General features: G+C 42.9%; 1 protein-coding gene and 1 long non-coding RNA gene across 9 annotated transcripts; one reads left to right on the forward strand and one right to left on the reverse strand.

Annotated features, from left to right (window-relative positions):
• The first annotated feature begins 1358 nt into the window (after positions 1-1358).
• On the forward strand, positions 1359-42462 carry RHOH (ras homolog family member H). 5 transcript variants are annotated; one of them, XR_004283418.1, is made up of 4 exons: positions 1359-1747; positions 39591-39703; positions 40244-41321; positions 41820-42462. XR_004283418.1 is itself a non-coding variant. In XM_032334137.1 (4 exons), the coding sequence occupies exon 4, from the start codon at positions 40467-40469 to the stop codon at positions 41040-41042; it is 576 nt and encodes a 191-aa protein (XP_032190028.1). In that variant the 5' UTR covers positions 1359-1747; positions 5133-5218; positions 39591-39703; positions 40244-40466; the 3' UTR covers positions 41043-42462. The 5 variants fall into 5 exon arrangements, 4 of the variants coding, with proteins under 4 accessions (XP_032190028.1, XP_032190027.1, XP_032190030.1 ...); XM_032334137.1 differs by adding an exon at positions 5133-5218 and having other exon boundaries at positions 40244-42462; XM_032334136.1 differs by having other exon boundaries at positions 40244-42462.
• LOC116585011 lies at positions 16443-30539 on the reverse strand. Of its 4 annotated transcripts, none has more exons than XR_004283422.1 (7): positions 30386-30538; positions 29703-29866; positions 28187-28351; positions 27522-27612; positions 25304-25370; positions 23325-23706; positions 16443-16754 (listed from the first exon to the last, which is right to left on the reverse strand). It is a non-coding gene; the product is annotated as an uncharacterized LOC116585011 (long non-coding RNA). The 4 variants fall into 4 exon arrangements; XR_004283421.1 differs by lacking the exon at positions 16443-16754 and adding an exon at positions 23131-23145 and having other exon boundaries at positions 30386-30537; XR_004283420.1 differs by lacking the exon at positions 16443-16754 and having other exon boundaries at positions 23668-23706; positions 25304-25492; positions 30386-30539.
• Positions 42463-71747: the final 29285 nt, after the last annotated feature.

Genomic DNA, 71747 nt, shown 5'->3' on the forward strand with positions numbered 1-71747 from the left:
CCACCCAACTAAGACATAGGTGATGTGACAACAGGAAATCTATCTGTCTCGGTCTTTGTGCTTCTCTTCAGTACACAGTGTGAGGTGCGTAACAGGATTCTGAGTCTACAATGATGAGGATGGTCCTCAAATGATGCTACTGCTCTGTGGGGCCTCCGGGAAGCCAGTGAGTCTCCCTGAAATAATCCAAGAGAATCCATGTCAAGGCTCAGTGGCTATTTTAACTGGTAAAATGGTAAAATTTTACCTGACTCCTGGGTCTCAGGATTTTTCCAGTGAGATCTGTAATGAATCCTGATTCAGAGTATCTCTTTCATGTGCATGTCCTTCTCCTTCACTTGATTTTAGCCATTCTGAGTGAGGGAGTCCATCTTGTTTATCTTCGTGTTCCTACCCTACTCCGGCACCCCGCACAGAATCTTACACATAGCAGGGCCTCTAGAGATGATTGTTGACTTGAATGGAGTTTCTTTTGTCTCTCTGGCACATAGATATTTTGACAAAGTTTTCACCCTGGACATAGCATTTGTCATTATTCAGGGCTTGGAGGCACAGGGAACTGTGAACACGTCTTAAAAGTTCAATTTGTTCGTCTAGGCAACCTCACCGTAACCTAGATACAGATGGTCTCTACACCTGGATTGCACAGAAGGAAAAAAAAAGAGTAAGTTGTGTTTGGAGGCAAATAATGAAACTGTGAGGAGTCTGAAAACAACTCAGTCACCTACCTCACAACACAGGTGCTGGTCCAAAAAGGGTGAATTCATGGTGGGGCTGCTTGAGCTCTCGCTCTGGCTGAGTCAGTTCTTTCTAAATTATTATGTGAGAGTTATTAATAAATCAAAGAAAAACAAACCACCGACCTACTGTTTTCCTTCCATAGTTAGTATGTTCACCAAGTTGACATGTATGTTCTAAGGTGTTTTTTTCTCCCCTAAACTTAAATTAACTAAGACCAGTTAGAGGAGTGGACATTTTTTCTTTCTTTCTTTTCTTTCTTTCTTTCTTTCTTTTTTTTTTTTTAATATTTTATTTATTTATTTGACAGAGATCACAAGCAGGCAGAGAGAAAGAGGGAAGCAGGCTCCCCGCTGAGCAGAGAGCCTGATGCGGGTCTTGATCCCAGGACCCTGGGATCATGACCCGAGCCGAAGGCAGAGACTCTAACCCACTGAGCCACCTAGGCTCCCCTCTTTTTTTTTTTTTTTTTTTCTGTTTTATTTCACTTCCTTAAGGAATCATCTGTGTTTTTCACTCTTCCTTTCCTCAGTTTCACATAGGCGATTTGTTGGTGGGAAATGGAGAGGCCTCTTCTCTGGGGAAGTTTTCATATTGTCACGGAGAGAAATGCACGTGTGTGTACACACACACACACACACACACACACGGGTAAACCCACACAAATGAGATCCCCTCTTCAGAGAAGCCAGCTACAGGAAATTGACTTATACACAGGAACTTGCTAATCTCTATCGTCACATTCCGATTGTTCCTGCCACCTCAGTCACCGCGCACATGAAACCCGACCGTCTGGGGTTGGATTCTCTACCAGCTCAACTTTTACATCTTTGTTCTTCCAATGCGAATCAGTTATATTCTTGGGGAGGAAGGAAACGATGATCCCAGAAGGAAATCGGAACGGTGAAAGGGCTCGGGCAGATTTTGTTTCTGCTTACCTGCCCTGAACAGATTAACTTCCGGAGTCAGTCATTTTGGTGTCAAGAAATTTCTTCGGCATCTACAACAGGTAAGACTCTGAATTCTTTAAAAATATTTCCTCGGTGTCACAAGAAATCTCTCCAATTTAAGTAGCTTTTACTTTAGGCTAGACACAATAATGATCTTGCCCTACCTGTTGTAAAGTGTGAAACCGTTTTATGGGGGAAAGGGCAGTTGTTCTGGTATCCAACTCCACCTCCCACCCCCCACCATCCTGACAAGATGCGTGTAGTTTTTGAAATGTTACAAGTTATAATAGGTGGCTTTTGTTTTTTTCAGATATTTTCCTAGAGAATTCAAGTCCTTGTGATTGACTGTGACTGAGTTCAAATATTTGGGTAGTTGAAATATCACCCTATGTTTGATAAGTAAATATAAAGATCCTCTCAGTTGTACAAATAAGAACTTTTTTAAAGATTTATTTATTTGTCAGAGAGAGAGAGAGCGAACACGAACTGGGGGAGTGGCAGCAGGCAGAGGGAGAAGCAGGCTCCCCGTTGAGCAGGGAGCCCAACATGGGACTTGACCCCAGGACCCCAGGATCATGAGCTGAGCTGAAGGCAGATGCTTAACTGACTGAGCCACCCAGGTGTCCCTGTACAAATAAGAGTTTTAAACTTTTCTAAATCAGAAAAGAAACCAACCAAGATCCCGATGATAAGGATTTGGATCTGGAATTCCCAGCTTGTTGATTTCACCTATTGTCAATGCTCAAGTCCTCTTTCTACAAGTGGCCTATGATGTCCAAGTATTTATTTTTAAATAGAATTAAATTAAATTTAGTTTTTGAGGTGGTTGGATTTGGAGATGTGCTGTGAGGTACCATCAATAGCGTGGGTTGTAGCTAAATAAAACTAGGAAAATAGCTACTTTTAGGTGTTTCCCTAAACTAGAACTGCCAGTAAAATATTCAGGCAAGGAATAAATAGTCAATAATCACTTAATGATTCCAAGCTGGTGTGGAGGATATAAGACACATATAAGGAATCCTCCACCCCAAGGAACTTATAATCTAGTAGTCGTGGTGAGACGTGAAATTCAAGAAGCAGTGCAAGGTGGGAATTGTGTGAATCCTGGGGTGATGTGGGCTGTAAGTTAGAGGAGTTCCAAGAAGGGGGTCTGAGGGTAAGCTAAAGCAGGTTTGGAAGACATGGCCTTGGAAAGATGTGAGATTTGAGTAGGTGGGAAAGGGGAGGTTAATTAGCATGGGAGCACCGTGTGAACAAAGACTCACAGGTGAGACTGATGAGATGAGCGGTTCAGTGGAGGAGACTGGGCCCCCCAAAGAAGCAAAGATTGTTTTATACATTGTCAGGAAATAAGCTTGGAAAACTCGGGTGTAGACAGGTTGCAGAGGACCCTGAGAGGCTGCTGGGCAGAACAGATGCCTTTCAATAGTGTTTTGGTCTTCTTAGGCCATCAGGCTCCTCTTCTCAGGTCTCACAGGTCTCACAGAATTCCAGGTGACAGGGAGCCCAGAGATCCTGTCCTCCTCATTTTGGGGGCTGCTTTATGTGTCCCCACATGTGTGACCTTCCACTTGCCTGCCTTCTGCTGGCTTCCCTTACTACACCGTTGATGCCGAGAAAGGCTTGTGTGGCTGGGGGTTCCTCTAAGTCATTGCTGGGTTCCATTGCTGGGCCTTACATGTCCAGCATCCAGTATTAAAGTGGCATTCCTCTTGGAAGGATGACTTGTTTGACTGAGTGAGCCTCTAGTCTTCAACAACCAGTCCAAAAATTCCATGAAATCTGTGTTGCTTCCTTTGCATATCTGAATGAGATGTTATTGATTAGCTGGTACTTTTCCCCCAGTGATTCAGAGAACTTTTTTTATTTTCTGAACTGTGAAAAATTTGCATCCACCTAATAACAAAAGTACAGTATGGTGAACAAGAATCTGGAGCTTGGAGCCAGATTACCTTGTGTTGAATCTGGTGCTTTTGCTTCCGAGCTGTGGGATCCTCAGACACACATTCTTCAATCCTCCGATTAAGAACAAGTATCTGTAAAGTAGCTCTAATAACTGAAAATACCTATTGAGATAAAAAATATGTAAAGCATTTAGCCTAGTGCTTGGCATAAAATAAACTGTTAAGAAATGTAGCTATTACGGTTGTTATTAAGGACTTGGTGGGGACAGGAGAGTGAAGCCCATATGGTCCCCGGTTGGGAACAAGGTATCTGTAAGTAACTCTCTTAATGCCAGGGTTCCTTTCAAAGGAAAAGGGGGCTACTGGGTGAAAAACAGTACTTTTTTTTGAGCACCAAGTATGGGATAGGCACAGGGTTAGGTATTTTATAGCAATAATATATGTGAAAAAAGGAAAACAAGATTAGAAATGGATTTTTTGGAGCCTCTCCATATCTGATTGTCAGACTTAGAAAAGAACTCTCCGAGGGACTGCTGTGTTATATATCATGTTATTGTTATTTATTGTTATTTATTTTTATTATGTTGCCCTCTGAATGCTTCGGGTAGGATTTTAGAGGTGTTTTTGGCATTAGAGGAAGTGGCAGAGGGTGACTCTTTTTCCCCGGCCAGCTGAAATTAAATTATTTTATTTTATGGTATTTTAATATTAGTAATTTTATGGTATTTTAATATTAGTAATATTAGTAGCGAGGCATAGCCAAAAATCCATTTCTATTCATTGACCGTGTTGATGAGGAGTGCCCAAAGTGCCTATATAGGTTCTAGATGCTGGGGTCTTGGGTGAGCCAAAATTGAAAAACGTTCTGTTTTCCTGTTCCATTCTCCAAACTAGAGATTTGTGTGTGTGTGTGTGTGGGTGTGTGGGGGGGATAGTAAGCACCCTTTGGAAAATAATGTAAATATGGCCATTGTGTTCATTATACAGGGATGGCTCAATTTTATGTGCAGATCACCTTAATCAAATAGTAATATCGTTTTTCTTCTATAACCCCACTCATAACAGGAGGGAGGCAAGAAGTTTGGGGCTTTGTGTATGTGAAGCGGTGAGCCTAAGTCAGGATAGGGTGCCAAACTGGGGCGTAACAGAAGACAGAACAACAGTAGTGGGTGCTGGGGTGGGCAGTGCAGGCAAGGAGGGTGTCCAAGATGGAGAGGGTGGATGGAGGCAGGGGGCTGGGCACTGGAAACAGTCGCCTTCTCTGTGGCTGTTTGGTCCTTTGACTCAAGCAGCTGCTTGAGGCCCCAAGCAACCTCTTGTTGCTTTGTGTAAGAAGATGTACTGTTCCCTCGATGTGGACAGTTGCTCAAAGATGATTTGATTTGTTCAGTTTTGGCCTGGAATCATAATTCCTAAAGTTGGCTGGACATCAAGACCACTTGGGGAATTAAAGAAACTAGCATTTCTCATGAATCGCCTCGCAGCCCTGGGGTTTGATCCAGGAATCTGTGTGACAATCAGTGCAAACCCTCGCCCCCAGGTGACTTGGAGGCAGTTGATCTATAGATGAGCATCTGAGAGCCATTAATCCAGAACTCTTCGAACGGGGCCCCAAGCACCAAGATGGTAAGTTGAGTTAAGCGCTGAAATGAGGTCAAATGGTCTTCTCTTTGTTGTGATTCATATCGACATATAAAAGTATTTTCCTTTGTTTTGATTTGATTTCTTAGGTGAATTCCTGGGGGTGGGATGACTTGAGTTTAGAGTTTTCATCAACCATATTTACATTTTAACACTCGAGTGGTAAGGCGCCGCTTTAAAAAGACCATATATACATGGAGAGGCTGTTTGTTGTTACTCAGGGAAAGCCCATAGAACGGAATTTGCTTTCAGGGGAGAAAGTGCCAAATCACCCTTCCATTTCTCTTTTCCAGTAAAACAGAATACTAATGAATTACCTTTGGGAGAAAATTTCAAAACATTGTAGAACACTCAGCTGCTTCTTAGAGCCCAAGTTAGAACCTTCTTATCTCCACGCTTAGATTCTTGTAATACTGTAGTCAGCAGTGACCTCTTCCCCATTTCGTAGAAAAGAAAACCAAAGAAGAGAGTGGTTAAGTAACAGGCAGTATGGTTCTAATCACATTTGCCGTGAGAACTGCGCGTGAACTGGCACTCAGTCATTGCTTGAGTTAATTAATAATTGGGTAGTTATTATAGGTGACCCCATGAAAAAGACCCTAGTGGATAAGTGCATGAAGAGACTACTGTCCAAATTTGGAGAGGGTGGGTGGAATTAATTGGCCCAGTTAGACCTCCTGCTCTATTTTTTTTCATTATTCCTTATTCATTATATATTTGCATAACTTGCTAACCTAAAAGCATGGTTATTGTTTGTGACAGCAGATGGGAATAGGGTGACTTTTCAATGGCTTCAGTTAAAAAAAAAAAAAGACGTGCTCTTGCAAAATATTCATGTGAGGTATTTGCCGTGGGTGAGGGAGCCTGCCTGTGCTTGTTTGCAAAAGCCGATTGTAATATTTTCAGAAATTTTGCAATTTTGTTAAGCACAGCTGCCGTTAAAGATGAAATTCTGTAACTTACAGTTCAATAAGTTCTGTTATAAATAAAGGTAGGAAATGCTCAGAACACATTAGTTCCTAGTTATTTACTACATTGTACTATTATCAATGCTCTTGAACTTATTTCAACTTACCTGTTTGATAGAAACATCATATAATAATATGCTACTGAGCGTCTCTTTCCAACTCTGTATCCAAGTTTGTAGCTTGAACCTGGACATGGTAGGAGTGTTTACACCACGGAAATTGGCAAACACTATAAATCAGGCTCCCCACACTTGTTTTGAGGGGAGGCGGTTAAACATCTTATCAGTATACCATCAATGAACTGTGGAAAACACAAATATGGCAACTTGGCAATATGTGTTAAGAACTGTTAAAATGCTCAGACATTTTGATCCCTTAATTCTAAAAAAGAACTGTTACAATGCTCATACATTTTGATCCCTTAATTCTATCCCTGGGAATTTATTCTAAATAAATAATTCAAAGAAGGAAGTGATAACATGCAGGAACGTAGTCACTCATAACCTGACTAAGGAATAATGATTCTGAGCATTAATTCCGTGGACTACTTTGTAGTCATTCAAGGTAATGACTTTGTGGTAGTTATGAAAACATATTTGGTATGGTGTTAGATTAGAAAAACAGGTTTAAAATTTTAACTTATATTCTGATTTTGTTATGAAGGAAGATTAAATGTGGGGTGAAACAATGCAGGCATTTAGTGGGTTAGTATGGTGAAATGATAGAATTTTGTTTTTATTTCATTTATTGGAGTAGTATGTGTGCATTTAAAAAATATGGAGAGGGCCTGTAAATAAGTGATCTTAAGCAGTTTTAACATTTGACTGGGAAGACTATGAGTTTTGTGGTCCAGATGTGGTTTGCCTTTGACTTGCAGGTATGAGACTCTCTGGGCTAAATGTTATAAAGGGAGTTTATACCCAGGCAGTCTGGAGTGGTGGATAATAAGAGGGTCCCTTTCTTTCTTTTCTTTTCCTTCCTTTCCTCCTTCCTTCTCTTTTATTTCTTTCTTTCTTTCTTTCTTTCTTTCTTTCTTTCTTTCTTTCCTTCCTTCCTTCCTTCCTTCCTTCTTTCTTTCTTTCTTTCTTTCTTTCGTTCTTTCTTTCTTCCTCTTTCTTTCTTTCTCAATATCGATTGACTGATTAAGAGAGAGACAGCACGCAAGCATGCACACCCATGAGCAGGGAGAGGGGGAGGAGGATGGGGAAGGAAGGGGGAGGGGCAGAGGGAGACAAGCAGTCTCCCTGCTGAACTGGGAGCCCAATGGGGGGCTCCATCCTAGGAGGGATCCTAGGAGAGATCTCAGGGTTTGAGATCATGACCTGAGCTGAAACCAAAGAGTCCGAAGTTTAACCGACTAAACCACCCAGGTGCCCCATAAGGGGGTTTCTTTAGGACAGCTCAGGAAGGAGAAAGGAGTGACTGGCTGGGTATTGAAGATTTGCTAACGTAGACTGCAGAAGCTGGGAAAGAGCCCAGAGAAAATCAACTGGCAAGGCCCAGAGAGAGGAGGGAACATTTCTTGGGAAAAGACAGGGAAATGCTGACCTCAGAGATAAGTAAAATGGATGTAAAAGAAGTTGAATCTAGATCTGAGAACAGCAGGTCTCAAATAAGAGGGGAAACGATTCTTCCAAATCAGGGGTTCTCAAATTTTAGTGCATTTAAGGGTCATCTGGATGGATGGGGGTCATGTTAACAAATGCAGACTTCTAGGCTCATCTTCGTGGATTCTGTTTCAGTTGTCGGGGGGCGGGGGTTGCTTGGCAGGAATATGCATTTTTAACAAGTCTTCCGACTCCATAAAGTTTTTTGATACAAATGGTCTGCATACTTTGATACTTTGAGAAACAGTGCCAGATTAAGGGTAGTGGTTTGGATGGGCGGAGGGCATGTATATCAGTGTGTGTGTGTGTGTGTGTGTGTGTGTGTGTGTGTGTGTGTGTTGGAGGTGAGGCTGTTACCTCAAGTCTTAGGATCTAAGGGCTTATGATGTAAAGGGGTATGACAACAGAGAAGCCCAGAAGGGACAAGTCACTATGTGGAGTCTGTTGAGACCAACCTCCAACAGGAGGCCACAGGAGGCTGTCCTTATGTCACTCCTTAACTAAATAGAGTTTGTACCACCAAATTCCCTTCCACCGGGAAGTGACTTTTGTGAGGCATTTGGACCAACTGGAAGCAGCTGTGAAGGAGGGAACTACAAGGAGGTAGCACAGAGAGGAGGTCGGAGGGGGAGTCTAGGACCCATCAACATTCTATCTCTGACCCCTGGGAGGTGGTCATTGAGAAGAAATGTGAGTAGAATAAGGGGTGCTATGTCCAGAAAACACTTTGGGCCTCTGTGTTTGATAACATTACATTAAAGTAGCAAACAAAGTCAAATTTTCAGTGAAATATAGTACTTTCTATATAGAATTATAGCACTCAAAATAGTAATACCACCAGAAATATGCCATAACAGCAACATATCACAATATGAACATATGAAAGTAAATGATCTTGCGGTAACAAGAACCATGACATCGAGATTCTTTGCTTCACCTGGCTTTAGAAGAAATTTGGTGATCGTAATAAGCTCTCAAATAGCCTTTCATATCTTAGGTTCTTCCAGCTTTAACCTGAAGATGAATCTTTCACTTTAAAAAAGTTTCCCATTCGCTATCATCAGGGTCACTAGTCTCTTGGGACATGGCGTGATAAATCAAGAAGAAATCACAACCCTTAGCACCAGAGGCACCACTCAGGGTATGGTGGGTGTTTAAGGATACACATCTTGACTATCCTCATTATGAAATACCCACTTAAAAGGGTTTTTTGTGGACTGATTGGCTTACACTTCAGAGCAGTGTTTCCTAATCACTTTTTTTTTTGGGGGGGAGGGCTCATAAATTCCTGTAAGAATCTGTTGAGAACCAAAACTATTCTTGAGAAAAAGCACAGGATTTTAGGAACATGCACATTAGCCACACAACTTTAGGGGGCCTTGGGGCCCTCTGAAGCCCATCCACGACTTCCCACGAGTTCAGTCTTTATATTAAAAACCCCTGCTCAGAGGCTGTCTGCACAAAAATGGTCTGATTTTTGCTGAGGCTGGATTTAGCTGCCAAAGAGAAATGCTGACTTTCCAGGGGGATGTTTAAAATGAGGACAAGATGGCAGATGTATGTATAGTTTTCTTGTACTGGATCCTTAACTTGAGTAAACACAAAAGTGGATGTGTGGGGCGGAGTTGGTTTTCAGAGTATCCATGACTCATGCTCTGAGTCCTTGATTCTGAATTCTCTTCTGTGAAGCCAGAGATAGTTCCCATCTGGGAATGCAATCTTTCAAAATTCTACTTTAATGTCTGATTTACGGACATTTTGTATGTTCGTTTTGGAAATGCAGGCAGGTTGTAATACTCAGATACGGCCAACTCCAGAGTATAGTGACAGGTGTGTGGCCAACTGTCACCCCTCAGTGAATACTGGACACTCATTCAGGCTGCTTTTGGGGGTAAAAGGCCACAGCTTCTGCATAACGTGCTTGGGTCTGCGTATAAAATGTAGGTTTTCCTATCTGAAGCTGAACATCTGTTTAGGCCCTGATAACTTTAGAGATAAGTCCTTTTCCTCTGTAGCCTTAAACTACAGAAGCCCAGTTGGGTCATCTTTTGTGAGTGGGTACCTGACTTGCAGTTTGGAGAACTGGGTGTTTTTGGGGTAGGAAGGTCACGTCTTTGTTAATCTCCTATCTGCTTGGACTGTGATAGGGGCTCGGGCAGGGTCTGGAGATTTACCCGAAACCCAACTGTTTAAATTAGCCAATTCTGTTAAAAGTGATAAGACCATGTTATCGTGTCATGTTAGCAGAGTGGGCAGATAGATACAGGATGGGGACTGAAAATGCACTGCGTCTTCAACCCTCCAGAGAAAAAAATATGTGCATTTGGCTAAATGAATTGTGAAATAAGAGTCAGATTTTTCTTGGTCTTGCATAGCATAAGGATTATACATCTTTTTCTTTTTTAAAGATCTGTTTATTTATTTGAGAGAGAGAGGAACGCACAGAGGGAGAGGGGGAGGCGGACTCCGCTGTGCAGAGAGCCTGAAGCAGGGCTTGATTGCGTGACTCTGAGATCATGACCCAAGCCAAAGGTGGAGGCTTAACTGACTGAGCCACTGGGGCGCCCCAGGATTACACATCTTTTTCAAGGTAGAAAAAGAAAATCTATGACAAATATATTCAAGTAATTAGTGCAGCTCATCTTCTACAACCAGTTTCATTATGGTATGCCCATGATTGAGTCTCCTGCCAATTTCAATTCAATGTATTCAATACACTCAATTTGTTTTAATATATTCAATGCATTTTAATAATAATACTGAATCACAGAATACTCAGTTACAGCCCACAAAACAGAAATAGTCCATGTATACTGAAGGCCAATAGCGAAGGGTCCACCCCCTTGTCTCCTAGACTTTGCCCTCCCTGCTCTGTCCTTAACTCCGGGCCACCTACTTGCCAATGGGGGGAATTGACTGCATGTATCTCTTCCTTAATGCTTTTGCATTCTTTTAGAAGATCCTTTCTTTGAAACACAACCCTACTTTTCCTTTCCTTTCTTTTCCCCACTGCCCTTCCAGCTGATGCCTTCTTAAGCTCTTCTGAACACACAAATCTGAACCTGAACCTTCTTCTCAATTGCCACAAAAATTTTTTCCTGTTGTTCCAACTGAAATGTTCCAACTTGTTCCAATTGAAAATGATCTCAGCCATGATTGAGAAGTGTAAGAATGCCTATGATGAGTCCTTCCAACAAGGAAAAAGAAAGCCATATATTTCAAGTCAAATTTAAATGATGTGAAGCCACTGCCATCAACTACAAAAACCCTTAAAGGATTTAGACCTCCCCTTTGGTATACTTTCTTAGGATAAAACTTGGTTTTCCTTAAGCTCTAATAACTTCGGGCAGTAACTTGCCAAAATTTGTATCAGAAGTCTCTCTCTTTCTCTCCCTCTGGTTGTGATAAGGAAGGGAGTAGAGGAAGATGTTGGACATACATACAGGAAATAGGAGGGGAAAGGCAGAAAAATCTCACTTCTTGACAATACCACATTTTCCTACATCTGCTGAAATAATATTGTCACTATATTCTTCTACACAGATGATCTGGTAATATCAGAAAAATATCTGTAATAATGTGGACTTTCACAATGTAATAGTAATACATGTTCACCATAGCAAATGTGGCACATAATTTTTAATTTAAATATAGGTGTATATATTTTGTTCCTAAGTATTTAATGAAGTTTTTACATATTTAAAGCATCATCGTGCTAGTGCTTTCCCTCCAAAATGCCCAGAATATATAGAAAGAAGCTCAGAGGATACATTGTTTCTTAATGGAATTGGGGGGTGGGTACAGGTGGTGTTTTAATGGATCAGTTGGATTAATGAAGGGCTGGAAACTAAGGTGTCTTTGTTGAGTCCTATCGCTACCTTTTCTTTCTTTTCATCCTCTCTGTGTCAGGAAGAGCAGCTTCTAAATGTGGATGGAAGCAATGTTTCTACTCAATTCTAGAGCCCTAAGAACACATGGACAGCAGGGGAGGGAGTTCTATTGGAGACCTGGATCAAAATTTCAAAATCTAAACCAGTAGTTCTGGATTTCCCCCAGGGCAACCCATTTGACATGTCATCCAGGAAAGACCCAACACCCAGATATGTGGAAAGAAAAATAAAAGTTTCTCTTCCAACAGACTAGACCCTCGGGGTTTTCAGCGTAGAAACTAGATTGTGCAATTGTACTCATGAGAAAAGATCACCAGCACTTTCAGCTTTAGCTTATGTTCAATTTTGTTTTCGACCTGGGACCAGCTGAATGTACAAAGTTATACGATTTTAAAGCTTCCTCTGCCTTAGCTGGTCCTTCCTTTAGAGCTTGTAATGATCATAATTTAAATTTTTTCCTATATTCATTCACAGTCCTTGGAATTTAAATGTTAGTGTTCCTCCTGTTACATACCTGGTGATAACTGGTTTTGTTTCTCAACAGGCATGTAGCTCATTTTAATCTGTCAGTCGTAATTACTTTTCTTTTTTCTGCCAATTTTGAGAGTGCTTAACAATTCTTAAATACTAGGTATTTAACAAATTAATTACTAGGATTAAAATGCAGGATGAATAACAAAACGAATCCAGTTGCCTTCGCAGTCTTTCAGAGTTTGATCAGGAACTTTTAAATTATTATCAGGTTTTTCCTTTTCCTATAAAATATTGGCCAAAGTATGATTTATAAACAATATCACCAGCCAGTCAGGGAAAGAGTTGAATGATCCTTTCTTCTCACTACTTAGTAGGCTGTTCTAAATTATGATTTTGAGTTATTTGAGATGGCTGTAGAAAGGCCTCTTTAGAAAAAATTGCAAGGAACTGGGCAGTAGGAATGAATAACCTTAAGATGTTTATAGCCTTTGACTCTTTCTAACAGTAATTCATAAGAAAACAAGAAGTATTTTATTGTAATATAAAGCTTTTAGCACAAAATTTTTTTTATAATAAAGAAATCTAAAAATCAACCAAAATGTCCAACAAAATGTACGATTAAATAAATGATCTTTAAGCCTATTAAATATTTATTAAAATTTTTTTTGAGGGATGTTTAATGACAAGTAAAAAGTTACAGTGTAGGGATGCCTGGGTGGCTCAGTTGGTTAAGCAGCTGCCTTTGGCTCAGGTCATGATCCCAAGCGTCTGGGGATCGAGTCCCACATTGGGCTCCTTGCTCGGCAGGGAGCCTGCTTCTTCCTCTGTCTCTGCCTGCCATTCTGTCTGCCCGTGCTCGCTCTCTCTCCCTCTCTCTCTCTGACAAATAAATAAAATCTTAAAAAAAAAAAGTTACAGTGTAGAATTATATATTTTTGCTTAAAAAGGCCTACTTAGGTTTTTTTATATATGACTTCAGAATGTGAAAGTAAATGAATATATTAAAAATTATCATCTAGTGTGTGGTAAGATTACATATAATTTTAGAATGTTTTTGATTTTTCTTGTAGTTCCTATAATTAGCATATATTATTTATAAAAAGGCCAAAACTCCTTATTAAAATTAAGTCAGTTTGTGGTGTTATGCTAACAATGAAACTAGTAAAATGATTTTGATATGAGAATTATTTTGACATTTTGACGGCAACCCTTTGAGAGGTTGCTTTGAGAGCCCTGAACCTATAATTAAATTTTATCTTTCAAGATTTAAAGGGATCTCAAGTCTCTTATATTTTGAAACCTGATAAGCCTTCGAAAATCACTTCTAATGGGAGATGTTAAGTTATTAAATAGGTTTGTGAGTGGTGTATGTTTTTAAAATAAGGGAGAATTAGCTTTAGCTGTAATAAGAATTTAAGCAAAGTATAGAACACCCAACTGAAGAATATAGATGACAATTTAAAAATTTTTATGCGAAGAGTTTCCCAAAGGTATCTGTTAAGAGGCACATTTTCCTGATGCATCTAAATATTTAACTCAGAAATAATTGACTTTTAAATATTTTGAAGGATAATACCCACTAGGCAAATCCCAAGTGAATTCATTCTGGCGTAATGTAAGAAAATTACCTTGTAGCCTTCCATGGCCATTTTTCTACACAATAATAAATCCAAAAGTCTATTAGTTTTAATTTTTTAATTTTTTATAAACATATAATATATTTTTATCCCCAGGTCTGTGACAAAAGTCTATTAGTTTTAAATGCTGAATATTAGTTGGAATCTTTTAAAACTATTTCAAAGTTGGTTAGTTTAGCAAATCAGAGAGTTTTCCTTGTAAGCATGAGTGTGATTTTGTGTTTGACTTGTGTAGTATTCTTGGTTACCTGTTTTGTTTTTGTGTGTGATTGTCTCTGGCTTTGGTTTAACAATAGCTCACGATCTCATCAGGACAGCTCTGATCTGTGAGACATATCATACAGGTTCGTAATAATTTCAGCTGCAAGTTATACCATACCTGACTAACAGTAACTTACAAAAATCCTGATTAATTTCTCCCGTCTAACAAGACGTCTCTGTCTCTGTCACCGGTTCAATGGCTCATTGGCTCGAGATACTGTCTGTGCAGTTCTCTGGTCTTTCATCGTGGTGGCAAGATGGTGGTTGCAGCCTTGAGGCCTGTGGATTCATCATCTACCCAGAGGCGTAGGGCTGGGTGGGTACGGAAGGAGGCGAAGTTGACTGGGGCTCTCTCTTGTCCTAGGAAAGCAGAACGTTCCCCCAGACACCTCTCAGACAGGCAGCAGCTTCGATGTTGCTGCAAGATCTGGGTTACTTGGCAGCCCAGCTTCGAGGCCCGTGGAGAGATAGAAGATAGAGTTGTTATAATTGCCTTGGGTTAGGCGTTCATGATGGGGAGGGAGGGGCAGGGCTGGGGTGGGCTAGGGATAGTGTGGTGCTTTGATATCATCCCTAAGGGAAGATAGAGTTTTTTAGTGGAGAAAAGAGGCAGAAAAAAAAAATCTTACTCTTTTTATGTGCGAAGATACACAGATACATACAGATATACATATAATATATAAATGGACATATATACTGTATTAAAATTTCATGGGTGGGGCAATTAGGGGAAAAATGTCTAAAAACGCCCTTGGGGATGATCATGAAAAAAAGTTGAGGGGCACCTGGGTGGCTCAGTTGGTGAAGTGTCTGACTTTGGCACAGGTCATGATGCCAGGGTTCTTGGACTGAACTCCACAGCGGGCTCCTTGCTCAGAGGGAAGCCTGCTTCTCTTTCATCCTCTGCCCCTCCACCCCGCTTACGTGCTCTCTCTCTCTCTCTCTCAAATAAATAATAAAATCTTAAAAAAATATATTTTTTTTCTGAGAAATACTTGCCCATGCCTCGTGTGACCCATTCTTGAGGCTTTGCACATAGTCTTACAAGTAAAATTGGATTCTATTACTAATGACAAAGGGAGGCATAGATACTGAATAGGAAACTAACAGTGCCTGTCACAATGTCATAAATTAAATTAATGAGCAACTTACATGATCTTGTAATAGGCGATCTTCTCTTATTGAACTATGAATTTCTTAAGCATAGGAACTGTGTCTGAGTCATCTTTGTATCTTAGTACACCAGGCCTTCTCTCTCCCTATGTATATAATATATGCATATTATATATATATTTTTTAGATTGAATGGAGCCTAATGTATGTTTCACAGCTGGATCAGTTACCCCCGAACATTAATTTGAACTTCTCTCCCTGTCCAAAAGCCTTCGGCAGCTCCCCATTCCCTCCAGGAACAAGGTCCACCTTGTCATTCTCGTTTCCTGCCACTTCTGTGCCTGAGAGCTGGGGTCTCTGCACACTGATCTGCTTGGTCCCTAAACATGTCCTTGGTCTGGGCCATCGGTGCTTTTGCCTGTGCACTTTGCTCCCTTGTTAATCAGACTCCTTTTCCCTCGAGAGTCTTTTCCAAGTCCTTCCTATGGGAGTCCTGAAGTGGTTCCACTTGCCTGGGAGTCCTTTTCCTTCCTCTCCAGCTCTTAAACGCTTCCCTGCACAGTCTGGTTTAAGTCCGGCTTCCTCCTGGAGTTCTTGACAGTGCCCAAGCCCGCATGCGTCCCCCTCTTCTTTAAACCCTACTGTGTTTCTGCTCTGTGTCATTCTTGGATGTGCCTCATTAGATAACCCAGTGTAGGTAAAGTCTTGTGGCCCGACTCAGGCATCTGTATCTAGTCTCCACAATAGGCTAAATTCAAAAACAAAAGCAGCCCCTACAATCCCTGGTGGTGTGCTGCCTATCCCGGAAACAGTCAGTCAGACTTGGTTAAATGATAGATATGATGGATAAATAACAATAAATAAAATGAAAGCCAACGAGTACTTGGTGATTCTGTTTTCCCCAGTTCCAAACCCCACTGTATTTGTGTTTCAACATGAACGCATCTGGCATCCTCAGGATGCATTTGCAAGGGAAAAATCTCTAACGGTCTATTGAGGAGCTCTGCCTTCCCTTTCCAGAGAATCAGAGGTGTGGAAATGTGGGGTAAAGCTCAGGGCTTTGAAGTTAACCAGACACAAGTTCTTTAATTTCTCTGGACCTCAGTCATCATATCTATGAAATGGGGCTAATATGATTTCCCATGTGGGATTGTTGTGAGGATAAAACGAGGTCATACATGAATGCGCTTGGCTTCAGGAACTGATCCCCTGTAGGCACTGAATGAATGGTGCTGTGGATAGTTTGGCTTGGCAGCTTGTTTTTTTTTTTTTTGCGGGGGGTGGGGGGGAATGTGTTTTTGCTTCACTGAATTTCCCTCTCGATATTCCCTTGAAAAGAGGTGTACTTTTAAAAACGGTATTCTATCTGAGGAATGGGCATAAGAGCTGTAGTCACATTTCATAGCATTTTGAGCCGGAACAAAACCCTCTTGTGTTATGGATGATGAAAGAAACACTTCAAGACAGTGAGCAGCTTGCTTCTCCTTACAAGGCCAAGTGGCAGAGATGAAATCGAACCCAGATATTCTGATCATGTTTGAAGCTTTTTCTCCTTGTCTAGGGTTGCCAATCTGGCAAACAAAAAAGACCGGAATGCCAGTTAGATTTTGAATGACAGATAAAGACCTTTTTAGGATAAGTTATATTCCATGACCATCAGTTAAAGTTAAAAACAAACAAACAAACAAACACCAGACCAACAAACCACACCTATTTGGGGAACAAATGAGAAAAGAATAGATGTGCAGGGAGTATCTGGTACATAGTTATGTTTCTTGCCAAGATTTTTAAAAGTCAGGGAGGCTTTGCCTTTGCAAGGGAAAAATGGCACCTTGGGGAAGTGAGAGTGTTGGTCTTTTTAAAAAGTTGTTTTATTATTGGGGTGCCTGGGTGGCTCAGTGGATTAAGCCGCTGCCTTCGGCTCAGGTCATGATCTCAGTGTCCTGGGATCGAGCCCCGCATCGGGCCCTCTGCTCAGCAGGGAGCCTGCTTCCCCCTCTGTCTCTGCCTGCCTCTCTGCCTACTTGTGATCTCTATCTCTGAAAAAAAAAAAAAGTTGTTTTATTATAAAAATTCAAATACATCTGGGGCACCTGGGTGGCTCAGTTGGTTAAGCATCTGCCTCCGGTCATGATCTTGGGGTCTTGGTTGGAGCCCCGTGTTGGGCTCCCTGCTCAGCGGGGAGTCTGCTTCTCCCCCTCTCTCTGCTGCTGCCTCTGCTTGTGTCTGCTCTCTCAAATAAATAAATAAAATCTTAAAAAAAATTAAATATATCTAACAGTCCCCATGCCAATCCCCCAAATTCAGCAATTATCAAGATACTGCGGTATTTGTTTCATCCTCTTTTTTCCTTTTGCTGAAGTAGTTTGAAGTAAACCCCAGACATCATGTCATTTTGCCCTCCATGCTCTACATCTCTAAAACCAAGAATGTTTCTTACACTACCATGCTGTCATTATCCCACCCAATAAAATCAGCCGTGATCCTTTCGAATTTTCAAATACCCATCCTATAATCATATTTCACTGACTGTCTCAAAAATATCTTCTCACTATTGGCTTATTTAATTTGATATCCACACAGAGTCCATCCATTATGTAGGTGTTATGTCTCTTAAGTATCTTTGATATTTCTTATTTTTAGTGACAAAATGAACGGATGAAGAGAGACCCTGGTTGATGTGTTGGGGTAATTTTCTTAGGCTCAGAACAAGTTGCTCGATTGCTCTTCTGCAGATGGCAAAACCGAAAGAGGTTTTGCAAACAGGGATGTTACAAATGATTGTGTATAAGGTGATCAGTTCTGATGGTTCTATTATTTGTTTAGAGTAGATGAAAAAGGAAGAAAAAGGAGAGAGATTTCATTTTATCTTGACTTTTGGGTTAATTGCTTTTTGTGTGTTGAAGCTGATTCACATGTAATATGGGGAGAATAACATGATAACCCTTCCTTTCTAGACCGTAAGGTCAGATGAGAAGCCAGGTGTCTGGGGAAGCTGAGCTGGGCTGTGGAGCAGTGTTTCTCCAATCTGACTGCTTCTGTGTCATGTAATTCATTACAAATCATTTCTCTGGTTCTTCCCAGACCTACTGAGTGCAAATGTCCCCAAGACAGAAAACATTGAAAAAAGCCTCTTAGGGTAATCGTGATGATGATCAAATATGGGGATCACTGACTTTGCCCTCCTTGCACTTTGATCGCTTTATTGGTAAATTGTGAATAATGATACCTCTCGGGGCTAATGCCTCCTTAACACCTTGGTTATGATCAGGATTGTGAGTCCAGGTGACTCTTGTCCAGATGCTGGACACTTGACTTTGGGATGGATTGGAATCCTTCAGCTTACATTTTCCCCTGTGTACCATCTAGTATGGTACCCAGCACACAGCTGGAGTGTAGTATGTATTGGAAAAATAAATACATGAATGATATTACTGAGAATTCAGATCAGTGACATTTCAAATTATCCATCCACAGACAATACGAAGAACTGGCAGGCCACCAGGGCTAATCTGACTTAGGAGGGGTCCAGACTTAGTTGGGAATGGCCTGGAGAATGGGATTGATGCCCAATAATATATATCTTCCCGTGTCCCAACTCTTTTTATATACATTTTGTGTTTTGTAAAACTTCCTCCTCATCCGATCAAAACGGACTTTGAGGAAATAATGACAGGAAGCACATTCATATAAATGTAGCAATGGTAACAAGGCCTTTACCTTTCAAGGAGACTCACATTTGAAAAAAGCACTAAACCTCTAGGAATGCCTGGGTGGCTCAGTTGGTTAAATGTCCAAGTCTTGATTTTGGCTCCGGTCATGATCTCAGGGTTATGGGATCAAGCCCCATATCAGGCTTCCCGATCACTGGGGAATTCTGCTTGATATTCTTTCTGTCTGCCCTTTCCCTTCTCCCTATGTGCATATCTCTCTCTCTCTCTCTTTCTCTGAATTAATCTTAAAAAGCAAAGCAAAGCAAAGCAAAGCAAAGCACCAAGCCTCTGGAGAAAGAGCTGCTCCAATGGTGGGAGAAATGTTCAATAAGAAGAAAATTCTCATCACCCTTGATGTCACCCCATATAGATGGGTACATTTGGGTAAGACTGTTCCCTGAAGGAAACATGCTGGATGCCTCCTGTGCCAGCTGGTTGGAAACCTTGAGGTTCAAGACTTTCTTGCAGGGGATTCTTACCAGTAGGGATGACAGCCGCTCCTGGTAGATTAGGAAGCTACTTTCTTTGCCATCTTCCTGTGGGAAAGATTCCCCAGAACTGGGTTTCTTGATTCTCCCAAATCAAGAAGGGTGCTGTGGGGTCCTACCTGATGCTTCTGAACTATAGTCCTTCTTCAAAATAGGGAGTCTAGAATACTCAGTTCTGTGCATGTATTAACAGTGACACTGGAATTCAGTCAGGAGAATATCATTAAAGAGAGAAGATAGGATAACAGACTTTTCATGTGATTAGGGGATTATCACCTGGGGCATTTCAGTTCACTTTGGGATTGTGGATTTAAGAAGGTTGGCCAATGGTAATGTTCAGAATGGCTCTTTTCAGAGTCTTAATTATTGTCTTTTGAAAGTAATTTCAGGTGGGTTTGCACCACTAAGACAAGACCAGCATCCCCTAGTACATTAAGGTGACTAGAGAATCATCTCCAAAGAAGCTGAATTTATATGAAGAGATATTGATCAGAAAGAAAATGGCTATTTGCGACGATGTGGATGGAACAAGAGGGTATCATGCTTAGCAAAATAAGTCAATTGGAGAAAGACAACTATCATATGATCTCCCTGATATGAGGAAGTGAAGATGCAACATGGGGGGTTAAGGGGGTAGGAGAAGAATAAATGAAACAAGATGGGATTGGGAGGGAGACAAACCATAAGTGACTCTTAATCTCACAAAACAAACTGAGGGTTGTGGGGGGATGGGGTGGGGAGGGGGTTTGGGAGAAGGGGGTGGGGTTATGGACATTGGGGAGGGTATGTGCTATGGTGAGTGCTGTGAAGTGTGTAAACCTGGTGATTCACAGACCTGTACCCCTGGGGATAAAAATATATGTTTATAAAAAATAAAAAATTAAAAAAATTAAAAAAAAAAAAGAGAGAAAAAAAAAAGTTAACTATCCAGGGATACTAACAAATGCTACTTCTCCCCAGGAAGGAGTGGTAGGACACATTTATATTTTCTTTTACACACGATCATGAGCTATTTTTTGCACTTTTCTTTCTTTTTTGATTACAGAGGCAGTATATGCTTATAAAGGAAATTTGGAAACTGTGGATAAGCACACAAAAGAAAAAAATCTATAATTGTACCAATAACAATATTGTTAACATCTTGATATAGTTACTTACCCTCTTTCTATTTTTATTGAAAAATCAGGGTCATGTTGCAAATAGTGTTTTGAAGTTGCTTTTTTTGTTTAATGTAACAATGTTGTCATATGCCATTTTCCAGATTATTAAGTATTTTTCTAAACTAATAAGGAATTTGGGGTGCCTGGGTGGCACAGTTGGTTAAGCATCTGTCTTCTGCTCAGGTCATGATCCTAGGGTCCTGGGATCGACCTCCACATCAGGCTCCCTCTTTGGAGGGAAGCCTGCTTCTCCCTCTCCTGCTCTCCCTTCTTGTCTTCTCTTTCTTGCTATGTCTCTCTCTGTCAAATAAATAAAATCTTAAAAAAAAAAAAAACTAGTAAGGAATTCAACAATAAGAAGATGTGCCCCCTTTCCCCTTTGACAAGTTATCCTGTGTGGCAAATTGTCATATATTTAAAGAGTAGAGACAAATGAGGGCAAAAATGAACAGAAAGGGCAAGTCAATTCACAGGGAGTGTGTTTTCTGAAAGTCCATGCTGCTAGAAAAAGATTCGGGATTATGCCTTGTGGTTCAAACACACTGATGACAGCTGTGTGAAGGTACGAGAGTTGGCATCAAAGGTGAACATCGAAGTCCAGGTAGGAGCTGTGGATAATGTAAAGAGAGCTCCAAGGCCCTTGCCAAGAGCCGATGGATTTCCAGCATCTCTCTCCCTGCTCCAGGACCTGTACTAATTGCTCCTCTGTGGATATCTGATCCTCAATTTGTAGTTTTAAGGTTGTTGTGGGGAATGTTCTTAAAAGACTTGAGAACTTTTGCCCTTGATGTGGACATTTGGGAGGGAGAGTGATGTGTTTTTGTTTTGTTCAGGAAAGCCCCAAGGATAACTCAGAGAACTTCCAGGGCCTCCCTGATAATCACCTTTGGGCCCTTGGCCACATAGTTGCTCTGCTTCTGAGGTCTGTAAATGGGCTGGGTGTTTTCTCCTATCAGTCTCAGAAAACTCTCTTAGGCACTCATTTTATAAGTTCTCTCTGTTACAGATTATTAGGCCAGTGAACTCCCCATTGTACTGGGACATGTTTCGAGGAAAAGAGGTCCAAATTTTGTTTGTATTTTGTGGCAATCTAAGACAGCTAGTGCTGAACACAGTCCTGAAATCAGAGGCCTGGGGCCCTTTATGCTTAGCTTGGCTGATGTGCCCTTGCTCAGGCCTTTTCAACATGCATGCCTCTGAGTCAAGTTTGGAGGGTAGAAGGGGAAGGACAAGCAAGGAAAGACAAAAAGGAAATCCTGGGAGTAGGGAAATATTATCATGGCAGGAACTTTGAGCTATGCTCCATACTTTCTTCTCTGTTAACATCTGCTCTCAAAGTCATGTGTGTTATCAGTGTTTTTGTAGAAACATGAATTATCAGTACTGGAGAGGCCCCTTGGAGTTCAGTGCTTAATTTTACAGATGAGGCACCTGAAGTCTGGAGAAGCCAACTGCTGTGAGCAAGGTCCTGCAATTGGTGGTAGAGCCAGGATTTGAGTCTGACTCATAGTCCGGGGCTCTGTACCCTGTAAACTGCCTTTCCCTACAATACAGTGAGAAAAAGCCTAAGGTACCACACCGAGTCTCCATTTATATTTAGTCTTATATTCTCAGATTTATCCATAACTGAGAAGGAACTCCTTAGTCCTCTACTAAAGGAATTTGGAGTGAGGCAACTCAAAAATCTATTGATAAGGAAAAAGTTTCATGATATATTATCAGGTAAGAAAAGCAGCAGGGAATATAGCAGGCTATAATTTGCCTATTAAAAAAAGAATGTCTGTGTATAGGATAATTACAAATACATGCTCATTCATGTACACAGGTGAATACCTATCGTAATGTAATAGCTTCGGAAAAATGCCATGAGGAACTTAATACATTGGTTGCCTCCAGGAAAATGGCCGGGAACCATGGATGGCAGGCATAAGAGGAAGACATATTTTTCACTCTTATACTCTTTGTTTTATTTTTAAAAGAAATTTATTTATTTATTTGATAGAGAGAGACTGAGAGAGGGTGTGAGCAGGAGGAGAGGGAAAAGCAGACTCCACGCCCAGTGCAGACCCTGACGCTGGGTTTGATCTCACGACACTGAGATCATGACCTGAGCTGAAATCAAGAGTTGACAGAGCCACCCAGGCAACCCACTCTTGTACTCCTTGAATCTTACTATCGGTATGTATTAGCTATTTTTTTTTTTTTTTGGATAGAATTACTATTTGTTTTATTTTATTTTTTTTAATATTTTTATTATTTATTTATTTATTTATTTATTTATTGATATTTAATTTATTTTTTATTTTTTTTTTATTTCCAGCATAACAGTATTCATTATTAGCTATTTTTAAAAAAAGTAAATATATACACATTTCAAGATGACATGTGAGCTCAAATGAAGGGTAAAACTAATGCTTCCTGGAAGTTTCTCAAAGGCCTCATGGGGACATGGCATTTGAGCTGGCCTCTTGGTCAGGCAGAATTTTGCCAGGAAAAGTCAGAGCAGGAAAGATCATATTTCTGGACACGAGAACAGGATGCTTAAGGTTATCGAAGCAGGAAACGCAGACGGAGTTTGGGGGGAATGCTACGGCCAGGGACCTGGGGACAGTGAGAAAGGTAATGAGAGAGATGGCTGGATGGAGGTCATTTTATATCTAACATGGAGTAAATTGGCCCCAGTGTTCCTTTCCCACCTCACCCCTCCTCCCCTGCTGTACTTCGGCCACAAAAGCCAGCCCTGTCTGTTTCAAATGCGCAGACCTTTCCCACTCGTGTACCTGGGCACTGGCCACTTCCTCTGTGTGGTTGCGGTCTTCCAATCCTATTTTCTTGGCCTCCTTCAAGACCATTTCAAATGTCACTCCTCTCCACTCTCTCCACCCCCAGCACCCCAGAGGATGTAAGCGCTCTGTCCTCAGTGTTCTCTTGGCATTTGGAATTTACATTTACTACAGCACTTGTCCACTTAAATTTTAATTTTTCTGGGGGCTGAAGCTGAGCACGAGGTCATTGGTATGCAGAAAGTTGTTTCTTTTCTCTCTAATTTAGGATTTTATTCTCTAAGGTCCCAGCTTTATGGAACCTTATTATGATGAAGCGGAGTCATAGCTTTCTATTTTCGCATGGCTATCCCATTACCTCTCCATGAAGTCATTTCTCCTATAGAGGAAAAAAAAGTGAGGGCCAGAGACATTATTAACTAAGTAAGAAAAATGGTTATTTTAAAAAACCTCGAGGCCTCTTCTAAACTATATTAACATTTTCTTTATTATCTTTGTCCCCAATAGGCTCTTTTAAAATAGCTTAGTTTAAAGCCAGTTAAAGGCAGATAGCCTGTCATTTTTTTCAGACGTCTATGAATTTAGAACTTACTGTTAACAGAACATTTTATATGCATACATGATGAATTAAACAGTTAAAAACGAAAAGAATTTTGTTCTGGAGTATCCTGACAGGTTCAGGGTCATTATAGGCTTTTTTCTCCCAGTGTCTATAAGTCCTTGATGAGAACTTGAGCATCGAGGGAGATATTGTCCTTACTAGTATGTATTTTGTCTGCAATATAATCCATATAAAAGTACAGACATCTGTATTCCAAGAGGGGATTTCAACCCCTTAGGAAAAGCTGTACAAATGTGTGTTCTTAGGTTATTCCTTTCTGTTCCTCTTTCTTTTAGACATTGAGGGAATAGCTGTGGTCTCCCCATGACAGCTTTATCTACAGAGGGATGTGCATAAGACACAGAACCTTGTCTCTGCCCAGACCAAGGCCCTTCTGAGCCTTCTGGGTATTCAGGAGCCCTAGAACAAGCTTGTATCTTTATTCTCCAGCATCAATGGGACCCTTGACCAAATTGTTCAACTGCTCATTTTTTTTCAGTTGCTAATATATCATGGGCATCCTTCTTAGGAAGTACACTCCTTCTTGGGCCATCTTACATAGGGGCTGACCGAATTCTTTTCAATGTTGTATTGGATTGCGCTGCATGGATATGGCAGAATTACTTTAACCACTGTCTTTTGATGGACTGTGCAGTTATTCCCAGTTCTTGTCTTGCTGTTATGGATAATGCAGCAATGCAAGTTCTTGCATATATATCTCGACTATGGGTGTAAGTACAGCAGGATAATGTATTTAAAGAATTGGAATTGCCAGGTGGAAAGGTAGATGTATTTACAGTTTTGAAAGCTAGTTGGGGAGGGGGGCATACCAAAGGTAAGAACTCTGTATTCCTGAGTTTAAATAGTAGCTTAGAAATAAAGAACAATCGCCCATGATCATGGAGACTATGAAACAGCACTTGATTTGCTTCAGTTGTGTCATTTGATGTGGCCTCTCAGAGTTTTGTGTTGAAGTTTAAAGCAGTGCAGCAGAGTATAATGTTTTTGATCAATGAATCCAAGTATTAGTTCTTACATGAGACCTTTTGCAACATTTGAATAATTTGAAAATTGCAACATGTTTTTCTTTGCATTGTTATGTGTTTTAAAGCTAAACAATGGGTTGAGAAAATGCTGGTTCCTAACTCTTAACCCCTGATTACTGAAACTAATGTTGTCAGGCAGACTGGAGCGGTTACCAAGCACCTAGCGCCAGGTGTCACATACAGGAAGTAGGCACTGGATTCTGGCATGTTGCCCTCTACAAAGATGTCACTCTTTGGCACATGTCCCAAGGGCGAGAGTGCCTGCTTCAGGGAGAAAACTTTCAAATATTGTTAGAAATCATGAATGTCCTAAGACAGAAGTCACCTACCTGCTGAAAAATGTCTTTCCAACAATTCCTCTTCCTCGCCCATCTTTATCTTCATCTGTTTAATTGGCTGTAATGATATACCATCGTATTTTATTTCTCTCATTTCTGGAAAGTCTAAGATCCTGGTGGTAGCAGGTGTCTGGGGAGGTCCGGCTTCCTGGCTCACAGATGGTGCCTCCTCATTGTGTCCTACATGGTGGAAGGGGTGAGGGAGCTCTCCGGGGTCTCTTTTGTAAGGGCACGAATCTCACTTGTGAAGGCCCCACCCTCATGACCTATTACCCTCAAAGTCCCTACTTCCTAAAACCGTTGCTTTGGGGGTTAGATTTCAATGTATGGATTTCAAGGGGACAGAATATTCAGATCATAGCAGATTGCTTTGTTTCATCAAAGTTGCAAAGCTAGAGAGGCTTCCCCTACATGAGACAGTAGGAGGGGAGGTCGACACAGCACTATGAATGGGCTCAGAGGCCAGACTGCTGGGTTCAAACCCCTGCAGCTCTCCTGACTAGCTTGTCATCTTGGGAAAGTTCCTTTATTTCTCTGTGCCTTAGTTTCCCCAGCTGTAAAATATGACAGCAGTGGTATTGACCATATACTATCATTTAATGATTGATGGGCTAATTTTCATAAAACACATCAAACAGCATCTGGCTTAGTAAGTACCACAGTGAGTGTTTATTTGTATGCTTTTCTACAAAGGGTCAGACACCGTACTAAGCATGGAAGATAGATTCTTTTTCATTGCCTTAAAAATCCTACGAACTATGCATCATTACCCACATTTTGTTGTTCTGGTTATATGAGAAAATGCTGGTTCCTAACTCTTAACCCCTGTTAAGGTTATACTGCTAATCAGTGATGGGCATGAGAATCTGAGACCCTGACTCCACAGTCTCACCCCTCTGCAAACAATCAAAAATTTGCCATTTCTTCTGTTGAACCTGAAACTACATCCTCTCACTTCATTCTGTGTCCTTGGTTATATATCCAGAACAGACTACCTTGACTTCTTTGATAATCTGAGCAATTTGTACGGTAAGAGTTTATCCTAATTCTAGAGGATGTTGAAAAGCTTAAGGATTGCCCCTAAAGAGACAGGATCTATCGCAAAGGAAGTTATGAGAAAGGAAACATCTGTTTGAAAATTATTTTTATATTAAAACTGGGAGCTCAAAACGTTGAGTAAAAAGTCACCAGTTCGGAACATCTATCTTTAAGTTATCTCTATGCATTTTGCATTTAAAATATTAAGGAAATTAAATATGGGATGTAGAATGTAGATATCATAGATATTTGAAAAACTCCTGGGTAGATGGAAAGAGTGCTGACTCAGCTGATCCAGTTTCTGGGCCTCAAGTCAGCTCCCAGTAGCTAAACCACTGTTCTGAGCCTTGGCTTCCTCATGGGGGAAATGAGTAGGTTGAACTAGATGACCTTTCAGGGCATCAAATATAAGTGCTAAGTTTCTTTACCCATCAGGGAACAAGCTATTTTACATTTTGTTTAGTGGTTGCTCAATGGTGGGGGAGTACCTGGAATTTGGGGGAATTCCCAGAATACATGGGCAAAAAATATATTTTTAAAAGTTTATGACACATTTATTTAAACAAAAAGGATTAGTATTTTAATCTTTAAAGAAATTTTAAGAAATGAAGAAATAATGCTAGAGAGGTTGATAAAACAGATGACTTACAGAAGAAAAATATAGCTGGTTAGGAAACAGATGAGAGAATGTTAATTTTCATCAGTCATCAATGAAATGCAAATGAGAACAAATCAAATTGGCAAATACTAAACCCAGTGACTGCTGATAGTGTGATAAAGTAAATACTCTCATACACAGCTTATGAAGTAGAAGTTGGTCTAATTTTATATCTTTTTTGTTCCAGTAATTGCGCTCAGATCTATTTATACTAAAGAAATAATTGTATGTTTATACAAATTTATTTTTAGAATGTTTACCCACTGTTATTACAGTAAAAATCAGAAACAATTCAAATAATTGATTAAATAAATAATGTTACACTCACATAATAAAACATTATGTAGTTATTAAAACTATGTTTGAAGAATCTTAATGATACAGGAAATATTAATGATGTAGGTGTTAAAAAAAGCAAGAAATCAAACTACATATAAAATATGGTATTAGTTTCAGGAAAAAAAAAAGATGTACTGAAAAAAAGAAACAGGGAAAGGTACACTAATATCTTACAGCTTTTTGTTTAAGGTGGCAGTTAGCTTTCTCCTTTAGATCATTTGGTATTTTGAAATGTTGTAGAACGTGCATATACTACTTTCATAATCTGAAAAAAAAAAAAGGATATATAAAAAACGATCCAGAGAAAACAAGAAGTCAACCAACGTGGGGGGGTGGCATCTCTAGTCTGATTGGATCAGCAAAGAAAAAGGGAACTGCTGGGGCGCCTGGGTGGCTCAGTCACTGAGAGTCCGTCTCTTGATTTTGGCTCAGGTCATGATCTCAGGGTTGTGAGATTGAGCCCTGCCCTGTGTAGGATCCTTGCTCAGTGGAGAGTCAGCTTCCCCCTCTCTGTCTGCTCCTCTCCCCACTTGCAGGCACTCTCTCTCTCTCAAATAAATAAATAAATCCTTAAAAAAAAAAAAAAAGGGGAACTGCTGTTCACCACCCATGCTTGGGTATGTGTGTTGAGTGTTGGTGGTGGTGGTATGGGCATGGGGGGCTGGGGAAACCCTGGGGTGTGATGGTGCTTTAGAACTGGGAGCTGGGCTTGATGGAGGTCTACGCTGATGTCGGGCAGATACAGTTTCACAGTAAGTAAACATCATTAGGTAGGGGGCTACTTCAGGTCAGAGGGGAAAACATAAAATCCTAAAGCAAACTTCCCATTGCCCCCTCACCTTTGCAGACAAAAAAGACCCCTAGGGCGGAACGTCTCCCTTATTCTCAGAGTTGCTTTGATTTGGGATCTGGTTTTGTTGAATACAGTTTCACTCTTGAGTTTCTTCTTTCTTTCTTTCTATTTTCATTATGACTTTTTTTTGCTCTTTTGCAAAAAGCTAATTCTGCAGAATTGGGGCAAAAAGGGAGAAGGGAAGTCAGTGAATGTAATTATACTGGTAAAGTGCTCAGATAATCTCAAAGTACCTTCGAGTATCCTTTGACTGGAGTATTTTCTAGAAGTTTCCCTTACTTTCCCAGGACAGATGATGTCCTGTTGAGATGCAGGTAAAGATTGTACTTGAAGCTCATGTTTCTCTTTTTATGACTTGGCTGGGAATCCTAACCCAGAACCATGACTTTTCTTTCCCCAGATCCAACCCAAAAGGAGGTAGGCTCCAAGCCATTGAACTGTCTGCCCTATGTCACTTATTCCATACACCAGCATTTTTTCAAATACTTGAAAAATCATCGTAGCATGAACTATACTTATCTTTTAGTAATCCCTTTTTGCATTTTCTGTATAACTAAAGATGAGAATAAAAACCACAGCTTGCCCAAAATGCTATAGAAAACCAAAGACCCATACCTTTTAAAACTTTCATCATAAAAGAATTTTGAACCTGCAAAAAGCAGAGAGAACAGACTAATATACCCCCCATGGAACTGTTACTCAACATGACAGCAGCAGTTCTCAACATTTTCCCACTTTTCTTTTGTTATTATCCTTACTTCTTGTTTTTGCTGTCTTCTCTGGAATAATCTAAAATCCCAGGCAACATATTCAATTCTCCTGTCAGGAATTAAAACAATATGTATGACCCAATATGATTATTGCCTAACAAAATTGACAACAGTTTCTTAATGTCATCTAATATCCAGCCCATATGCAAACTCTCTTGAATATCTAAAAAACAGAAAAAAAGACTTAAAAAACTCTCATGAGCAAGAAGAGAGATGAGCTTGAGACATTTATGGGAAGAGGGCGAATTACTCAGTTTTGCTTGTCTTCACTCCGCAAAGGAACCAGAAGCTAGAGAGAGCGCTTCTAGGAATTTTAAACAATTTCAGCTGTCTAGATCAAGAAAAGTTTTGTCTTTGGACACTGTTGGCAATTCATAGAAATTCTCTATAGCCCCAAAGGAACCCAGATCAACCTTTTCTCTCCTTTCCATGCAAACTTAAAAAAACAAAATGACACCTGGGTAGCTCAGTCCGTTGAACATCTGATTTTGACTCAGGTCATGATCTCAGGGTCATGAGACGGAGCGCCATGTTGGGCTCTGTGCTCAGTGGAGAGCCTTCCTGAGATTCTCTCTCCCTCTTCCTCTGCCCCTTTGCCCCCTGAGCTCTCTCTCTCTAAATATATTTTAACACAACGACAACACATACAAAGCACTTAAAAATGGCTCAGTGCATGCACAGAAATATTTTAAAGAGCATGTAAACAAGGAGCAAAAAATGAGAATCACCTACAATCGTAGGACTGTAGACAATCCAGGTTACTGTTGGTATGTAGTGCTCTGGGCTTTTTCAATCCTGTGGAATCATACTGTACCTATCCCTTTGAAACCTGCTTTTGCCCCCATGCAGCTTGGCGAGACTTGCCCCTGGTCAGTTAACATCCTTGTACACTGTAACTTTAAAAGGATATTGATCAGAAGAATAAACTAATGAATTTATCCAAGAACCACCAGTTCTTACATAATTCCCTCCCCGTTATAAACAATGTAGACCGAGCATGTGTCTAACTAAAGATTTCACGTCAAAGTTCGTGGAAGTATAAGAACTATCCTTCTGCCACCACTTCTTCCCTTCCCTCCCATTCTAATCCCTTGTGCTGTGGCCACAGGCCCTCCACGGCCCTCTGGAAACATTTCCGGCTCATCAAGTAGGCAGCCCAATCTGAAACACCAAACTCGGCCTGGTCTCCATCAGCGTTTCCTGTTTGCCAATGGCTTCCTCCCAGGCCACTGGGGCCCCACGGAAGGGCTGGGTGTTAGTTCTACTTGAGGGATGTTGCTGGGTCCGTCTCCTCCTTTGTAGCCCTGTCCCGCGCACTCCAGATAAAGGCCTCCTTGTTCCCACCTCTGTATTACTCCAGGAGCCCCCAGACGCACCCCTCTGGGCTTTCCCCCTTGTGACCCCTCCGCACATACCACAGGAATGAACTTGCTGGAGCCCCGCCTGGTCTCCCACTCTGGACTCTCCCCGCCAGCCCCGCGGAGCTGCTTGCCAGCCTGGTTTCACCGGCCCCAAGTTTCTCTTTCCCTTTCCTCTCTGTGCTTCTCAACAATACCCCGCGCTCTACAAAGCCTTTCTTGGTTCCTGCCCACTGCAAGCAGCACTTTTTTCCTTCGTTAGCGCTTTGCTTGTTCCTTCTTCAGACATGGTTGAGATTGATGGTTTGTGTTGCTTTTGGATGTTAAGTGTCCTGAGGGCGGGGGCTGTGTCTCCTTGAACCTGGACTCTGCTCCGTTTTATGGCACGATGCCCGGCACGTAGTAGGTGCTCAGAACGTTTAGTGAATAGGAGCTATTTGAGTAAAAAGAGAACGGACTTGTAGGAGTCTACGTGCAAAAGGCCCGGGGATTTGAGTTGGCCGCGGTGCTCATAGTATACACTGTCGATGCTGACAGGCGGGAAGCCATTTTGGATTATAAGAAAACCCATACAGGCGCATTTCCCACAATCCCCTCTGCTGTCTTCTCTCTCGCCACCCAGCAACCCCGCTGCAGACTCCCGGAACCACTTTGCACTTCTCAAACCAAACCTGTACATACATACATACATACATTTATCTATCTATCTATCTATCTATCTATCTATCTATCTATCTATCTATTTGACAGAGAGAGAGAGAGAGAGACAGACAGCAAGAGAGGGAACACAAGCAGGGGGAGTGGGAGAGGGAGAAGCAGTCTTCCCGCTGAGCATGGAGCCCAATGTGGGGCTCGATCCCAGGACCCTGAGATCATGACCCCAGCGGAAGGCAGACGCGCTTAAGGACTGAGCCACCCAGGCGCCCCCCCAAACCTGTACTTTAATGCGGCTGGGCCTTTGCACATGTTTCCCTCCCTCCTTTGTTTGTCAAAATGTTGTTCATCCTGCGCACCCAATGTTACCTTTTGAATGTAGCAGTTTCCTCATCACCAGAGAATTAATTGCTCCCTTTCCTGCGGTTTAGAGGACGGTTTCATATCAACATCCTCACAGCAGTAGCTCTTTATCAAACTTATAACTAGTTTATAATGATCTTACATCCACCCTCTAGGTAAATAATAATAAAAGGAGATACTTCTGTAATCGTCATTCTGTGCCCCATACATTTTATGTACTTTACATTCACTATCCCATTAAATTCCATACCATAACCTTTGCAAGGAAAGCATGATCATTGTTGTTTATTTAATTTGAAGAAACAAAGGCTTAGAGGGGTTAAAGACCTTTCAGGAGGTCACACAGCCAGTAGTTAATAGAGTCAGAAGGCACTACAATTCCGGAATCCATATTCTTTTTTTTTTTTTTAAAGATTTTATTTATTTATTTGACAGAGAGAGAGATCACAAGCAGGCAGAGAGGCAGGCAGAGAGAGAGAGGAGGAAGCAGGCTCCCTGCTGAGCAGAGAGCCCGATGTGGGCCTCGATCCCAGGACCCTGAGATCATGACCTGAGCCAAAGGCAGCGGCTTAACCCACTGAGCCACCCAGGCACCCCGGAATCCATATTCTTAACCATTAGGCTATATTGCCTCTATTGACAACAGAACTGAAGCTCAGAGAGGTTAGGTACTCTGCCCCAGGCCACACAGTAAGTGTCAGATGTTGGAGCCCAGCCCAAGCTTGCCCGAGCCCAGAGTCTGTCCTCTCTTTTCTTACTCTGAACTGCTTTCTTTGTAGCAGGGATTGTCAAACTTTTTCTGTAAAGGACAGAATAGTAAATATTTTATTCTGGTGAAGATAAGACCTCTGTTGCAACTTCACGTTGTAGCAAGAAAGCAGCCATAGCCAATACTAAACAAAAGAGCATGGCTTTGTTCCAATAAAGTGTTATTAATGGGCACGGCAATTTGAATTTCATGTAATTTTCCCATGTCGTGAAATAAACTTTTGTTTTTGTTTTTTTTCAATCAGGAGGAAATGTAAAAACCATGCTTAATTCATGGCCATACAAAAACAGATGGTGGGTGTGGCCTGCGGGTGAGCCGTGGTTTGACAATCTTTGTTTTACAGCAACGCTCTATCATAGAATGGTTAGATACCGGTGCCTCTTTGCTCTCTCTTTCCTGGAACAATTCAGCTTGGCCCTGAACATGGGTGCCCAACTGAGAAAATAGTCTTTTGGTAAATGAAATTTATGTTGCTTAAGAAGATGTTCAGAGAGCACATGACCTTTGAGCATGGCTTGCATAGACCGCACGCCCAGCTCCAAGCAGTTTTTCAGAATATGCCTTCTATTATTCTGGGAAACACTGTGGTAGCTACATTTTGCCAGCCACCTTAGTTCTGAGATGAGGTTCTGGAGTTCCTTCATGGCGCTCTGGGCAGCTGGCTGGCTGACTGGCCTTGTTCCTTACTTGTAGCAAGACGGGAACTCTAGACCCTTCGTGATGATCTGATTATTGTTCTCCTGGGAATGGAAGGGACCAGTCTGGGCAGGGTGGCTGGAACAGAGGAGAGGAATGGTGCCATGCTCCCTGTTTGACCTATGGGTTAGAGGAGCAGGGCTCCTGGCTCAGAGGCTTCGAGGCTCAGGGCACTGAGATAATGGGAGTTCTCAATCCTTGGTGGTGCTCCATTTTAACTCCGTTATGACAGGATGAAATAGGGTTTATAATTAGGAATGTAAATATTGTTTAGAACCTTGACTCTGGAGAACACATATTAAAAGTTGTTATAGCAACTAATGAATCCTTGAACACTACATCAAAAACTAATGATGTACTATATGCTGGCTAAATGAATATAAGAAAAAACGTAAAATAGGGTCAAGCTGGGTGGCTCCGTGGGTTAAGCCTCTGCCTTCATCTCAGGTCATAATCTCAGGATCCTAGGATGGAGCCCTGCATTGGGTGCTCTGCTCAGCAGAGAGCCTGTTTCCCCCTCTCCCTCTACCTGCCTCTCTGCCCTTGTGATCTCTGTCTGTCAAATAAATAAATAAAATCTTAAAAAAAAATTCAAAATAAATAAATAAAATCTTTATAGAAAATAAAATAAAAGTTGCAAACAAGCATCTTGCAAGCAAAGTTTCAGAACAAAAGCCATTTGAAACAGAAATTATCTTTGTATAAAATAAACTTGGGGGGGGGATTGGGTGATGGGTATTATGGAGGACGTGTGATGTGATGAGCACTGGGTGTTATATGCAACTGATGAACCACTAAATTCTACCCTTGACACTAATCATACAGTATATGTTAACTAAATTGAATTTGAATAAAAAATTTTTAAAAAATGAAAAGAAACTGGCGGTTTCCGTTGGTGGAGCATGCAATTCTTGATCTCAGGGTTGTATGTTCGAGCCCCACGTTAGGTGCAGTAAACACTTAAAAACAAAATCTTTAAAAAAAAAAAAGAATGAATTTCCTTCTTTGATTTTGAAGAGGGAATTTAATCATTATTTGTAGTAATGAGAAACATGTTAAGGGGAATTACTAAAGCAGCGCTGAAAGTTAGTGAAATGAACTCTCTTAAGATGAAACTCAAGGGCGCCTGGGTGGCTCAGTGGGTTAAGCCGCTGCCTTCGGCTCAGGTCATAATCTCAGGGTCCTGAGATCGAGTCCCACATCGGGCTCTCTGCTCAGCGGGGGGCCTGCTTCCCTTCCTCTCTCTCTGTCTGCCTCTCTGCCTACTTGTGATCTCTCTCTGTCAAATAAATAAATAAAATCTTTAAAAAAAAAAAAAGATGAAACTCAAGATAAAATACTACTTGAAAAGATGGCAACTGCCTAGGCAGTAACCCCAATTAAAGTGTCTTGAAACTGGGTCTGCATAGGAAGCGTGGTTGCATTTGAGATGTGGGGCCAGTGCCAGCGAGAGTTACAGGCCGAGGGGGACATGCGGGGCTACTGGAGCTTTGGAGTCAGACAGGGTAGGGCTCACTTTGCCTCTGCCATTTGCTGGCTGTATGGCTGCAGGCAAGACTCGCCACAGCCTCCAGTCTCTACCGCTGTGAAATAGTGATTTCTCTACGTGTTTCTAGTATGCTCTCAGAACATGTTATGGCGCCCGCCACACAGTAAGGGCTAAACAAATGTTTTTTTAAAATGAATAAAACAACTAATGAATAATACAAAGTACTTGGTACAGACCCTGAAAGATGCCGAAAAATGTAAATAAAGGTCCCAAAACAACCATGGACCCAGTAATGCCACATTTGTGAATATATCCCCCAAGAAATCATCATCCCATATAAAAGTAACTTACATATATATACATACATATGTGTATATGTATATATATTTGCATAGGTATTTTTAATATGTAAAATAGCACAGTTGCTAATGATGGAGAAATCCTGGTGTACAAACTCAAAGACTTGGCTAACCATGGAGAACGGCTGGGCTCTTATGGATTGTTGAAGCAATGGAAAGTTATTTAGCTAAAACCTGGCAAGTGTGTAGACTATTAAAAATCAACATTTTTTTAAAAATCAGAGAAAATGTTGAGATCTGTAGACGTGTATATTTATTAGAGAATGAACCTTAATTAGAACCTGGAGTGATAACATTTGGAGATAATGACATTTTTCTCTATTAAGTTGCTTAAGAGTTTTTGAATTGGGCCTTACTGGCCCCCCTCCCCAGCCAAAGAAAAGAAAGGAAAGGAAGCCCCCAACCCCATTGCCAGATGGGGAAGACTCCATGGGCTCATCCATGTGGGGCAAGGTCTGGTCTCGCTGTGGTGTCCCTGCTAGGCTGTGGAGGGGGTCACTGAGGGAAGGTTCTATTGGGAGATGACGTCACTGAAGTACATGATGTTTTCTTCATCATCTAAGTGTGTTATATTCATGGTAGAATCCATTTCTTAATGAATGAATTGGCTGCTGCTAGTGCAGGTCCTCTGCCCAAAGCCCATTTGAGGAGGATGCCTTTCAGATGTATCCTCTGTAATCGAGAGGCCATCCTTGGTTCATATTTTTTGAGAAAGATAGCTTAGGATTCCATCAGCATTTGGAAATAGGCCACCTCAATCAAAGGCCAGATAACCTAGAACTCGCAATAATAATTAGTCAATAATGATCATAATTGTTGCTTTGTTGGTATAATTGCTACCTGATCCTTATGCACTTCCTGCAAGGAAGGCGAGGCAATTCTTATTCCAGGTTTATAAAGGAGAGATAAGCCCAAGAGGGCAAACTATTCTATCAGGGCGTGATGATGGCTACAGGATGGGTCTGTGGGAAGAGAATATGACAACACAAGTTGGGTGACTGATCCAGCCGTGGCTCAGGTCATTAGAAAACATTCTCAAGAAGGGGTGGGAGTTGGGGGGGGGTGCAGTGAGTGAAGGGAAAGGTCTTTGCAGGCAAATAAAAGAAGCACAGAGGGCGCCTGGGTGGCTCAGTGGGTTAAGCCACTGCCTTCGGCTCAGGTCATGATCTCAGGGTCCTGGGATCAAGTCCCGCATCAGGCTCTCTGCTCAGCAGGGAGCCTGCTTCTCTCTCTCTCTCTCTCTCTCTCTCTCTCTGCCTGCCTCTCCATCTACTTGTGATTTCTCTCTGTCAAATAAATAAATAAAATCTTTAAAAAAAAATACTTTAAATAAAAGAAGCACAGAGTATGTCCAAAGAAAGATCATTAGGGAAGAATGGGGATCTGTTAGTTGGCATGGGACCAGAGGCCAGAGTGAATCCTAGACTTCCTATTAGATAGCCCTCAGCTTTCCAGGAGATGAAATGGATGAGGGCGCCTCATCCCTATGCCCTCCCTCTTGTCTGCCTCTGTCCTCCTGCTGCAATGGACGGAGGCTCCTGCCTTACCCTGTTGCCTTTGGGGGGATGAAGACTCGCTCCCATCTTCTCTTTATGTGTAACACATCTGGCCCCATTGAAGGTGTACTTTCCATGAAAACAGTGAAAAAAGGAATAAAGGGAGACAGAACTTAAGTTACTGAGAACTGAGAGCTTCTGAGTTTGAAGATGCATTGATTCCAAAGTGACTGAAGCCCTCACAGGGTCATTTTAGTGGCCTCCCTCATGATTCCACTTGAATTCACTCTCAGTAACTCTTTTCTGCATTGAGAGACATATAATGGGAGCCCTCCTGCTGGTTAGCCATTTGTGCAGTACCACGGAAAAACCGCATCTGTTTTTCACCGACAGTCCCTTTTAGGGAGAATTTCTCATTGTAGGAGAAATTCCACTGAAAGCAAGCCCATCAGGCTTCCAGCCTGACGATGGGACCCATAACGGCTTTTTTTGTGGGTACATGTGACACGCCAGCTGGAGATATCTGTCATGTCTATATAGGGTAGTGCTCTAACTTGGACCGGAGGCCCTTCCCCCACCTCCCAGCTCCATATTTAGCCATCTGCTGAAGGCTACGTGTGTCAAGGCAAGGTATATCATCTGTCTTTGCTGCTACAGAATAATACAGGGGTTTAGCTTCTTGTATTCACTGAGGCAGGTAATGAAGTTTTCTCCTTTGGTCTCAGTTTTAATAGAACCACAGAGAAAGTTAATATTATCTAACTGCTTTTCAATTTGAGAAACTAAGACCCTGAGAGCTGACCTGATGTGACTCTTAGTGCTAGAGCTGGCTGGGAATGAAGGTCATTGATTTTTGGAAGCTTGGTAGGTGACAAGGCTCAAAATAGGAATTTCTTTGTTCACATTATATTTTTGTTTTCATGCTACAAGAAGAAATCCCCCCTTTTCTGGTCATCATGGCTGAGTGTAAGATTTACAAGGCAGTCTTTGGCAGAGAGAGCTCTATAGGGCTACTTCTAATTCCCCACTTACAATTAATCATTGTTTAGCATTGCATTTAGTGACTATTATCTAACAATGACATTAATAATAAGGACTACTTACTTATGTAAGTAGGACTTACCTATATTTGCTATGTGTTGACTGTGTACATATAGTATGTTTACATTATGCACTATGCTAGGGACTTTATACATCTAAACATAAGTTAATTGTCTCAGCAACCCGGTGATGTTGATGTTATTACACTGATTTACAGAGGAGGAAACAGACTTAGGGAGGATAAGAAACTCTGCTAAGGTTGTCGCATAAGGGGTTGGTTTTGAGCCAGGATTCAGTTCCAGATCCACTCAGCTTTAAAGTTGGTATTCTTCTTGTTACAGGTACCTACTCAGGAAATTTGGCCTTTGCTCAATCAATCTATTAGAAAGATTTTATTTAATAACCAAAAGTCTGACACATGCACATTTTCCCCTAGTTCCTGTCCTGCTCCATTAGCATCAAACTGAAACTCAAAAATGTCTTAAAATGTCTTGGCTCTGGACCAAATAATGAGGGGGTCACAAACGCATATATTTAAGCCATGTGTAGATCTAAAGAGCTAAAATCAGAGACCTGACAGAACCCCCCAAGGAGACCTCGCTCAGAGGTCTCGTGACGAAGAGATAGATATCTAGGACCATGGTGCATGAAAGTGACCCATTGTGAGTCTTAAGACAGAGTGTAGTCAAACACTTGACATCCTAGCCCCAGTGCCATCAACATTCAATATTTGGCATTTTATTTTATATTTTTTTAGAGAGAGAGAGTGCACACATGAGTGCAAGAGTGTTGGGGGGAGGGACAGAGGGAGAGCAAGAGAGAGAACCTTACTCCCTGCTGAGCACGGAGTCCTGCGGGGCTCTATTCCAGGACCCTGAGATCATGACCTGAGCTGAAATCGAGTCTGATGCTTAACTGACTGAGCCACCAGTTAAATTTTTATTTAAAATTTAGCATTTCATTTATTTATTTTTTAAAAGATTTTATTTATTTATTTGACAGAGAGAGACACAGCGAGAGAGGGAACATAAGCAGGGGAGAGGGAGAGGGAGAAGCAGGCTTCCCACCAAGCATGGAGCCCGATGCGGGGCTCGATCCCGGGACCTTGGGACCAGGACCCGAGCCGAAGGCAGATGCTTACCAACTGAGCCACACAGCTGTCCCTAAAATTTAGCATTTTAAATAAACAGTAGTGGAAATACCTAACATGATGGTTCCCTGTAGGTCCCATGCGCCAAGTTCTGTACTAAGACAGACTCTCCACATGCTGAATACTTAACATAACTGCATGAAGAAACCAGGGCTCCCCAAGGTTAAGTAACTTAGCCAAAGCCACCCAGCTCATGGGTCATTAAAAAATGAATCTGTGAAATTCGTGCGAATTATGTATTTGATTAACTCATTTGCAAAGCCTATTATTTCAAATTAAACAAACAGAAACTATAAGTTGATAAGAATAAAGATTTCTTGGAAGCGAATGGCAGGATTTAGAAGAGTCATTTTTAGAAGTATTTTTTTTTAATATTTAAAAATTTTTAAAATATTTTAAATTTTTAAAAATTAAAAAAAATTAACTATTTTTAAACTTAAAATATTATTTTAAAATTTATGTTTTGAGGGATGCCTGGGTAGCTCAGTCAATTAAGCAGCCAGCTCTTGGTTTCGGCTCAGGTGATGATCTCAGGGTCCTGGAATCGAGCCCTGCATGAGGCTCCCTGCTCAGAGGGAGGTCTGCTTGAGGATTCTCTCCTTCTCCCTCTGCCCCTACCTACCGCCCCTCTAAAATAAATTAAAAAATCTTTTAAAAAATTGTTTTCCGAGGCAGACCTATACATTGCTTTACACGCGAGAAGTCGGAATATCACCAATCAGGGAGGCTATACGCCCAGATTGTCCTAATAACCTTTATTCTGAATTTTGGTCTGAAAGACCTTTCCTTTGTGTGAGGCTGGGTTAGCCTGCGATGACATCCTTCGGCAGACGGGACACTGTCTTCAAGGCTGATCTCATCGTCTGGAGCTCTCACACCAGCAGTGAATGAGAATTTATTTGACCCTCTCAGGAAATTCAGCTGCTGTCATTTATCCAGCCCTATTTAAGGACACACACTGAGTAGGGTTGCTTTTAAGCAAGTGCTCAAACCGAGGTCATCGTCTCGGTTATAGAGCTTGATTTCAGAGGCAGAAAATGCCAAGGACAGTGCCGTTTATATTACATCTGTAGCCAGTTTTTGGCGAAACATCAAGAGAAAAACCACAGCCAATTTTTAGAGTTCCGGTGATTTCTTTTCTCTGACCTTAGTGCAAATTCCCACATAAACCGAGGACTGGCTGATTAATCAATACATTACGGGACATGCTTATATGCTCACTCATTATGCTTCTCTTTGTCACAGTTCCCAAAGTGGCTGGGATCCATTAGAAACTGAAGCTACTGTCGGCGCCTTCCCCCACCTCGTGGACCAGAAGCCAACAGAGAGCTGTTTGAAAGTGAGCATTCACACATCAGGTTGCTACTGAGGTCTTTTTCATGTTGATATCAGAGCAGTTGCTGGTGTTTTTTTTTTTTTTTTTTTTAATCACTGGGCTGATTTAGAGATAAAAACCAGCTTCTGCTTCTTGGCTGGGTGGAGTTGTGGGTGTCTGGGCTGGGGTATGCGCACAGCTTTCCTGACCAAAGGAGAGAGTGATTGGACAGTGGGTTGGAGGGCTACACCGAGGGGAGCCCTGTGTTTAATTAGCATGCCAATGAGGAAGCGCCCCGTCTTTAAAAAGGGAAAGGGGCTCCTGAGTGGCTCAGTTGGCTGAGCGACCGACTCGTGACTTTGGTTAAGGTCATGATCTCAGAGTCCTGGGATTAGACCCTGCATCAGGCTCTGGGCTGATCATGGTTCCTCCTTGGCATTCTCTCTCTTCCTCTGCTTCTCCGCGCTCTTCCTCCACTTGCAGGAGCTTTCTCTCTCTCTAAAAAAAAAAAAAAAAAAAAAAAAAAGATGAAGAAGAAGAAGAAAGACTCAATCCTCCCCTCCCCTGTTTCTTTCTGTTGCAGCTGGTTGCAGTTGAAGACTGGCCTTCAGAGGTTTTCCATGTAGAGCGCACATCTCCCTCGGATGGAAGGGGAGAATTGCTGTCCGAGGTCCTGAGAACACAACCCTCCTCCCTACCCACTCCGGATTTCATTCGCTGTGTTGAATGGCCTTTGCTTCAGCAGCCCACTGAGGGCTCTTTCCCTTGGGGTTCTGAACTTGTAACTAGGACTCCAGGCAGGGAAGATGCTGAGCTCCATCAAGTGTGTGTTGGTGGGAGATTCAGCTGTGGGGAAAACCTCTCTCCTGGTGCGCTTCACTTCAGAGACCTTCCCTGAGGCCTACAAACCCACAGTGTATGAGAACACAGGTGTGGACGTCTTCATGGATGGCATCCAGATCAGCCTGGGCCTCTGGGACACAGCGGGTAATGATGCCTTCCGAAGCATCCGCCCCCTGTCCTACCAGCAGGCCGACGTGGTGCTGATGTGCTACTCTGTGGCCAACCATAACTCTTTCTTGAACCTCAAGAACAAGTGGATTGCCGAAATCAGGAGCAACTTGCCCTGCACCCCTGTGCTGGTAGTGGCCACCCAGACAGACCAGCGGGAGATGGGGCCTCACAGGGCCTCCTGCATTAATGCCATAGATGGAAAAAAACTGGCCCAGGAAGTGAGAGCAAAGGGCTATCTGGAGTGCTCAGCCCTCAGCAACCGGGGGGTTCAGCAGGTGTTCGAGTGCGCTGTCCGGACTGCTGTCAACCAAGCCAGGAGACGCAACAGAAGGAGGTTCTTCTCCATTAACGAGTGCAAGATTTTCTAGCCTCCCAGAGACTCTGCCCACACTCATTTGTTCCCTGCAAAGACTCACAGGGACAGGGAGAGCAGGCAAGCCAGCAAGGACTGATGCTCTTTCTAGGTACGTCTGTCACAGCACTTCCCTTAGGATGCTGTCACTGATGGGACTTGGCCACTAGCTGTTTTTATGAAATATACTCTACAAATGAAAACCTCTTGCCCCGTCCGATTGGAAGGTTCTATAATGAAGATTTTCACCTTAGATTAAAAGAACAAAGTAGTCTCCAGCATTTTGGACAATGAAGTGAGTTTTTCCAAGAATTCCATATTTAAAGACATATTTTATTTAAATGATAACACAGTGTATAGCTCTTGTATACAATTCGTTTTACATTTGGGAAGTCTTTCCCTACACGGTCCCAAACATGGACTGCTATATGAGGGATATACCCCTCTGGGGTTCTGCCAAAGGCTTGTAGTGTTTTCCCCTGAAGTAGTGATTTTCTGGAGACCACTTGTCCGCTAGGTATTACCAGGTAATCAGATTTTAAAATGACCATGGCCGGATCCTTGCATTTACTCTCTCATCTACCTGTTATTCAGAGTTGTATATAATATACTGTTCAAGAACATAAGATTCTTCAATGCTACCTGATTAAAAATTGAAATTTTAAACAGCTGTCACTAGATTGCTCTACAACTATATATTTTTTTAAAAAAGCATTTCTTATTTATGATCCTACCTTTTACCCAGAGAAGTCCAATTGTGCACTAAGCCTTCTTCCCTCTTTCACCAAAATAGACAGAAGGGAAACCTTCCAGGTAGGGAATCAGACTGCTCCAATGCAACCAATGCAACAGAAGAGAGGAAGTCTCACTTTCACTTCAGTAACCGGTACCCTTTGCCTGCTTCTTCCAACCCCGTGGTTCCTCACTGGTTGTAGGTCTTCTGACGACGAGCCAGCTCAAATCTCTGTATGATGGTAATTTAGAAAATTTACTGATTGATCGCTAAACTGAGCTGGCATGGCAACATAATTTATTAAGGTTAGGATTGAATCCAGATCACTGGGAAGGCACCTACCTATATATATGTGTGTATGTGTTGGGGGGAAAAAAGGTGGGAACTTCTCATTTTTACTTATCATGATTATGAAACACCTGAGTGAAAAAAAAGAATTCATGAATTCCAAGCACAGGGAACAGGCACACTGTATAACAATTGTTCAGATAATAAAAGTTATCAGGAGAAATACTGAATACAGAAGGACTCATCTCTACCTCCTCCAACCTCTTTCTGTCTAATAGCTTAAAAGCAACGATATTGCTCAGCTGTTAAAGTTGAGAATAGAGGACTGTGTAATGGGAGGTTGACATTGTGAAGGCGGGCATCCGGATGTATCATTTGCTCACCTAAATTGAATAAAACTTAGAACTACTCTGAACCACATTTGTTGAAGTCCCTCATTGTTCTAGCACAACATGGCCATTGCGTACAAATGGTAAGAGAGTGGGCATGAATGACTATGAATAACGTATGTTGACATAACCAACACGATTTTTTAGTTTCCTTATGTGCCCAGTCCTTTACAGCTATAATCCGTGTTAAGATTAGCTCTGTGCTTGTCTTCAGACTCCTTTCTCCTTCTCCTCTTCTCTCGTGTACATCCTGGAAAAGGCGCGGGACCTGGGTCTTAGTCTCTCTCTGGGGCCAGGGTTCCCTTAGTTCCCTGGGATTGATCTCTATGCCTTCAGCCAGACATTTGCAGCCCTCCTGTCCTGTGGCTTGTCCTCACCTCTGTGTCACCCGTGTGTCTGGCTTGAGAGCAGCCATGATTCAGCTTTCTTCATGCTCGGAGGGCTTGAAAGCCGATCGGGCAGGGGAGGCGAGGACAGCTCATCGCCTCTGATTTCCCTGTTGATCCCAATCCTCTTCTCCAACATAGAAACAGTTTTAAATCATTCAGGTAGGTTTTCCTTCAGGAGCCCAGTCTTTAGGGTAGAGGGCTATTTAACGTGTTAGCAGGAATGAATTTCTCCTTACTAAAACTGGCTGTCCTCAGGCTTTTCATTCTTTCTTGCTGAAGGGAACAAGGGACTGTCTGAGCATGGGAGGGCCCAGGTACCTGATTCTCAGTGAGGGAAGATGAGGTGATTCCATGGTAGAAGGGGAAGAAGAAGCGCAAGCCAAGAGGGCAAAATCAGACGGATTTGCCCTCACTCAGGCAGACACACAGATAAGCGCTCTGCCAGGAACCAAGCTTACAGGCTCCCCCTGAGTACCCTCACATGTGAGAGCAGGAATCCATGTATAAGTCCTCCCCAGGGACCTGACAGACTGGTGTCTGTCCCCTTTGCTAGACCCTGGGTTCTCGAAGGTAGAGGCACCCCCCTATGTGTCTTAGTGTCCCCAGGGCCTGGCATAGGGAAGGAACCTTAATTAAAGTTGTGTTGACCTGACTCAGAAAGAGAGAGGGGATTAGGGCTGTTATGCCGCAGTGTGGCTACGAGGAGGGAGACCCTCGTCAGCCCAGTGGGGTAGAAAGTGAAAAGAAGTCGTTTCGTTGGGGTCCACGCAGGGTATGCTCTGCCTAGACTTGGACGTATGCCCCTTGAACTTCAAACTCACTGTACCATGTCGTAGACTCTTCTATGCGGATCCTTAACGATTCCAAGTAACGATGTTAAATACGCTCGTTTCCGTTAAAGAATTGATTAGAGTGCTCTAGTAATGCATCCTATTTTGTTTCTCTTATACTGACTATCTGAATGGGGCAGCAGAGGGACACCCGGGTGGCCCGGTTGGTCGAACATCTGACTCTTGATTTCAGCTCAGGTCATGATCTCGGGCTTGTGAGATCAAGCCCTGTGTTGGGCTCTGCCTGCTAAGCCTTGAGCCTGGTTAAGATTTTCTCTCTCTCTCCTTCTTTCTCTGCCCTACCCCCAATTTGTGCTCTCTCAATACATAAATAAATAAGGCAGCAGAATCGAGTGTGATGAGATTGGGCTGAGCCATAAGAAAGCCAAAGGCATCCTGATGGATCAAGTTCATTGAGCACTTTGGATGTGCCAGGCTCTATGTTAAGCCCTTGAGTGTGCATTCCCTTATCATATGGTGTCTAGGCGGCCATGCTAATAAATACCATCTTACACAAGGAAACTAATGCTCGGCATGTTGATGTGACAAGGCTGAGGCTGGGGAGCAGAGGAGTGACAGCACCAGAGTCTTGAGCGGGTCCTTATGACTACAAAGCTCTGCTCCAAGCCGCTGTGCCCCACTTCCTCCCTGAGCAGCCCGACTATATGTATGGCTTGGCCACATCCGATCTCAGATCGCCTTGTAGAGCCCATCCCCACCAGTCACGTGGCTTAGCATTCGAACATCATTTTTAATAGAAATAGCCCAAATCTGATCTTAGTCCTCCCTTTTTATTTTTTGTTCTGGGAATGAAAACAAAATCTCCCTTATTTTTTTAAAAGATTTTATTTATTTATTTGACAGAGAGAGAGATCACAAGTAGGCAGAGAGGCAGGCAGAGAGAGAGAGGGGAAGCAGGCTCCCCACTGAGCAGAAAGCCCAGTGCAGGGCTTGGTTCCGGGACCCTGAGACCATGACCTGAGCCAAAGGCAGAGGCTTAACCCACGGAGCCACCCAGGTGCCCCCAAGATCTTCCTTATTAACAGAACACTATCATTTGAAAAACGTTTCTGCTGTAATCCTTGGCTTTTAAGTATCATTTCATAGGTTGATTGTATGTGAAATGGCAGAGATGAAATAAATACATTATGATATGATGCTATAAAGCTTGGAAAATACTCTCTTTTTCTTACCTCACTTTTCTATCTCACAGGTTTCAAGTATTTCCTCTGAATGAGGGAGTGACAAGGAAGAGAAGAACCTGGCTCTGTTCCTTAAAGGATTTGGTAGCAAGGAAGGGTACTGACCCAGCATGAGATCTGTAGGGTTATGATAGGCAGGGGACAGGGCATCTGTGAGTGTTCATTCCCAACGTGCGGAGAAGGCAATCCTATGAATTGAGTAGGATCAGAATGGCTCAAGGATAGGGCTTTATTTTTGCTCAGGTTGTATTTCTTCTGCTAAAGCAAAGCATAATCACTGGCCAAGATTTGGGCACTTTCTCACCAGAAAAGATAAAATGAATCCTAGAATTTACTTGTGATGTAGTTCATAAAGTGTACTGGATTCAGCCTAAAGTTCACTTTAACTTTTTTTGGTTGATTCTAAAATATACCCTGACATGGAACTTAATACCTAATGGTAGATAAAGAGCCACCAGGAAGAAGTAGGAGGCCAGACAGTTGTGGTTTATTTTGGAGTTCAGAAAGTCTGGATCATATGTCTTTCAGTCTCAGATCCCCTGTCTTAAAAAAGATAAGCATTCCTGGGTTACTTTAAATATAATTAGTACAATAAGTTGTACTAATTATGGAAGTGCTTTATGTTTGTAAACTATTGTTCAAATAGTGGTGGCATTTTGTTTTTGGTGGCTTCCTATGTGGGAAGGAAGAGTATGTTGATTAATCTGAATAAGCAAAAGAACAGTTTTGGGATAGCGATGTTCAAGAATTATGTGTCTTCTAATGACATGTTTACATTTAAGAAGCTCTGCGCTTATCCACAATATATAAAAAACTACTATGAATTAATAAGAAAAAACAGCCTATCTAAAAATGGACAAGTGTCAGAAGAGGAAATATGCATGGCCTGACCAATAAACAATAGAAAAGGCACTCAATTTCATGAGTAGTCAGGAAATGAAAACAAAATCCACACCGAGATATCATCTCCACACTATATTGGCAAATAATTAAGAAATATCACTCTTAAGGCTTGGCAAGGATATGAAACAATTGGAAATCTTATATGATGTTCATGGGGGTGTCAACTGGTATAATATTTGGCAACACTTAGTAGTGCTGCGTAGCCTATATCCTTGACCCAGAAAATCCACGCCCTAGAAATACACTTGCGTAGATGTCCTGGGAAGCATGTATGAGAATGTTCTCAGCATCATTGTAGGTAATAACAAAAACTAGAAACAGTCCAATGGCATCAACAGAAAGTGGCTGAATAAATATTGGTGTATCACACACAGAATACTACACAACAATAAAAATGATGAGCTGTAGCTGTGTATATCGATATTGGTGAATGTAGACAATGTTGGGGGAAAAAACCCCAAGTTGTGAAATAATATATCCAATATGATTCCATTGGCTGAAATTCAAATGCAAGCAAAGCTTTATTTATTTATGTATTTATGCATTTATTTATTTATTTTAAAGATGTTATTTATTTATTTAACAGAGAGACACACAGCAAGAGGGGGAACAACACGGAGGGGGAGTGGAAGAGAGAGAAGCAGGTTTCCCGCTGAGCATGGAGCCCAGTTCGGGTCTCGATCCCAGACCCGGGGACCATGACTAGAGCCGGAGGCAGATGGCTAACTCACTGAGCCACCCAGGAGCCTCCAAAAATATAATATTTAAAGTAAAAAAAAAAAAAAAAGAGTTTTAAAGCATGGGAATGATGAACACAGCATTGAAATAAGTGGTTAACTTTTCTGGGTGGGGAAGGGAATACGCCTGAACAGGTCACCCAGGGATGTCACAGGCATTAGTAATGTCTCATTTCTTGAATTGAGAAGTGGGCACATGGGCGATCATTTTATTTTTTTCTGTTAGTCTTCAAAAACTTTCTTATGTGCATTATATACTCTTTTGTGTTCCTGATATCATTCATCATTTAAAAAGTTTTCTGAAAGTTCGGAGTCTACAGTCAAATTTGGATTTGAATTCCAAAACTGGATTCTAAAGTTGGATTTGAATGCCAAAGCTGAATTTGAATTCCAGCCCTGCTCTCACCAGCTTTGCAGCCTTGTGCAAGCTATCTAACCTGTCTGTGCTTCAGTTTCCTCATCTGTAAAATGGAAACAAAAACAGAGGGCAGGGAGGATTAAAGGAATTCATACAGGTAAAAACTGCACAATGTCTGGCACATAGTAAATGCTCAGTAAATGGCAGCTGTATCATTGACCTCTCACATTATCTCCCTCAGCTGGGAGGAGGCTCCTACTTTATGAATGAAGACACTAAGATCTTGGGACTGTTTTGTACTTGCCCAAAGCTCCATGAGTTGGTGGCAAACGCAGACCAACCTCACTCTTCCTGCCACCCTGTTGGGTACCCTTTTCTCTAAGCCTCACCAGTAGAGATATTTTCTTTCACTTGCTCACGTCTCATAAATCTGCTTCTCAATCCAGATTTCCTTTCTTTATAATTTGTAGTATTGTTTCTTAACACAAAGCAGACACATCTTGTGTCTTACAGAAGGGATTGACAGAAGCTTAGCTCCGTAAGTGGAAATAGACCTCTCTTCATTTATTTATTCATTCAGCATGGACTAAACGTGCTAGCTTCTCCATGGGCCCGGGGAGGGGTTCAGAGAAGGGGAGATTCAGTCACTCTAAGAGGTAATGACTGAGCATGTCTCCATCACTGCATTTACCGTGTTGTTTCCTAATTATGTGTTCTTTCCCCCATTGGACTATGACCTTCTTAAGATCACACTACAAACAGCCAAAGTTTCTGCTTTTGGGGAGTTTAGAATCTAGCTGGGTACGGATAGGTGTGTATGTGTAGATAACTACTTCGTAAACAAATCAGATGAATGTGGGTGGGTGATCAGTGCTATAAAGCAAATAAATTAGGGAAAGGGAGAGAATATTCAGTAGATTTTTTTTCAATTGAGAAGAACCCTAGATGGTGTACATACCGCATCATTTAAAAATAAACCACGCCCCTGAAAAAGAAAGCAGGCTTAGCCTTTTCAGTGCTGTCCCTGAGAGAGGGATACCCATGTTTTCACAATGATCTGAGTTCAGTACCCAGTTCCCTTCAGAAGCGGCTGACTTCGCAGGGGATTCCAGCCCCTCTGCCTGCCGGGTTCGGACAGTTCCACGGGCTGAACTGGCAAACGGGCCCGCGCAGAAAGTGACATGATTTACGGAAGGAGGGTAGTGCTGGGCTGACACAGGCAAATGGTTTCCCCCAGATTCTGAAAACAAGGAAGGAAATGACTAGAACGCAGGGTCTAGAGAGGAGTCAAAGCAGAGCCCAGAGCTTGCCTGCTGGGCCCGACAGTTCCAAGAATCTGCGTGGAACAGGCCTTGTGGGCCTGAGAGGCAGCAAGTTTACAGCGTCTGGGAGCCCATCTGCTGACCCTGTTGGACGTGCTGGCCCCCCGCCTTTTTTTAAAAGATTTACAAAATTTATCTGACACAGAGAAAGAGAGCACAAGTAGGGGGAGCAGCAGGCAGAGGGAGAAGGAGAAGACTCCCCGTTGAGCAAGGAGCCCGGTGTGAGACTGGATCTCAGGACGCTGGGCTTATGACCTGAACGGAATGCAGAAGCTTAACCAACTGAGCCACCCAGGCGGCCCTGTACTGGCCTTTTTGGATCGACCATAATAAGGTGCCCCAACCTGTCTGTGGAGTTTTTACACTGAGGGAAACAGGCAAGGGTACAATTGACAAGTGAGTCACCAGAGTTAACCCAAGGCAGACCTGTGGTCTTAGGGAACTAGGAGATTTCCTGAGGATTTTGACTGAACATATTAAAAGAAAAAAAAAAAAAAAAAGCTTCGGAAAGCCCCAGTAATCACTGCACAGACGTCCTTCTCAAAGCAATTCCCCTCTCTCTTCCTCTTCCTCGTCATCATTTTCTCTCTGCAGCTGGGGTTCCCCTCATCCCCTATTCCTCCGGCATCTGGGTAGATGTTGAACTCTGTTCCTTCCTCAGTGTCGTCCTCGCACGTGTTTATCCATGTAGCTCTTCAGAAACGTCCAGGTGCATCTCTGTGTCTCATGCGTGATGGCCAGTATGTACTTAGCGCTGGGTGCGTGATCAAGGACGCTGTGGTCCTTGTCTCCAGCGGCCTCGAGACAATGCTGTGGGTGATTATTGAGATCACCTTACAGCCAAGGAAGCCAAGGCTCGGGAAGGCTGATGCCTCATCTACACGCATCTACATCTTTCAAGGACGCCACCTCGAGAGCGCAGCGTGAAGTCGAGACTATCGGGACAACATACTGGGACCGAAACCAGTGCAGCCTCTAGGTCAATTTGCAAGATCCTGGCGGGCGGGTGTGGACATCTGCTTGGCTCTCAGCTGCCCAAGATGAGCCTCGGAAGTCTTCAGAACCCTGTGTGGATGGAAGAATGGGAAAGGCAAGGTTGTCATGGAGTCCCGAGCTGCCTTCATGCCCACGTGTCTGCACCTTCTCTTCTAGTCTGCAACAGTGGTAGGAACCAAGGACCCAGTCCCGCAGCTCAGTTCTGGAAGGCACATGCGCAGGACTGGGGCTTGTGATTGCTCAAGCAGGGACATGCCTCTTAAACTAATGAAAACCCTCTCCAGTATGTAGGGTCAGAGAATTGTATCCAATTTGGGCTGGACTTTACCTGAGGTGTCTGAGTTCCCTAGGTTCTCCTCTGCAAGCTGCACACTTCTTTTCTGAAGCCCATCTACATGGGGTGTGGTTTTTCAGAGTCAGGACACACAACTCTGCCTTTGCAGTGGTACTTGCTTTGGGTTTTCTTTCAGTATCTTGTATATCATATTCGTTGCTACAGATGCATTTTGTTTACTTATTTGTTTATTTGTATTTTCTCTCAGAAGCACATTAAAGAGAATGCTGGCTCCTTGAAAAAAAAAAAAAAAAAAACCACAGAAGTGAGAGAGCTGGGGCCCAGGAAGGCCGATGTGACTTGACTGGGCCGCGCACCCAGGTACTGACCGGAAGTGAGGTCTCCATCTCCAAGGTCTGGCTGTCGTTGTGAGCCTCCTTATTAGCAGAACACATCTTTAAAAAAAAAAAAAAAAAAAAAAAATTGGACCCAGCACTGTGAGGTTGTCTGCCAAACACTTGTGATGAGAGCCAGACATAGATTATATCTTTGTTCGACAAATGGAAAAGTCTGAAAGAAGGAAACTATCGGTTAATCCAGGCCCCAAACCCTATTTGCATTAATTTTCTGGATACCGCACGCAAACACAGTAATTTCTGTCTCCCTTCTGTTAGTGTATGTTTCCATTGAGGGTCTGATACTTAAATCAACGGGGCTGGAACATTTTCTTCTGCTTCTCTATTATTTTTATTATAACTATCGTTAAACTATATAGTATTACTATTTATGTGATATTTATAACATACTATGTTATATGTTATTACTATTCTTCTGTTACCAGACTCACACTTTGGGATGTCAGGAAGAACTGAGCCTGGCTTCCTCACTTTACAGATAAGGGGACTAATCTCCTGGTTGCCCACGGACACACAGCTGGTTTTAGGCAAAGCTGGGACTTGAGTGCTCAGTCCTGGGTGCCCTTCTCTCTTCTCTCAGGCCCCCGGCCTTCTAGCCTCTACCTTTGAGCTATGGACTCTCTGTCTGTTTCAGGTTGCAGTGATGGACGTTTAAAGGTTTGCCCTTTACTTAAAATGTCAGGGTCATTGGCGGGTGATTAAAAAAAAAAAAATTAAAATGTCAGAAACAAAGGCCCCCACATGAAATCAGCAACAGCAGAGAAGCAGGAAGACACAGGACACACGGCCAGATAGCAGCTCTGCCTTGCCTGTTACTAACGAGCTCAACAGCCAGAGCTGCAAGCCCAGAACAGCTTGGAGCTGGGGCTTGAAGGGTCCAGGGGGGATCCTCAAGGATGGTCTCCCACCTTCCACCCACAGGCTCAGAGGAGAAATCTGTGAGCCAGCCTGGCTGGGACAGGTTAAAGGAATCATAAAGGAAATAAATTCTTTGGATAAACAGATTGATCTCTCTATGTATCTGTTTCCCTGAATTATACAAATGTATGCTTTGTTGAAAAGCATGTATACTGTTGAAAAGATTAGAAAAAAACAGCAGAGCAAAAAGACAATAGTGAAAATCACTCTGATAATCAGGGTTAGATCATGTTTTCTATTTATCCTTCCAGAATTTTCTTATACACATGTGTGTGTATTTTTATAAAAATAAGATTGCCTGGTATAATCTGATTTCCAATCTGCCTTTTTTTTTCACTTACTGTACTGTGAACAGCTTTGAATGTCAGCACATTAGTGAATACATATACCTCCTATACCATCATGTATAAAGGAAGGACAGTAACTACCCCAGATTTTTCCAAGGAACCTATAACCACATGCTTGTTCATTGCATCTATGGCTGGCTATTGAAACTTGTACTGGAAATCTCAGGGTGTGAGTACGCGCGCACGCACGTGCGCACACGCTTGTGTGTGTGTGTTTGTGTGTGTGGCCTTGCTCAGTGCTGTAGTAATGACCATAGATATATCCCGCCCGATGTGCTCCACATACATTGATTCATTCATTTGTAAGCACCCAAGATAAAGGGGCTGACTATTATGATCTCTATTTTACAGGTAAGGAAACTTCCACACACGTGCCAGCCAGGGCTCAGTCCAGGCAGTCTGGCTCAAGCCCTTGCTCCCGACCATGACATTTCCAACAGTGGTTCCTTCCCCACTCTAGCTCCTTGGTTATCTAACTGGGAGGGCCTATGGGAACATCCAGACCCAAAAAGAAACATATGGTAGATGTGAAGTCCAGAGATTTCTTTACTTTCCTAATGAGCCGCCTGTAAGTTCATCATAGGCTTTGACAGCCATCCGTCCAGTTCTTCTCTCTCTGGTCTTTCCTGCCTATACTTCCCCCCTGCCCCTCCCCCACCCCTCCATTTCCTCTGCTCTTCCTGCAAGGTTGGTGTCCATGTAGAAACTCCCTGGAGGAAGGGTAAGCTATTCAGAGAAAAACATCTGTGAGACAAACATTCCTTTTGTTCCTGTCAACACCTGTCCGACAGAACTTGTACCCATCGTTAGGCTGTCATGGTCACGTTCCTCCATTTTACCAGACTTCCTCCCAGGAAGGGCTGGGAGGGGGCCTGGGGAGAAAGCTAAAGGGGGGGAGGGGGAGAAGAAAACCCCCATCCTGCCACAACACAGAGCCTCGGATTTTGCTCTACCTTGATGCTATCGTCTCTGATTCTCCCTGGTTCGTTCTGAAGTTTGCGGGGAGGAGACCATGAGAGCGCCGAGCCTCTCAGCTACCGCACGGCTCTAGCTGAACCTCTAGATGAAGAGGTGGGACGGGCACTTCTATTTCTCTCCCCTCCAAAAAATGACTAGTCCTCTCAGGTGCGGCTGCTGTTAGAGCTCACTGGCTGGGGGTTGGAGTAGGGAAGACCCAGGATCTCTTTCTCTGCCAGGGTTGTTTTTTTTTTTTTCTTTTTCAGAATGGAACTTCTCGTGTGATAGAGTCATCTGGCCTTTCCAACGTGTCTGTGATCATCTGATTAAACTGTTGTAGTGAAAGAATTTCTTTTTTTGAAATTTCCAACATTGCAGACCAATCCTGTTTAAAAGCATGTGGAGGGGTGTCTGGGTGGTTCAGTCGGTTAAGAATCTGCCTTCGGCTCAGGTCATGAACTCAGGGTCCTGGGATCGAGCCCCGCATCAGGCTTCCTTCTCCTGCCTGCAACTCCCTCTGCTTGTGCTCTCTCTCACTCTCAAAAAACAAAAACAAAACGAAACTGAAAAATAAAAGCATATCGAATATCTAGAAGAAAATACACAGAATTAATACAAAAAATGAAAGAAAAAGGGACCTAGACAATGTAAGCCCCATTGTTTTATTACTAGATTCAATAGACATTATCCAATTTGCTAAACAACTTTGAATATGTCCTCTTGATTTCTGTGCTTATGTTGAGGTGGCCTGGTAGAAGTCTTCAGACCTACCCGGCCTGGTCTTTGGATGGCACTTGGAGCAATGTTGATCTAATCTTCTCATTTCTCTTCTGTTTGGGAAAGTTTGTTCATTCGCTTATTCATCCTTTGATTAAACATTTAGGAAGCACCTGGCATAAGCCAGACATACAGGTTGGTGCTGCCTGAGGACAACTGTGACACCATGATTATGTGTTCTTACTGCATAATTAGATTGCACCCATCATGGACTATATCAGTATAATGTGATGGTCACCGTAACAGCATTGAAAGAAAAATTGTCCCAGAGATGGTCTGGGACAGACCTTTTCTGTGCATGATGTAATTCAAAACCTTCTCTTGGGAAGAAAATCTGTACTTCTGATAAAACACTCATGCAATTTTCTGATGGGACTGTAATGGAATTGACTTATTCTGAGAAACCAGTCCCCCTCACCGCCCCCCCAACCCCAACCCCAGTTGACTGTCAGACAATGTCTAGTTGACTTTTTTTTTTTTAAATATTTCACTTATTTATTTGAGAGAGAGAGAGAGAGAGACAGTGAGAGAGGGAACGGGGGAGTGGGAGAGGGAGAAGTAGGCTTCCTGATGAGCAGGGAGCCCCGTGTGGGGTTCGATCCCAGGACTCTGGGATCATGACCTGAGCCGAAGACAGACCCCTAACCACTGAGCCACTAAGGCGCCCCGTCTAGTTGACTTTTACTCAGACATTCTCTCTCTTTTGTGTCTAGTCTAACAATGGCTATCTGGCCGTTTTTATCAAGCGTGGATCTTTGAAATGGACTCCTAGAGGCTGCTTTCCTTGAAGAAAGGCTGCATGGAGTTTGACAGATGTCCGTATCTATAGAGGAAGGAGGAGATCCTTTTTTTTTTTTTTTAAAGATTTTATTTATTTATTTGACAGAGAGAGATCACAAGTAGGCAGAGAGGCAGGCAGAGAGAAAGGAGGAAGCAGGCTCCCTGCTGAGCAGAGAGTCCGATGCGGGGCTCGATCCCAGGACCCTGAGATCATGACCTGAGCCGAAGGCAGCGGCTAAACCCACTGAGCCACCCAGGCGCCCCGGAGGAGATCCTTTTGACTGGGTTCATGGAATGTGCGGGAGCTGATGACCTTGCTCAAACTTAATATTTCTGAGTCTCAATTTTTCTCTTCTCTGAAATGGAGAAAATAGCTCCACAAGAGGTGGCCTTAAATTTGGTGAGATGTGAAACAGAAAGGGCTTGGTACCTTGGTACCGCATTATTCTGATGCGGACTGTGGGCCCCTGGTCACAGCTTGGTGGAAAAAGCCTCGTAGCACCAGGTTACTGCTTGGTTCCGAATCGAGCTCTGGACCTTAAGTAGCTCTTGCAGGAATGAGACTAGCAGGAGCAGACCCACTGTGGGCCTGGGGCTGGGGGTGGGGGAACCATCTATGGCAGCTGGAACCTAGTCCCCTGGAGGCAGAGGGGGCTGCCTGAAGCGAGGGAAGTCAGCTGGGCTTGCCTGTGGGGTAACACTCACATTTCCCACACTTTCAAAGCTTCTCTTAAGGTGGAGGGGGAGGGAATTTGGTAAGATTGAACTTGGGGCTTATTCCAGCCCAAAGACTTAGCCCAGAGCCTGGGCCCCAACAGGTGTGTGATCTGGAACCCAGCCAGGCCTGTTCACCCCCACAGCAGTGGGGGGGATGGGAGATGCACTGCTCTTCTGTGGTTTCGATTCTGTGGCTGTTACTCAGGTACCATTTATGGGCTGCCCTTTTTCACAACTTATCTCTTAGCTCGAGGCTTGGGCCAAGGGGAGGAGTGAGGCTGCTATATTCCATCTGGGTTGATTTTCTTCTTTCTGCTCTTGGTAAAAGAAGCACAATTGTCTAGTAGTGAGTCGTTACCCCCTTCCACCTCAATCTCCTTTGTTGAGCTAGAGAGGTCCCTGTGTAAGAGGCACTGCGAGGAGGGTAAGGTGGGATGGAGGAGCAGAGTAAGGAGGAGAAGGGGAGATGGGCGTCTGGTCCACGTTTCCAGCCCACATTGTATTGTAGAGACTTATAAACTGACTGCCAAGGCCCTTGCAGTAAAGGGAAGGGGAGGAGGCAGGTGAACAGAAAGGGTGTAGATGCCCCCAGGACATCTTTGTTGGAACATGGCTGCTGCTCTGGGTGCACACGGCCCCAGGCCAGCCCACAGAGCTCAGGCAAGCCTAGCACAGGCTGGGTTTCAGTCTCCCCTGCGCCCTGGGCTGAGAGTCTTGTTCAGTGAACAGCCTTCACAACTGTGACAAGCAGTCCTGATTGGAGGAAGACCAGTCCCAAACGCTGTGGAAAGCTTCAGAGTGGAATTTCTAACCCCAACCTCTCTGCTGCTGCTATTTACTACCTCTAAGAAGAAAACTCTGGTGCATTATTCTGCTTAAAACCATTCTTTTTTCTTTCTTTCCTCCTACCAAATGACAGCTATTTTTAGAAAGAAAGAGAAAACAAGGTAAGAGGGTAAAGAAACATGAGAGTGAAGAAAATCCTGCCTCGTTACACACATTTTTTTTGCTTTATTTCATTCCACTCTCCCTCCCCCGGAGAAAATACAAGATTTTCATCAGATTTGTAAAAAAAAGTCCATGACCCTAAAATTTCAAGAGCTGCATTATGCAATGATTCATGAAATCCAGACAAAAAGGGCAGAGGATGTTCAGGGAGGGTTTATTGAACTTATTCTACCCACTGTCTGATGCCCAGCGAATTATCTAATTTCTGATAGACCATCGTCACGATCACTGTCACTTGTTTTCCTGTCTGGTTTGGATGCCGACTAGCAAGCGTCCCATTCTCCAGCCCCCTATCTCCCATCATGACACCAACATTGTAATCCTAAAGCCTGCCTTGCATCATCTCTCCACCAGACTCCAAGCAACAAACTGAGGTTAACCTTCTCCATGGCCTGGCCCAGCCAGCTCTTCTGACCTTATCTTGCTCTGCTCTTTAGCCAGCCCCTCCCCGCATAGGCCAGCCAGGCTGGTCAACGTATTGTCTACCACCTGGGCATCACCACCTGCCTCCAGATCATCACTCTTCATCTAGGTCCTTGGTACCCTTGCCCTTCAGTTTACCAGAACTTTCCCATCACGTTAAGGCCAGCTCTCTGAAGTGGGGTGCCCTGTCTCTGTGCTCGCCTCCGTGTTTCCCCCATCACAACCCTCTTGTCTGCCCTGTGTGTCTCTCCCACTGGTTGGTGAGCCTCTTCAGGACAGGACCTGTCTGGCCAATGTTCCCAGCATTGCCTGGAACTCGGTGCGTGCTGGATAAGTGTTTGTTGGGTAACTGAAGCCTTTTCTAAGAACTGTGGTGCAGACTCACCAACGGGCCGTATTTCTCCAGACTTCTGTTAGGTGTATATTTCTATTGCTGACTGATGATCCCAATTACAGGTGGAGTTCTTACAAAATAACAGATTCTTAGAACTCTATCCCAGCTCAGCTGAATCAGAATTGGGGTGAGGGGGATGCCAAATCTGTATTTTCACAAAGTTCCCAAGAGATTCTGATCATTTAATTTGTTTCATTTCTGCAGTTCTCAAACTTTCTGGTCTTAAGACCACCTTATACTCCTAAAAAATCATTTAAAAAAAACCTAAGGAGTTTTTATTGATATGAGTGGTAGCTATTAATATTAACCAAATTAAAATTACAGTGGGTAAATGACAAAAATATTTATCTAGGATTTCATTTGAAGTAACAATATTGAAGTGACATTATTGAAGTAAAAATAATCATACATTAAGGGTTAGCATAAATGACACATTCATAAATGAAAGAAATCACTGTACTTTCCTAAATACAGAATTGTAATGAGGAGAGAACCATTGTTTTAGGTTTTTGAAAATTGCTTTAACGTCTAACTTAACTGGATCTCCCATCTGCTTCTGCATTCCGTCTGCTGTAATCTGTACCGTGCAGCTTTGGATGCAATCTGGGGAGAAAATTCAGCTTCAAAAACAAAGAGGAGTACTCTCATAGCCTTTCCAGATAATTGTAGATAGTTTTCTTTGGTAGTATTCTAAAAATGGAAAAGTTACAGTCTCTTCAAGGTTAGTCGCAATGTGGAATCTGAAACCCTATCAGTGAACTCTGTACATTGTAGAGAATGAATGAAATAGACAAGGAAGGTTTTAGTATGATTATAAAAATAGTTTTGACCTTCTGGTTTCCTGAGAGAGCCTTGGAAAGCTCTAGCCTCCTGGATCATGTTTTGAGAAATACTGCTCTCTTCCACAACGTTCAGCCTTACATCTTGTTCTCAGGCTCATTCTCTACTCATTCCACTCAACAAATATTTATCGAGTGCTACATGCCAGATGGCGTTCTAGGCATTGGGGTTCTGCCTCTAACCGATCTCACGGCCACATTATATTAAAGACAAAGGCCCAATTTCAGAGTTGCTGCTGGCGAACCTCGTTTCAAGGCTACTGCCAGGCCATTTGGCAGCTTTGTGCATATTAGAAAAAAAGTCACTTCCTCTGAAAAGACAGGTCTCTTGGGCACACACCTATGCAGGCAGAGTTCCTTCCTTCAGGTGGATATAACCCTGCACTAGACAGTGGGCTCCGTGAGAGGAGCATGGACAGAGCATGATTTCTCCTCCCTTGGCCGGGCACCTTAATGCAGAGAGAATCTTATGCAACTGCTCCTGACAGCCTTGAATGTTTTCTGTTTCTCTTGTTCTCTAAGCTCATAAAGCCTCAGGCCAGCATCTGAACCTGGACAATGAGGTTTCAGAAAGTTCCGGTAAAATCTGTGACCTCAACCACAAAACGATACAATTCCTGATGCATTCAGCGTCATTCCTGGCTCACCAAGTTGCAGGGTTATAGAGAGCGATTGATGATGTTATATCCTTTTAGGGTTAAAGGACTTCTAACAGATTTATGCAACTTGATGGATTTGGTACTTCCTAAAGACCATAAAAAAGCTCAGTCGAGGGGCACCCGACTGGCTCAGTTGGTAGAGCATGTGACTCTCGATCCCGGGGTTGTGAGTTCGAGGCCCACTTTGGGCACAGAGATTACTTAAAAATAAAATCTTAAAAAAAAAAAAAAAAGTTGAAAAGAACTCTATGTTAAAAAGAACTGAACTTATTTCAGAGGAACTTATACACAGTTAACTTGGACATAAATATATATTCAACAGCTCCCGAAAATGCTAGTCTACTTTGGTGTTAACCACCAAAACATGGCCGGCCGGGCATTGATGAATCACTCAGAAAAGTGACAATATTTTCTGGGCACCAATCCTTCTTCGGTTGTGTCCAGTGCTACCAAGATGCAAATGAAGGAGAACTGAGACTTGCCCAACGACGTGGTAAGTACAGTAGTGACCTTGTCAACAGCAGCTCCATCCAAAAGGGGTTGGCCAAAGCTTGACTAGAGTCAAGCAATGGAGGATTTTCCATTTGGGTCTCGCTGAGACATGTCAAGAGTGGAGCTCTCACCTGCTATATTTGTCTAGATCTTGCTCTTCTCTTCGGTTATCTTTTGAATCTTTGCTCCTGCATGAATCTATGCAAAGGCTAGAGAGGCATTCTGCGGACCTCGGCTGCCCTTGTCTTCCGATGTGGGCAGCCGTTCTGCAGCAGAGTGCTAAGACTACCTGGAGTGTGGCGAGCTGAGAATAGCTGGGGTCTGGGCGGGTGTCTCTCACGATTTAATTAAAGCTCACACCTGCAGGTCTTCCTGCACCTGCCTGCAGAGCTCTGTGAAGCAGACGGCCCAGCAGGAACACGCAGCTTGAGATGACCGAGGGCCCGAGGATGTGGTTGATGGGGGCAGGGGGAAAAGGGGAGGGAGACCGGGAGGGAGGGGGGACAGGTACGTTTTTCAGGGCTTCCAAGGACCACCTGAAAAGAGATTAGATTAAAGTTCTGTGGAAGGGTGCAGCGGTGAACTAGGTGAGGCCTGGCAAAATTGGGCTTGGACTGGAGCCTCTGTGGACTTGCCATGACCCCCTGCTCTCCCCGTGGCAGTGTCTTCAATTTTAAAAGGGGGTGACTCGTCGCTGTGACCGCAAACGTCCCTTCTGGGGCTCTGATCTAGTATCACAGGACTGCAAGGTCCCTGGGTTGAGAACTATTCTTTTAAAGAAGGCTTTTTTTGTTTTGCTTCTCCACAAGTAGGAAAGAATGTTTCAGAAATGAAGTTTATTTTGGAGCCCGATACTACATCCAACGGACAATAACATGAAACTGTGTTTTCATTACTCTACTTTTCTTTTTTTTAAGATTTTATTTGAAGAAAGAGACACAGTGAGAGAGAGAACACAAGCAGGGGAAGTGGGAGAGGGAGAAGCAGGCTTCCCACTGAGCAGGGAGCCCATGCAGGGCTCGAACCCAGGACCCTGGGATCATGCCCTGAGCCGAAGGCAGATGCTTAAACGACCGAGCCACCCAGGCGGCCTTCATGACTCTTCTAATAGGTCTCTTCCAGGCTTTTTGAGCATTTCACATGATGTCCTATGATTTTTAAACATTTACTATCGAAGCATAGTTGACATACCATGTTATATTAGTTTCAGGTGTACAAGTCTAGTCTGACAGTTCCATACGTGACTCAAAGCTCACCATGACAAGTGTCGTTACCTTCTGTCACCCCATACGATGTTATTACAATATTATTGCCTATATTCTTTGTGCTGGAATTTCCATGCCTGTGACGGATATATTTTATAATGTTTGTCCCTCTTAATTCCCCCTCGCCAACATGCTGCCCACCCCCCACCTCCACCACCCCTCTGGTAATCGCCAGTTTGTTCTCTGAGTTTATGAGTCTGATGTTTTACAAATGGACATCAAGGAGATATGGGACAGAGGGTAAACACAGGTTTTAGCATCAGCAGATGGAGCTGAACCCTAGTTCGTTCATGGCCATTTGTTAGTGGTGTGACCAAAGGCCAATTATGTAGCTTCTCTGAATCCTTGTTTTTTCAAATATAAATTGGAGGCTAGTGCAAATACCTTCCATAAGGGTTTTTGCGGGGATTAAGTGAGATAAAGGCGTGTGAAGAGCTTAGCCGAGGGTGTGAGACATGGTAGGCATTCATTAGCCTCTCCACACCACCATCACCACCCCCTGAGAAGTAGGAAAGGACAAAAAGAATCAACCCATTTTACAGGTAAGGAAACCAGAGTCCACATGCAACTGGCAAGATAGGGGAGGAGAATGGAGTCCCACCTTGCTCCTCAGTGAAGCTGTCTTTGGTCAGTAGCTCCTTTCCTCCATTGTTCATGTAAACCACAGAGGCATTCTAGCCCTCCTCATCCTTGGATGCCCTTCAGCATCCAGAAAGAGGGAGCTCTTCCTTTCCACATGAGCCAGAGCGGGGTATGCTGGAAGCAGGGTGTGACCGAGACACGCTGGTTGGGAATATTCTATCAGACAACTCAGAACCGGGAGAACAGGGGTCATCCTGTCCTGCCTGGTTGGCTGAACACCCCGTCCCGCCCTCACTGCAGGGTGAGTGACGAGGATGACACTTGTGCTCATTTCCCTTCATACAGTTTGATCAGGGGCTAGAAGTATTGGAATCGTGTTTTGTTCCCTTTGGTTTTTAACGAAAAGACGGATGAATGTGGGTTTGGGAGTGGGAGTGAGGGAAAGACCCTGTGTATAAACATTCAGATTGCAAGTTTTAGGAAAACAAAATTGGAGTGCCTGGGCGTCTCAGTTGGTTAAGCGTCTGCCTTGGGCTCAGGTCATGATCTCCGGGTCCTGGGATCAAGTCCTGCATCAGGCTCCTTTGCTCAGTGAGGAGTTTGCTTCTCCCTCTGCTGCTCCTCCTGCTCGCACTTTCTCTTTTGCTCTCTCTTTCTCTCAAATAAAGAAAGAAAATCTTAAAAAAAAAAAAAAACACAAAAAAACGAGGGTGCCTGGGTGGCTCAGTGGGTTAAAGCCTCTGCCGTTGGCTCAGGTCATGATCTCAGGGTCCTGGGATCAAGCCCTGCATCGAGCTCTCTGCTCGGCAGGGAGCCTGCTTCCTCTTCTCTCTCTACCTGCTGCTCTGCCTACTTGTGATCTCTGTCTGTCAAATAAATAAATAAATATTTTTAAAAAATTATTTGCTTATATAATACCTTGTTCTTATGTCCACCAATAATCATCTAAATTTATTGTTAAATACTAATATAATACTGTGCTTAATTTTGAGTAATGGCTTTCACTTACACTTTTTATGATAGTGTAGTATAATTTCCCAAAATTTAAAATTATAGTATAGTTGCTAATTTTTAACCAGTAATTAAAATTAAAATTATTAACTATTATTAAAATCTGATAAACTTAAGATGGCACGTGTATGATCCAATATTCTTTCCCAATCATTTTCAATATGTCCTTTTAATTTGGTAAAATTGTAATTAATGTGTGTATGCTATTTTATGTACATATGTTTTTTACCTAACATTTTTTTCTGCACAGATTTCCATGTTTTTCCACGGTGATATTTATTCTGTGGCTAAATATTCCACTGGCTAAGTGGATGCTGTAAACATCTAAGTATTTTTTTTTTAAGATTTTATTTATTTATCAGAGAGAGAGAGGAGGAGAGAGCGAGCACAGGCAGACAGAATGGCAGGCAGAGGCAGAGGGAGAAGCAGGCTCCCTGCGGAGCAAGGAGCCTGATGTGGGACTCGATCCCAGGACGCTGGGATCATGACCTGAGCTGAAGGCAGCTGCTTAACCAACTGAGCCACCCAGGCGTCCCAACATCTAAGTATTTTTGCCTTTACATTATTTCTCTGGGGTATTTTCAGAAGGCATTTATACTTTGATCAAAAGGCATACGTATTTCATAATTCTTATAAAAGTTATCTAATACTCAGCAAACTGACATTGTTTTGGTCCCTATCAGTTCTCAGAGTAATTCTAAAGTAATAATCTTTACAGTTGGCTTTGATTGATAGGGATGTACTGGAACAATGTACAGATTAGAAATAATTTTTACAGGACGGGGGGGCGCCTGGGTGGCTCCGTGGGTTAAGCTTCTGCCTTCAGCTCAGGTAGTGATCTCAGGGTCCTGGGATCGAGCCCTACATCGGGCTTTCGGCTCAATAGGGAGCCTTCCCCCCCACCCCGCCTGCCTCTCTGCCTCCTTGTGATCTCTCTCTCTCTGTCAAATAAATAAATAAATAAATAAATCTTAAAAAAAAGAAGAAATGATTTTTACAGGGGAAAGGGACAAAAGTATCTTTATTATACATCTATCAGAAGCAGTTTGCATCTCTCTGGGCACTATGCAAAGATTAAGTTAGGAAGTAGAACCTATACCCCTGGGGCTAATAATACATTTTATGTTAATAAAAAAATAAAAAAAATTATAAATTAAAAGAAAGTTAGGAAGTAGGAAATCTGGGATTTAAACCCTGGCAATCTAGTTTTAGAGTTTATGCACTAAACCACTAAACTGTTCTGCTAAACTGAACTCAATTCTTAAAGAGTCCTCTGAGGTGTGTGTCCTTCCCTCCATTTTACAGAGAACACTGAGGCCGAGGGGTGAAGTCAAGGGCTCACACTGAGAGGTTCATAAATGGAGTTGATGTAAGAAGATATTTTGTCCTTCGTTCTCTCATTTTGATGAGAATATATAGCCCTCTTAACCCCTTTCGATAGTCATGATTTTAAGAACTATTTTAGTTCGTTTTTAACACAATGTTGAGAAAAACCACCACTCGGGATTGATAATTACTGTCATCTGTCATTCAGCTACTGGGTCAAAGAGACAACAGAGAAAGGCAGCAGAACAGTGGGGCGCTGCAAAATTCATGCCCCATTTAAGGGGTTGCTCACCCCAGCTAAGTATTGCCATGAGGCACAACAGGCGTGACCTGACCAGGTATACCAGTTAGCTGTTCCTACGTAACAAGTTACCCCAAAATTCAATGGCTTAAAAAATAAGTGTTGGGCGCCTGGGTGGCTCAGAGTGTTGGGCCTCTGCCTTCGGCTCGGGTCATGATCTCAGGGTCCTGGGATCGAGTCCCGCATCGGGCTCTCTGCTCGGTAGGGAGCCTGCTTCCTCCTCTCTCTCTCTCTGCCTGCCTCTCTACCTGCTTGTGATCTCTGTCTGTCAAATAAATAAATAAAATCTTAAAAAAAAAAAACAAACAATAAGTGTTTATGATTGTCTACAGTCTATGGATCAGGTGGGTGTTTCTTCTAGTCTTGGCTGGAGATGCCCACCCATGTGCAGGCAGTTAGTGGGTTAGCTGTGGGCTCATTGGCTGATCTTGGATAGTCCCTCATGCACGTTTCCCGCCTTGGCTGGGACAACTGAGACAACTTGTCTTGGTTCAATATGATCTCTCATAGGCCAGTGGGCTGGTCCAAACTTGCTCACATGGGGTCATAGCAGGTTTCCAAGGAAAAGAGAGAAGTAAACAAGTCCTTTTAAGTCTAAACTCAGAACTGATTCACTGTCATTTCTGTCATATTCTACGACCAAGGTAAGTCACAAGGCTAATCCAGAGAAAAAACGTGGGGATATAGACTCCGGCCCTTTATGGAAAGAACTATAAAGGGACATCACAAAGGGTGGGCAAGAGGAGGGGTGAAGAATGGAGGCCATCTTGGCAATCAAGTTACCACGTCAAGTCTTCCACGTTTTCAGAAGCCAGAAATCCAGGTCTTTATATGAAATCTCCCAAGTTTTAAGTATTTTTAACTGATTTTAAGACCCTGCTGGATCAACACTCTGTGGGCCAAACAGATCATGTCTGAGATGGATGTAGTTTGTGGACTGTCTGTTTGCAACTTCTGAGTAAAAAATTTGCTCCATTTTCATAGGAACTGACCAAGAAGGAGATTCAAACACAGAACATTTGGACTCCAGGTCCATATTCATTCAACAAACATTTGCATGCCTTCTAAGAACAAGGCTTCCACAAGGGAAGATATATAAAACATAATCCCTAACCTCAAGGGGCTTATGGTCATAGTTGGGGGACAATATGTAAACAGACACTTAATTCATGTGATTGAAGGCTACAGATGCGTCTTAGTGACACATTTCTTTCCCACTCCTGATGCTCCCTTCCTAGGAAGGAAGCTTGATTACTTTAACTCTGGGTCTCTCTCTTTCCCATCAGTAACTTTGGGGAAAACAATTGGGTATATTTAGCTCGGTTCTTCTCTTTATTCTTTTGGGGCCAGGACTTGTCAAGGATGGCGTGTATTCTCCTCCAAGATTTCATGCTAGAAGTTCACCCAGAGCAGGTCTCCTTGGGCTGCCCTCTCTCACCCCCCGTCCCTGGTGAGCACTGTTGAGAATGGTGGGGAAACCTACCTGATTCTGGGGATCAGGAAGCAAGATCATTTAGCTCTTACATCAACTATGTCTCACTATCTAGCTTTATCAGTGATAAAGGTGACATGTTGGACTCTGACTTTCTCTTCTATTTTATTTCTTAACTTGCTCAGAACCCGGATAGGGAAGAGAAATGTTATTTATTGTGGGACACCTCAAAGGCCTCAACAGGGCCATGATTATGATTATAGTGTATATATATGGATATCTACAAGCTTATACACACATGTACACACGCACATATACAGCTCTGTGAGCACCTAACTCCTTATACTCCTCAAATGCTGGCTTCCAGAACTCAACCCCATGTTTGAGTGTCCCTAAGCGGGGACATAATCTCATATTCAAGCAAAGGAAACAGCAATGTTCTTAACCCAAATAAAAGCTAGAGTTGAAAACGTGGAACAACTCTTCCTATCATGTTGCAAAATTACCTGCTGTATTTTGACACATACGTTTCCTTTTAGGAGTCTCTCTAGAGAGCCCCTGCTCTGACCCCACAGTAGCTTCTGTTCCCACATTGTGGCACCTGTACTTTCCTAAGCTGAGGGCCTGTGCTCTCCTGAAGAAAACGGGTTTGATTTCAAAGGACTCCTTTGGCTGCCTTCTGGGTCTCAGAATTTCACAAATGCATTCACCAAAAGGGTCCTGAGCACCCATTATGTGGGGGAAGGGTGGGGTTGAGCTGGCTGCCAGGAAGGTGGGTGATGTGTTGGGTGCTGGGGCAGCAAGCATGCCTGCCCTCAGGAGTGAGGGAGGGGAAGCGGCCATCTCTGAGGGAGATGGGAAGCCAAGAGAGGGAAGTTAGCAGCCTAGGCCCCAAGGCTGAGAGGAAGGTCTTCTCAAGAGGCTGAAAAGGCAAACTCAAGTTAGTGGTCCTCTCATTTCCTCTGACAAATTTCTTATTTCACAGTGTTGTTGTTTTCTTTTTTCCTGGTAGGGCTCAGGCTCTGTTGTGTTGTGAAGACAGCTTGAAGGGAACCATTCACCTCATGACAGAGTTTCCATCTGTTGAGTGTGAGAGGCAGATTGTGAGGTTGTGCGGGTTGGGGGAAGCCCAGCTTCCTTGTGAGCTACGGCTACAAGCTCACCCACTCACTCTTTTTAATTTCCTTTGCTTTCCCGCCTCCCTCTGTGCCGCAGCCAAGATGAGTAGGAATTTAGTCCTGTGGAAGGAATTTTATTTCTCTCTAGCAGTTTGGCAAGATAAGTTTGAGAGGGAAGCCACATCAAAAAAGGAGGCTGCCACCACCGGTCGGCATCCTCAGTACGGATGAGTCAGTCAGAGCCCTCGTTTCCATGAGGCGCGGTGGCAAGCTAAGGGGCATTTAATACTTTCCATTCACAAAAATCTATGACTATTTTACAGTATATGCGTAAGAGTCCCCATGACACGACATTACCCGTGTCGTCTCATGTTGACAAGTCAATTCTAGGCCCACAGTAAACTTTGGTCTAATCCCCATGTCACCATCTAGCCCCGTCCTTTGACCAGGGGACAACGTCTGGGGGATGTAAGAACTGTGGAGTCAGATGACCTGAGACCTGCGTTTAAAATCTGGAGTAACCTTGGGCAAGTGATTAAAATTTCTGAAGATCAGTTTCCTGTCCGGAATGAGGTCATGATAGTGTCCACCTCAGAATGTAATTCAGTTTAAATGAGGTGATAAGGTGATGAGGTGATGGGCTTAGCCCCTGGGTGGGCCTTATAGAGACTCAGTAATAAGGTCACCTCTGTCCTTTCTGGGGCACCCTCTGGCTTGCTGGTGATGGTGAAATAAAAGGGGTGGGAAGAGGTTCCTGTAAAATAGGTTGCCCAATGGTGCACGGTGTGCACTTTGCCCCCCAGAGGGCACTGGAATGTCCCCCAATCCATCAAGGTCTTCATGAATTGGATGGAGGACACAGAGCTACTGATGCCTTTTCTCATTCCAGAGGCAGCAGGTAGAGGCAAGGCCCTTCTGCCCAGATATACCTGGATGAAGCAGGAAAAATGTGTATTCCAAACACTTGAGGCCAAAGGGCCACCCAGAAAGAGATCTCCAGAGGCATTGTGCGAGGAAAGCTCTGAGGTCAAGCTGTTGGAGAAATGGCAGAAGACAGAGAGAAAAAAGAAAAAGAGAGTGAAAACAGAGAAGGTTTGACCCAATCCTCACCCTCTGCCTGATTCTTTCTCTCTCTCTCACCTCTGGAAACTAGACAGGAGATGTTCCCTGGCTGCATTTGGACTGTTTCAGGAAGGAGAATGAATACAGCACAAGCCTGACCCCTTATGTGGACACTTACCTATTTTGGGAGAGACACTTCTCTCAGGAAGGGCTCGTTGGAGCTTCTGCTCTTACAAAAGGATGGGTTGGTGGCCCCTCAGTGGGGAGGATGATTTTAGCCCCTCAGGACGCTGAGGCTGATGGGAACCAGCGTGGGTGAGAGAATGGAGCACTTCTCCTCCTTACGTTGATTTAGGCTGATTTTCACCGTTAGACTCTTTAATAAAAGCTCTGGAGTGGGTTGCCATGGTTATGCTGGTTTTAACAGTTGGGAAATTAGGGCTAAGTGGCTTCCCTTGGGCCTGGCAGCTTTTAGCTGCTGCATTTGGATTTTTAAATCTCTCCTCCAGGGAGACACTGCTCTGCAAGGGGGGAGGATCACAGACAAATGTGTCCAAGGAGCCACTGGAGAGGTGGGTGAGCTTGATATGGAATAACTCGGGCTTTCTCCGTAACTAAGAGGTAGGAAATGGCCAGACAGCTTCATCTGAAGCCCAGCCTTATCATAAACCAGCTATGTGACCGTAAGCAAATGATTCAGCCAACCTCTCAGAGAAATGGGGACCCCGACCGTATGCACTCAAAGGTTGAATGAGACCATGTGGGACCCATGAGAAACTTTCAGGTTGTGCTGGTCCACCAGGTTCTTTCACTCATGGAATCACAGGGGCTTCTAGAATCACCTCCAGATGCTGGTCTCAGTGCCATCCTGCTTTTCTTTTCTTTCTTTTTTCTTCTTCTTTTTTTTTTTTTTTTTTTTTTTAAGATTTTGTTTATTTATTTATTTGACAGAGAAAGAGATCACAAGTAGGCAGTAGAGAGGCAGGCAGAGAAGGCTCCCTGTTGAGCAGAGAGCCCGATGCGGGGCTCGATCCCAGGACCCTGAGATCATGACCTGAGCTGAAGGCAGAGGCTCAACCCACTAAGCCACCCAGGCGCCCCGTGCCGTCCTGCTTTTCAAGAGGAGGGAATGAAGCAGGAGCTCGAGGGCGTCTGACTAAGACTGACTTGCATACGTGTTCCTGCTTCTCCACAGGGTGGAGGGTGGGGGCCGCAGTGGGGGTGCGGGGGGCAGGGCTCTCCCTGTCCACGATCTTTGTGACGCGCCTCGCTGCCTTCTCCTCAAGACCAGCTCCTTCTCTTCCTTTTGGGTTCAGCTGAAAACAAAGCCCTTTTCCAGTCACCCTCTTCGACCACCCTAATTGCTGGTTGATCTCTAACACTTTATGGATTTTCTTTAAAGAATTCATTATAATCTGAAATTATTCTGCTGTCTTTAAAAAACTCATCACAATCTGAAGTTACTGTCATGATTACAGCCTCCCCCGACTTGAACGTAAACCCCTGAGTTTCTTACTGTAATCCCCAGATTTAAACTAAAATTAGGGACCCTCTGGCGTCTGTGGCTAGAATTGGGGCTCTATGATTTGGATAGGGAAATAAAATGACATCTTTATTTTCACTAACACCTAACTGAAAATTAGCCTTTCTTTCCATTGTGAAGGTAGACAACAAACCACAGTGGTATGAACGGTACTTGAGTCTTTGTCATGCGCTACGGATATCTTGAAATACCATTTACCCTGATCACTAATAGGAAGTTATTCAAACCCACTGCTAGATTTTGTTATTTAATGCAATAGTAAAGTAACAGATATGTTACTATATCACAATTTTAAAAGATTTTGGTAACTATTTCAGCAGATTTGGTTTCTTTTAGAATCCTCCATATTTATTTTATGCATCTAAAGAACAGTTGGCCTGGGACACAATTCAACCATAACAGCTGTTTCTCCATCATCGCCGCCAGCCATGGTGGGTCAGGTCCTCCGTGTTTCATTTCTCTTCTACCTCTTCTTCCATCTTGCCTCTTGGACTAACTCCTATGCCTTCCTTCCGCTTCCACCTTTAAGGGCCCATGTGATGACATTGGACCTACCTGAATAATCCAGGATAATCTTCCTGGAGGGATAGTCTCCATATATTCAAGTCCTTAATTCTGTTTGCGAAGAGTTTTTGCCATATACCATAGCATATTCACAGGCTCTAGGGGTTAAAGCATGGGGGAGCGTTTTTCTGCCTATCTTACCAGTGTCCACTGTAATATTCTTTTCAATGTTGTTTGTAACGTGTTGGGGAAAGGAGGGGTACAATAATATCTAGGCTTGTGGTGAGGTACAAGTGAAATAAGGAAACAATGATACGAAGTGATATTTAAATAAAATATCATCATCCTTAACAAACAAACAAAACAGAAAACCATTAGCCTCAGAAAGAGGTCCATAGTTTTCACCAGATTGCCTCTAGGGTTCACAGTACCAAAAAGGTTATTTACTTCTGTGGCCTAAGACAGGGCTTGGCACAAAGTAGGAGCTTGATAAAAAGGAAGGTTTTGGATAAATGAGTTACTTAGAGGTGGATAAGGAAACTGTTTAGATAGAGGAGACAGCATTCAAAGATTGGGAGCTCTGCTCTAGAAACAGAAAACCTGTCCTGGTTTGAGCTTTGAGAGAGCTTGGGGGGCTGCATGTGCTGACACGAACAAGGTAGGCTGCTTGAACTTCCTCCTGGGGCAATGGGAAGCCAATGGGAAGCAGAGACAGGTGTCATTATATTTGGCTCTAGGACTGCTGAGAGGAGAGGAAAATGAAAAAAGCAAGTGCGGACAGCAATGAAGAAGTCATGGTGGGTGGTTTGAAGGAGGCAGGGGGCGGGGGCAGTAGGAAGAAGTGGATGGATTGGAGATCAATTCTGGAGATGAAATAGACACCCTGTGAGGACTGATTAGAAGTAGGGGGTGAGGGAAACAGGAAGTACAAAACGACTGTGGATTTCCTGACTGAGTTCCTGAGTAGCAGTAGGTGACTTACTGAAGGGGGGAACGCAGCAGGAAGGAAGAGGGGGTATAGGGCAGGCTTTGGGGCAAAACTTCAGGAAAATGTTCTTATTTTCGCAGACTGACTTTGTTAAAATGCCTTTGAACTCAAATGAGGCACTTTCTCAACTTCTCTGTTTTCTCATCCGCACAATGGAACTACTGATACCCGGTCCTGCACACCTTGAATGCTGGAGTGACACCCTTCACCCACCCACTTTCCTCAGGTCACATCAGAAACATTTGAGCCTCTGACTTTGCCAAAGGAGTCTCAAAGTTAATGATTTTCCTATCAGGCTTGAATAATAGGGTCTCATATTAATATTATAAAAATATTAATGATCATTAATAATAAATCTAGTATGAATTGACCCTTCATCATATGTCACACAATACAATATTCCTTCCAATTCTCTATGATAACACTATTATGATACCCAATTTACAGATAAGGAAACTGAGACTTAGGTTTTAAGTAACATCCTTGAAGTCACACCGTTGTAGGTGGTAGAATACAAATTAGAATACATGCCATCTGACTCTAGAGTCCATATTCTTCATCACTACATATTCCTGCCATCTTGGATTAATCACTGTTTTGGTCCCAGTGTTCACTGGAGTTATCCTGACCCCTCAGATCTGGACTGCATTGAAACATCCTTCCATTCCATATCCAGACCTTCCTTGAGATGTCTGTGAATTCAGATGACCTCACATTTTCACGTTGACCTTTGGCTCGGAGCTCTTCTATGGGGTTATTTTGGTCTATGGACCAACTTGCACCCATTCTCACTCTTGGCTGTGCTCTGTGGGCCCAGATATGGGACCCACTTATTCTCTTTGATTTCTACCAAGTCTCTTACACGGCCTTTATGTATGTAACACATTTTGCCAAAAGTCAAAAGATGGAGGTTTTAGAACACAGAAAAATGCAAATTTAAAAAACCTGAATAATCATTATCTCTATTTTTCAAATGTCTCCTAGTGATTTTGCCATTGTATTAGTTAAGATTTAGGCTAAGCTGTTGAAACAATGAGATTCTTCCTTGGGCCCAAAGGAAGAGTGGTCTAGGATGAAGGGTATGTTTACTCTCTACCATCATTCCACCAGAGCACCTTCTATCTTGTTGATTTGCCATCCCCTGGGTGGCTGTGTCCTCATCTGCATGGCCAAAGCTGTGTCAAACCATGTCCACAAATAGACCATTGGAAATAGAGAAGAAGAGGAAATGCAGGCAAAGATTTCCTTCTAAGCAGCTGGTGACATACATCATTTCCATTCTCATTCCATTGGCAACACGTAGTCATGTGATCACACTGGTTGCAATGGAATCTGGGAACTGTAGTCTTTAGCAGGCAGTCAACTCTATCACTCTATTACTGGAACTCTATTACTATGCAAGAAATAGGGAACAGATTTTTGGAGACTGCAGGTCTATGCTTCAACCAATCTGGGTTCCAGCCCCTTTTTCTTAATCTCCTTCTCTCTCTTATTTCTCTCTTTCCACTCTCCTTCAATCTCTACTTTCTCTCTCTGCCTCCCACTTTCATTCCCATTCTTATTTATTTCTAAAGCAGAACAATTTGTCATCTTATTTTTCCTGCACCTGTTCTCCCATGTCTCAGGGTCTTACTTCCCATCCTAAATGACTCATAAAACTATTGTCCTAAATAAAGACATTTAAAAAAATTTTTTTTAATTTATTTATTTGACAGGGAAAGAGACACAAGCAGGGGGAGTTGCAGAGGGAGAAGCAGGCTTCCTGCTGAGCAGAGAGCCCGATGCAGGGCCTGATCCCAGGACCCTGGGATCATGCCCTGAGCTGAAGACAGATGCTTAACGACTGAGCCACCCAGGCGCCCCCTAAATAAAGACATTTTATATTCAAATTAAGAGTTGATGTCCACTGTTGAGATTTTTTTTTCCTACCCTGCTACACAGTAAAAATAAAACAAGGCATTGTTTTAAGAGATTTTTTTCCCTCTGAAACACTGAGTTAAGATTCAAAGAAATCTGTTGGCTTATAATGTAAATATCCCAAATCATATGTATCTTAATAAACCTTCAAGAAACACAGCTTCTCATTGCTTAAAGTGAAACAATTTCACACTATATCAGAGTATAAAATCTGGACTTCCAAGGAAGTTTTAGAAGGGGCAGTTGTTATTCTTACTTGAAAAGCAGAACAATCTTCATGAGAGAGTTCTGCACTATTTTTCAACTTCCTAGAGTCCTCCTGCCTTTAGTTCAGCTGAATCACACAAGCATTTAAAGTTCCCACTCAGATGGGTATTTGTTATGTTTGATTACGTTTCATTGGGTAAATTTATGAGTTATGTGGACAAGTCCCCAAATTAGTGGAGCAGGAATCTATATACTTCTCCTGTGGGGGACCACAAGTCATAAGGCAAAGAATGTGGACATACAATCTTATTAGGGGG

This window comes from Mustela erminea, chromosome 2 (assembly GCF_009829155.1).
Source record: "Mustela erminea isolate mMusErm1 chromosome 2, mMusErm1.Pri, whole genome shotgun sequence".
NCBI classification, from domain to species: Eukaryota; Metazoa; Chordata; class Mammalia; order Carnivora; family Mustelidae; genus Mustela; species Mustela erminea.

What these genes read in the sequence shown, in the direction of transcription:
- RHOH (XM_032334137.1), top strand. Translation starts at nt 40,467, where the DNA reads ATGCTGAGCTCCATCAAGTGTGTGTTGGTGGGAGATTCAGCTGTGGGG.